Source organism: Blennius ocellaris (assembly GCF_963422515.1).
Source record: "Blennius ocellaris genome assembly, chromosome: 17".
NCBI classification, from domain to species: Eukaryota; Metazoa; Chordata; class Actinopteri; order Blenniiformes; family Blenniidae; genus Blennius; species Blennius ocellaris.
Genome location: NC_137666.1, coordinates 16,877,590 through 16,949,678, shown reverse-complemented (window position 1 = coordinate 16,949,678; position 72,089 = coordinate 16,877,590). Strand labels below are relative to the sequence as shown.

The 72,089-nt window shown below is 41.4% G+C and overlaps 4 protein-coding genes across 4 annotated transcripts; 2 read left to right on the top strand and 2 right to left on the bottom strand.

The window, feature by feature from the left end:
• Nucleotides 1–36,726: 36,726 nt before the first annotated feature.
• Nucleotides 36,727–52,206, bottom strand: acp7 (acid phosphatase 7, tartrate resistant (putative)). Its single transcript, XM_080512786.1, has 15 exons — nucleotides 52,167–52,206; nucleotides 51,258–51,401; nucleotides 51,031–51,169; nucleotides 48,783–48,983; nucleotides 48,498–48,680; nucleotides 47,208–47,233; nucleotides 46,315–46,412; nucleotides 40,311–40,373; nucleotides 39,536–39,650; nucleotides 39,283–39,396; nucleotides 38,104–38,170; nucleotides 37,700–37,767; nucleotides 37,550–37,621; nucleotides 37,049–37,186; nucleotides 36,727–36,971 (listed from the first exon to the last, which is right to left on the bottom strand). Exons 3-15 carry the CDS (start codon nucleotides 51,137–51,139, stop codon nucleotides 36,906–36,908), a joined length of 1,320 nt encoding a protein of 439 aa, XP_080368912.1. The 5' UTR covers nucleotides 51,140–51,169; nucleotides 51,258–51,401; nucleotides 52,167–52,206; the 3' UTR covers nucleotides 36,727–36,905.
• A 1,174-nt stretch (nucleotides 52,207–53,380) lies between these two features.
• LOC308142314 (KATNB1-like protein 1) lies at nucleotides 53,381–55,688 on the top strand (the record flags this gene model as incomplete). The annotated part of the gene is made up of 9 exons (XM_080512662.1): nucleotides 53,381–53,479; nucleotides 53,563–53,600; nucleotides 53,681–53,933; nucleotides 54,022–54,137; nucleotides 54,940–54,990; nucleotides 55,072–55,161; nucleotides 55,256–55,360; nucleotides 55,478–55,571; nucleotides 55,656–55,688. The coding sequence occupies 9 exons, from the start codon at nucleotides 53,381–53,383 to the stop codon at nucleotides 55,686–55,688; spliced, it is 879 nt and encodes a 292-aa protein (XP_080368788.1).
• Nucleotides 55,689–57,272: 1,584 nt separating this feature from the next.
• Nucleotides 57,273–59,297, top strand: LOC308142312 (fibrinogen-like protein 1-like protein; the record flags this gene model as incomplete). The annotated part of the gene is made up of 2 exons (XM_080512660.1): nucleotides 57,273–57,396; nucleotides 58,603–59,297. The coding sequence occupies 2 exons, from the start codon at nucleotides 57,273–57,275 to the stop codon at nucleotides 59,295–59,297; spliced, it is 819 nt and encodes a 272-aa protein (XP_080368786.1).
• Nucleotides 59,298–61,993: 2,696 nt separating this feature from the next.
• Nucleotides 61,994–63,574, bottom strand: chrm5a (cholinergic receptor, muscarinic 5a; the record flags this gene model as incomplete). Its single annotated transcript, XM_080513139.1, has 1 exon — nucleotides 61,994–63,574. The coding sequence occupies one exon, from the start codon at nucleotides 63,572–63,574 to the stop codon at nucleotides 61,994–61,996; it is 1,581 nt and encodes a 526-aa protein (XP_080369265.1).
• Nucleotides 63,575–72,089: the final 8,515 nt, after the last annotated feature.

Sequence of the window (72,089 nt, the reverse complement as noted above, 5' to 3'; positions counted from 1 at the left end):
TCCACAGAGGGCCGTTTTTCACCTCCTGAGTCGATAAGCACATGTCAGTCCGGACACTTCAATAATAATAACAGGGTGATGAGTGAGATGACAACTGTAAATGGTGGATGAATCCTGTATGTTTGCTGTTGATACTTATATTGTACCAGGGTACAATCGTTGCACAAACCATCATGAAGAAGGATCCCCCCGATTCCTCAAGACCAAGACATTGAAAATGTCAGCATCCATCCAAAGTACATTCTTCATTTCTACCTCATTTTGGCACATGAATGAGTGCATAAACTTAGTTAAGGTTACCCAACAATATTGTGTCAATGTATTGTCTTTTTAAGACTGGTAATCTCACCAATTGTGTGTTGTTTTAATAAAACAGTAGAAAAAAACCTTGTTCTTCATTGCACACATCTTCCATCCTTGTTTACATCCATTGGGCCAATAAAATGGCTGCTTTAAAAGCCCAGCCCTAATGATAAATATATATATATGCTCTATATATATATCTAGGGAAATCAGTTAGATTTTTCCAGATCTGAAAACCAAACAAACATGTTTACTTTGTTACCTGTTCAATAGGAAAAAGAGGGAAGAAAATAGACAAAACTACACATGTAATTACTGTATCTTTGTTTTCAAGCTGACTAAGATGCAAAATAAAGTGGTGGTAAACCAAAAAGGGAGTAACAGACGGTTTGTTTTCCACCACTGGAGTTCAATTGTTGAGTTTGGCATTGTGGCATGTTAGGTTTCTTTCAGCAAATACAGAATATGTAGGACATTGTTGATTTTGGAGATGATCAAAATGGCTTGAGGAAAATCATTTAGGAAAAAATTTGAAGTTTAATAGACCATGATGTTGTGTTTATATGCTCTTTTGCTTAAGATGAAGAAAGAAACCTTTAGCAATAAATAGCACCAAAATGCCGGATACAGGAAATCTCGCACAAAGTGAAGCATATGGAAATGTATTATTTAATAAATGAGGCTTTACAGGGTTAAACAGTTACATGTTGATATGAACAAATAACCACAAACATTTGAACTTTTTGACTTCCATCGGCTTCCATCGGCTACTACCTCTGATAGCATTATAACAATATACTACTCATAATACTGTGTGCCTGCACCCATTTGGCCAGATAATATACTCTGCATGCTCACGTTCCATCGTTAAAACCAGTTTTCACAGCGCACTTTCCACTCACGTAATAACAATACATCATTGTATGCATTTGAGAGAAACTCCTCACGTTTCTGGTTTGAGCACGCTGACTGGGGAAGCCTGGTAGCCTATAGGTCTGAAACAGCTGGACATGTGTCTGTATTGAAAGCAGATGTGGCCTGGAATGCCCAGCACATGGAAAACCTGATTGTGCCTATACCTCGACAGTAATAGTGGGGAGCCCCAACAGCCAAAAGTCCCCCCCCCCAAAAAAACAAAAAAAACAGGCTTAGTGGAAAGTAAGGGATTAGTACACCGAAAGCTACAGCTCCTTTCTTGACGTCTTGTTGACCTGGCGGCTTCTCCTGTGCGTAATTTTCAAATTGAGACAAAGTGCCATTTTTTTTTTTTATTTTGTCCACCTCATGTCCGTGTTACACACAAGAATGACAACAAGCGAGTATTTCCCGTCACGTTTTTGCACTGTGGTTTAGATCGTAGTCTCGCAAACACAATTCCATATGGTGTCTGTCTGCGCGGCGAATTATGCACAAGAATTCAAGGACCGCTATGAGCCGTTTTCGTACCTCGTTTCCTTTTTCTTTTTTTCTCTTTTCTTATTCCGATGATATCATTTACCGTCAGGCCTCGGGTTTATGACAGTTCTTGCACGTTGAGGAAAGTTCTTCTGTTAATAAAGAGAAGTGTGAGCTCTCGGTATTCACCTACTCCCTTAAAGTTATAGGAAACATGGCTGCACTGTTTGTGAACTTTCCTGCAGACTGGATGTAACGTAAACAGCCGTGTGCGGGGCTTCAAGGTAGTTCGGTCAAGGCTAAACTCTGGATTCATTGTGACACCCCACCCCCGCATGGAGTGCATTGCTGCAGGTATTTCACACTGCGAGCACTTCGCCAGGCTCTCTAAATGACAACTGCATCTGGCAGGGCAACACAACATTCTAACTCGGGCTCCGCTGCTCAGCAGAGAGGCATATTTATTGTGATTTGAACATGCAATCATGGAAAACTTGCAAGCATGCCTCTGCACAAACCTCTCTGTAGACACGAGACAACCGATTTCCTTCTGCTAGATCACTCAGTGCTCCGATAGCTCGGCTGGCTTCATGTTGATCTCGCTCCTGAGACGCAGAGAAAGAGATATCCATACCGCAAATGCTGGGTATTGGACGGTTAATGATTTTGACTTGCACTTGGCCTCAGCCGTCATGTTAATATTCCCAACACGAGATCCTCGGCAGGCCAGAAGAACGAGCGAATGCAAACCGCTACCTCACTATGAAATACTGCCGATTTATTACCGCGATTAACATCTGTGACAATACCATCTTAGATGACAGCGCAAAGTGATCCGCAGGCTGCGCCGGAAAGACTAAAGCTGCAATCTGACGGACTCAAGAAGGTTGCAGAGTTAGATCATGTCTTTTTGAGAATCCAGCAGCATTACTGCGGCGAGTCTAAAGCTCATTAATAAACATTTGAATGGATAAGTTGCCTCTAACACGTCATGTCTGAGGTTCACAGATTACTTCACAGTGGCTGTTTGTGAGTTTGCTTGAAATCAGCAGTCAGCCACACTCCGGCTGGCAGCGCTTCCCTCCGTGGTTTTATTTAGCGGAGCCCCGATAAAAGACACCGCATGGACTAAACCCGGGGAGGCTATTGTTCTCCATCTGCTGTCTCCATAATACGAGTGAAAAGGAAAACACATGTCAATACACTGAAGGCTACCTATCAGCTCTTCTAATTCCTTCCTGTAAAAGAAACAACATGTGCTTAGTGGATTAGTCCATTCACAGAGGACATGTTACCTTCACTTCTGAGCTTAACAGAGGCAATTTCAGCAACTCTATACCAAATGCTAACAGTATTTACCTTAGGTTATACTTACCTTGATGGATGCTGTCTCCATATTCCTCATTGGTCTTCAGAGGATCTTTAGCCTGGTGCAACCTGTTGTCATCAAAATACCTCAAAACTCCACAAATCTTTGGTTTACAATACATTTAAGTTAGTGTGGTGCTTACTCTGCACCAAACACATTAGGTGGCGGAGCATAATTTTTCTATGTTTACTGAGCACAACAACAGTAGGTATTGGATATGATGGGAGTGGTAATATGAACTGAAAGTCATGACACTACGGAGGCCGCCCTCATTATTATTGTCAATCTACTCGCACATATGGAAAAGAGAATGAAGGATGTGATGAGTTGCATTTCTCCTCAAATACAGAACATTTAGAACATTTTCAAAAAGGTGCGTTTTCAGTGCCTCCAAGCACTGTTTGTAAGCAGGCCCTCATAAATGAAACAAAAGTTTTCCACTTACACTTGAAAACGCTGTTGTGTAAAACGAACGTCAGACATTTTCCTACCCATTTTAGACAGGAGAAAACACATATATGTGTGATTTTAATTATGTTTTCTACCTGTAATTGTGTAAAAATTTCAGTAATTCACTGCAGAATGAGCTAAAGTGCCACACGTTGCTCCAGAGCAGCAGGTTGAAAACACCTATTGTACACCTATAACACCTACAACAGTCTAAGAGAACGTCTCCCACAAGTACATTTGAATCTAATGACAGACTTTGTAATGAAATTCCACATAAACACATTTTGTTGAGGATTAAAAAGCATGATTGGAGGTGTGCTACTAAATGTCAGGTGGGCAGACCTGCAGCATTCAAACTCATTATGACAAATGGCAGGCAAATAAAGATGACTTTGAAGGTGTTCTCATTCCATTTTAAAATCATGCTTTAATTAGAATTTATTTAACATCCCATGCGGTTAAGATGTACTTTACTCCTTTTCGTGTATTCAAAGTCTGCTCAAAGTCTGCAATTGCAGTTTTGGTATCATGCAAACACATTTAATGTGATTCAGGTTATAAGTGTCATGGTTCACATTTAGTTTAGTTGGGGTTTTTTGGTGTTATTTTGAGATTCTGACTCTGTCTCTCATTTCAGGCTCTTTGGCGTATCCCCTCCCCCTGTCTGACTGCTGCTTCTTGTCATGAAGTGTTTCACCTGTGTGATTGTCTGCACCTGGTTGCTGGGCGTCTTCTGTGTTCTGGTTGTTGGTTTGTCTGTGGTTCTGTGTGTTTGACTTTCCCAGTGTTTCATTTTTATCTCCTATTATCTCAAAGAGTTTGTGATTTTAGTTGTTTGTATTTTTGGTTTGCTTCAATAAAATGAGGATCTGCATCACCAATGCCGATGTCCTCTGAACAAACCCTGACAAGTGCGTTAAAAAGGATGGCAAAATTCTGCAAAGAGACTCCCATTGTATTCCCATGAAAAGGAAAAAAATATATAAACTCACTCATTAATGAAGCCCTTTAAAAAGATTGATCCCAGTAAAATATGTTTAAAATGCTTTTTATAGGAGGTAATTACTTGACTACAGAAAAAGTCGTCCTCAGCCTGTAAGCCTGTTTGTCCATTGTAGAGTGATTCAATTAGAATATTTTAGCTGTGAGTGTTTCATAGTTAGCTATGAGCATGTGAATGAAGAGGCCTGTGGTTTGGCCTTTTTACCCAGAGGATGACTGCATGCACTATATTTACAAGCGGAAGGGGGTTATAACCATAAACAGATCAGAATTTGATAAAATGTTCCCCCCATCAACATCCAAATTATTCGCTTTTCCATTAAGGCCTCATGGTAAACACACTCAACAGGAGAGGTAAATACAAGACGACCACAGGAGCTCAATTATCCTCCTTAACAAGGAGATTTTCCATGGCTTTTCACTATGAATCTGTACCCTGTTTTAACATGTAAATACCATTGGAACACATCCATCCATCGAGAGAGAAAGAGAAGGCGTAATGATCAGATCCTGAAATGGATGTAATTAAAAGTCTGAGGCAACATGTTACATAAGAAAGAGCTACAGTTGGGTTTGCGTGTGCTTGGGTGTTCTGGGTGTCAAGAACCGGCAGAAACTGGTGAATGTTGGTCGTTGTGGTTGCATGTCAGGAACCAATGAGTATTTATTGGTGAGGCCCTTTAGGTTCAACCTAACGAGACAAGTATGCTTCAATGATTCACGACTAATTCAAACTCTAAATAGACTCGCTTGTTAAAGCTATTTTGGGATCTTTGTTCCCAAAACATGAACATCCATCCATCCCGCATAATTGCAGTGGTGGAGCTGGCATTGGGTGAAATGCCGGGTGCACCCTGCATAGATTTCCAGAAACACAAGACACACACCTACGAACAGTTTAAAGTCGGCAACAATAACAAGCATGTCTTTACGAGTGAGGCAAACTTCCAAACCCTCCCCTATGGTTACAAATAAGAGTTATTATTATCATTATTATTTTTATCAGGGGTGATAATGGCCTTGTCAACAAATAGATGGATTTTGATTAATCCACTTTATTGACTCGGTCAGACCCGATTTAAACAATGTTTTCAATCAAAATGCATTGGTTTTGTGTTTTCATTTCAGAAATGTTTTTTGTTTACGTGTATTCCACCATGGTAAATATTAAATGGATTTCCCTGATGTAATGCTTTTCAACTTCTTGAGCTCTCCCAATGTGCTGAACATTGTTAGTCACATTCAGCCTTTATTGGGGCAGTTGCCATGCAAGATGAATAATTAATCCATTGGGAGCAATTTGGGGTTCAGTGTCTTGCTCAAGGACACTGTGACATGTGGACAGGCAGTGAGATAGGAATCGAATCTACAACATTCTGTCATGTCAAGGGTCATGCTCAATGACCTACAGTGATCCACTGTGGGATTCAGACTTGCAACCTCTAAGCAACCACTGCCCCCATTCAGTGGATTTGTGCAGACACATGTGTTTTACAAATGACCGCTCACCACTTGAGCAAGTTTGTCAAGTGAAAATGGAAAAATGGTGGATGGAACCACTGAAAAAAACGTTTTGAAAACGGTTCACAAGGTGGAATTTCTTGAAAATGTCTCCGTCTCAGGGGAAATGCTGCTACTGGGCCATGCCACCATGGTCGTCGTAAATAGTTCTTCTGCACATGTGCTCGTCTATGGATAATAACAACAATGGCGGCCTCCAGAGTGTCGTGACTCCCCGTCCATATTCTCCTGGGACTGGGTAGTTTCATGGTTGAGAGTCAAACATAACAGCAATACAACTTGGTCGTCACATAACTTGCTTCTGTTTTGGGAGAAAGTTGGAGTACTTGGGGAAAGTCCATCCATACACCAGGAAAACGCGCAAACTCTAAACTTTTCAGCTCAGTTCAACCATCCATGGAAAAGATGGATCCAAATCCAGTTTCAAACGGTTTCAAAATGTTTCTGTGTGAACACAAAACTGATTTTCATTTGAAATATTGACGTGTAAACAGGGCCTAAAAGTTGGTAATACTTAAGCCTCTTTTCAGATGAAATATAAAATAAATTGTTTTAAACAATCAAAAATAATACAGACAAACTTTAGGACCTTGGTTTAAGATGATAAAACACAACTCTGTAATAAACCCTTAAAGTACAAGTTCACTGCCCGCAGTCTGTCTGTGAAAAGATAAATATTTCATTCAAAAGCTCACATTAATCACACAGCGGGAGAGGAAAATAAGACCTTTCGGTGACTTGACCAATCATAAAGATGCAGTAATGAACTCTGTCCCTCTTTCATTTTTCTACAGAAAATAAGCGTGTTGTATTACTGAAATAAAAATGTCTGGGCACACATGTTACTTAATACTCCTCATGAAATACTGGCTTCATAAAACCAAAACAAAGCTGGTAATATATTTGGAGTAACAGTCCATTCAGTAGCAGAAGCAATCCTCAAAGGAGCTGAGACTGAATTTTGATGCTAATCACTGACTTTGATTCACTCGTCTGAAGAACTTTTCCAGATTGTTTAAATCTGTAGGAACTAAGAGGTCATTACCTCATTTGCGTGATATTCAGAAAATCTGTTTTTTAAGCAAAAAGGAAGCTGTGGAGAGGATTACTGACATCTGAAAGGACAAATATAACTTTGCCTCCAAGGACACACTTTACCAGTGATACCACAGATAACACAGTTATGCGCAAAAAAAAAAAAAAGCGACTGAAGGGACAGCGGCTGGTTCAGATGGCGATATCCTGCGACTGGAAGGATGTTGTGCAAGTCAAAACTAATCTAATCCACTGGAAGCAGATGGGAAGATATATCACTTGTGATTGATCTCCTTTTGATGGTGATTAAAGTTACTTCAAAAGCAGACCGGACAAAAATAAAAACTCCAAGTAAAGTTCCCGCATCAGGGGTTCCAGTTAGTCACATTCACACAAACAAACCAATTATGAGGCAGTATTTACACAACAATCCATTGGAAAAAAAAAGTTTCCTGTTTCTATTTCACAAAAGTTTGAGATGGCATCATTTTGCAACTGTTTCCACTTCTAGGTGGAACAAATGCCCAACAAAGGTAAGTCCCCCCGACACAGAAAATCCAGAAACACTGAAAACACTGTAGTTTTTGTTTTTTGTTTTTATTTACCCCTGAATCACAGAGAACAAAACGATCGAAACGTTTAAGCTCCATTTAGCAGTCGTTGTTTCTCGTACAGCCCCACTCACTCTGCTGTATATATAGAAAATGTATCTCCATATGTGCAGATGGTGCTGTAATAAAAGTTAGCAAATGTCACAAGACGTGAACCCAAAAGCAGACTAAACACAGAAGTTCAAGCTCAAACAGAGTTTGTTAATTGTGACATGAGTGCCCAGAGGCCTGTACACCAAGCAAAGGAAAGGTCAGACAATTGTTCGTACTTTCATGTCAATTTGGGGAGCAGACACGCCGCAACGGTGGTTTCAGCACCACAGACAGCTCTGCTGTCAGAGTTGTTTTCATTTTCTTCGTGTTTCTAACATAAACAATGGATGCGCTGCCAGGTCAGGAGATATATCTTGTTGGGAGAGTCTACAGACTGTTACTGAACAAGTGTTTAAGTTTCTTTTTAATGGTGTTTTACATCTTGATTTTGTTAGATCAACACTTGCCAGCCGAAACACATTGTGGCATCACGGAACTGATCGCTGCAATGCATTATGGGAGATGGGTTGATGGTCTTTCAAATGTCTTTATTTGGGGTTTCGTTAGGCTTGTTTGTGTTGGTAATGATTGCGTTGTGTTGCGACTTTGTTGCTTAGTTCGTGTGGTTAGTTAGTGAAGGAGTGAAGACGATTTTGTGTGTCAGGACGTCCTGCCATGCTGTTCCATTGGGTGTGTTGAAATAAAAGCCTCTATTTGTTGCAGTTGTTATAAAGAGTTAAGCATAAATTAAAGTGTTAATCCGACATGTATCTTGAATGTATCCGACATGTTGATATTAGAATCTGCCTACACAACCCTGATACTCTCAGCACAAGGAAATTAATATTTCAATATATTAATTAACACCTGGAATATATCAATGAAAGAAAATGAAGGGAATCCCACATAACTCAAGGGGGTCATATGTCACCAATCTATTTTCTCTATTTTCAATGTTTTCATTGGCTTGTGTAACAGGTTGTGAAATCTGTGATTTTTGACATCCTTTCATATGATGTTCACTCTTTTTTTTTTATCACTAGAGCTTTCAAATCCTTGAGGTCCTCTGTTTGTTAAAATTCATAGAAGGAAAGAGACTGCTTAGCAACATATAAATAGTACAAAATCATTTTGAAATCTGTTTTATTCGACCATAGCATATTGGATTTCTGATTGCATATCCCCTTTGACGTTTACTTGGTCACCACACTGCAGGAATTAAAAACCGCACCATCTTTAAAGTCAAGGCGTATCACACCATCGGGATTTATTTTTCCCCATCCGCTGCCTTTATGGAGCTATAATTACAGAAATCTCATTTCCACATATTCATTGAAAATTACAGTCGAGCTTCCAAACGTGACAGAACCTTTGCAGTCTGGTCTGAAAGGTGATGAATCCATCTGGAATCGTTATCGAGAGTTCATCAGCTGCTGCGTTGCTCATTGAGATTTATCTTCTGATTTCCCTGCAGAGTTTCAACTTTGCACCATTTCTTGGGTGGCTGAATGGTATAGTCATCTGGACCAATGGAATTATTATCTGGGTGCCTGTCTGCTCCAGAAGCTTGTGCATATAAGCAGGTATGACTAAAATGGTATGTTTGGCAGGAGGGCTGTGGCTAACCACAACTATGAATGGAGAGAAGTTTCACATAAACACAGTTGCCTTGTTTTAATCCAAGCTTTTTGTAATTCAAACAAGACGGCTTTAGCACTGTATATATATCACACAAGGGCAAAGTCTTACAGAGCTTACAGATTCCAACATCTTCCTACCTGTTTGAAAGAGATCTCCTGCATCTCCTTTCTGAATTGTCCAAACTGACTATTTTATTCCGTTACTCAGATTCGATGAGAATCGCACCACTAGTGTTTTAAGGAACCACCAGAGAGTGAAAAATCACAGCACTTCTTGTTCATTTATCATGGGCCAGAGTTCAAACTGAAGCTGCACAGACTGCTCACATCACAGCCAGGATACTTCTCAACAAGAAATGTGCTGCCAACAAGAGCAGCCATGGCTGGAGGGGAAAATAAAGCCTCTGTCTTCACTCGATGGGATTTTTCTGCATTAATTTCTCAAATTGACTCCAAGGTCAGCAGGTACTTTCTCTGTGCTGAATGTCAGAGGCTGTTGAAATGCCCCCCCCCCCCAAAAAAAGCTGCTAAACAAAAAAATTAAAAATTCAATCTTAAAAGCCTGCAAATTGAAAACTTTCTGATATGGACTTTTAAATAGTACAGATTAAATGTTAAATATCCTGCATTTAGCATATTGCAAATGTAGAGTGTGTAGTAGAGAATGTAGAGAATATATGTAGAGCTTTTCTGTTCCACCGCTCATACCATTGTTGATCACAATCACACATCAATCACACACTCTGACGTCAATGGCAACATATGCCATGTATGTCCTTCACCTCCATTGGTTTTTGGAGATTAAAACCCAGTTTACATAATGTTGCAAGAGAAAATGCATTGTTTTTTTGTTTTCGGTTCAGGTCGTGTTTACATACAGTTTGGAAACAATGTCTGTTTACACAGAAATGGCAGAAACTCATTAAAAACCACACACCAATGGGAGACATTTGTATGGACAGACGACCAAATTGTATTGCTACAGTTTTTTTCAAGTGCTTAAGCACAAACCGTTTCCTCAAAACACTACACACAATTAGCACAACCAAACACCCAAATAGCAGAACACCTCAGACCCTTTGTGGAATGAAGTCCTCTTGACAAAACTATACACCAATTTATAAAAACGGATTTTGTCACTATATGAAACACACACACACGCTTCATATTACTTAATTTTTTTGTGAACTAGTTAAACACAGCTGTTCACCTTAAACTCTTTTAACAATTCTACTGGTCAGTGATTCAAGTACTGTCATACACAGAGACAGTGCAAATATACAATAAGTTCACCAAAACACAAGAGCAATGCTGCAGACTGAGGAAAATATAATTTATTTCTCTCTCATACACCTACATCAGTCAACATGGAGAACCATAACAAAACAGGTCTGCAGTAATGTGTGTAACAATGTCACTGTAACACAGCAAACAACATAAAATACTGTATCCAGTACAGGTTAAAAATTGCAGACCTAAATTGAAATTCAAAATGGAAGTGAACACAGGTTCTCTGCACAAGTGTCTCCGACACTGGAGATAATGTGAAGCCTTTTGCCACAGTTGCTCCAAACGTTGGGTGAATCTTATACCAAGTCTTTCCCACAGTTTGGACAAAACATTGCACTTTCTTTCCTTTCCCAGTCTTCTCTCCTCTCGAAACTATGAACGGTTCAAAAGCCGCACTACGCCATCATCCAATCAGCGATGTCTCTCGCTCCTCGCAGGTACCTACCTCTTCGTGATTTTTAATTTGTTGCTGTGTTCATTTGTGTTGTTTTTTTTTTTTTTTTGGTCATGCCACCATCGTTTACATAGTGTATAAACATGAAAAATGGCTTGAAACGACTACCGTTTTCACTTGAAATGTGAAATATAATACAACTCAACAGTTGTTGAGTTGCATTATGAAGTTGTAATGATTCTCTGGACTGTGGTTTTTCATGAGTGGCTGGACTAAAGGACGGCCAGTTCTAGTAATCAATAAAACACCGGCCTCACTCCTCTTTTCATCAAACGTTTGCACTTCCTTGGGCAAATTCCAGTGAGGTGACCTCTCCAAAAAAATAAAATAAAAACAGCGGAAACATGCTGTTGGGAAACACACCCTCCTGACCAGGATTAAAAATCCAACACCGACTTTCCATATCAACTCGGATGAATATGCTTCATGATGTCTGGCCTGAACTGAGCATTAAAGATCCAAACAATGGGATCACTCAGGGCTGTGTGAAACAAATAATTGACCATTTATTTCTGAGTGCTTTGGTCTTTCTGTTGCATTGTGGGTTTTGGCAGGAGCAAAGTGTGATCTTTCCAATAAAAAAGGTCCACAAAGGGCCTTTCTTTTTGTCATTTACTGACATTTAAGAAAAAATATTTTAAACCCAGATGCTTAGTTACCTGACAAATAGGATAGTTAGTGTGTTCAGCCAGCTGCGGGCTTCATACGATCCCGCCACTATTTTTATAGTGTTAATTGGTATTCAGAGAGTATAATTCAGGGTGTGATCCAAACACGCAGATTCTGATGTAAGTGTCAGTAAATATAGAGTACATAGATACCTGGGGATCTGGAATAGCAACTCGCATGTTTGGAGGATTTTTCTCAGTTTTCTTCATTGCGTAGCAACCATGTTTACTCAATCCTATCAACAGAGACTCCCAGAGGCTCCTCGCCGCTACAAGGAATCTGTGCTACTCTGTTTTTGGCCGTGTGCATTTGCGGAAAACTTGTTGCAGATGTGTGATAAGAAATGTGATTGTGTTGGGAGCGAGATCCCCACGTTCTTCTCCCTCATACAAAATACTGTAACTGGCGACAAATAAACTAACTTACATAAATTATTTTGGGGTGGAAATGCTGGTTGTCAACACAAACATGTGGTTCCACTTGAGTCTGTATCAGTCAGGTGCAAAAATGTGAGACAGACAGACACACACACACACACACACACACACACACACACACACACACACACACACACACACACACACACACACACACACACACACACACACACACACACACGCACGCGTGCACACACAAACACACATTTTGTTTTATATGGTTTATGGGGACAGCTTTTCTAATTCCTCACTATAGAGACAACGCTTTATTACAGGTCTACAGGCCGAGAAATACATAAATAGTGAGCGTAAACACACTTTTAAACTTTAGAAATCATGATGCTGGTGAGGACTGTTGGCTAATTGACTTCCTGAAAATGGATAAATGTGTTTCAGGTTTTGAATCACTAACCCCTACTCAAACCAGGGTTAGATAGATCGATAGATAGATAGATAATAACTTTATTCATCCCCGAAGGGAAATTGTTTTGTTGCAGCAATCTGGTACCTAGGAATGTTATAAAATACAATAGAATAGAATATAAAAGTAAAAAATAAAAATATAAAAATATAAAAATATCTGGGTAGGACATAGAATATCTGGGTAGGACATACATTTAGTAAAACACAGAACGGAACATGGGCACTTAGAAATAACCATGAGTAATTATATTGAGGCTCTGATGGAGGGAGACGAGTTAAAAAGTCTTATTGCCGTGGGGAGGAACGACTTCCTGTAACGTTCCTTCGAGCAGCGGGGTTGGATCAGTCTATTGCTGAAGCTGCTCTTCAGCTTGTCCAGTGTCTTGTGGAGGGGGTGGGAGGGATTGTCCATGATTGCTAGCAGTTTTGCCAGCATCCTGTCCTCCAGCACCTCCTCCAGGGTGACAAGCTTGGAGCCAACAACAGACTCTGCCTTCCTGATCAGTTTGTTCAGTCTGTTGGCGTCCTTTGCCTTGATGCCCGCACCCCAGGACACCCCAGGACACCCCAGGACACCCCAGGACACCGCAGCAAAAAAGATGGTGCTTGCGACAACAGACTGATAGAACATCTGCAGCATCTTGTTGCAGACATTAAAGGACCTGAGCATCCTCAGGAAGTAAAGTCGGCTCAGGCCCTTCTTGTAGATGGCCTGTGTGTTGGTGGACCAGTCCAGTTTATTGTCCAGTGTGACACCCAGGTACTTATAAGAGTCCACTAAGTCCACGTCTTTCCCACTGATGCTGACTGGAGAGGGCAGGGGCTTGTTCCTCCTGAAGTCCACCACCATCTCCCTCGTCTTCTCCACGTTCAGCAGCAGGTGGTTCTCCCCACACCACTTCACAAATCGGTCAACCAGGACCCTGTACTCCGCCTCCCCCCCAGCCCCCAACACACCCCCACAATGGCCGTGTCATCAGAGAATTTCTGCAGATGACACGACTCAGTGCAGTACTTAAAGTCAGATGTGTATGTGGTGAAGAGGAAGGGGGACAGTACAGTTCCCTGGGGGGCCCCGATGTTACTGATCAGACGACCAGACACACAGTTCCGTAATCTCACAAACTGCGGTCTGCCCATCAGATAGTCATCGACCCAAGTGATGAGGGGAGCACCAACCTGCATGTTCTCCAGTTTGGCCTTCAGCAGTCTGGGCTGGATCGTGTTGAAGGCGCTGGAGAAGTCGAAGAACATGATTCTGACTGAGGAGTTGGGTCTGTCCAGGGAGGAATACGCCTTCTGCAGCAGGTAGATGATTGCATCATCAACCCCAACATGGGGCTGATATGCAAACTGCAGGGGGTCTTGCGATGGGCACACCAGCGGTCTGAGGTGTGCCAGGACCAGTCTCTCCATGACCTTCATAATGTGAGAGGTCAGTGCCACCGGCCTGTAATCCTTCAGTGCAGCAGGGCGTCCTGTTTTGGGCACGGGGACCAGGCAGGATGTTTTCCAGAGCACTGGCACTCTCTGAAGGCGTAGGCTCAGGTTGAAGAGGTGCTGCAGAACTCCACAGAGCGGGCTGGAACACGCCTTCAACACACGATGGCTGATGCGGTCCGGTCCGGCAGCTTTCCTCTGTTTGAGCCTCTCCAGCTCTCTCCTCACCTGGCTGGATGTGATGTGGAGTCCAGACGGGGGGATGGGGGATATGGCAGGGTTAGATTCCCTCCCAGTATTCTGTATTTCATTTACTTTTTCCTTTATTTCCCGAACCAGAAAAGCAGAAAATCGCCACCTCTGAGTCTGGTTCTGCAGGTTTCTCCCTGTTAAAAAGGAGTTTTTGCTTTCCACCATTGTTTATGCTTGGTCATGTGGAATTGTTGTATTTTTCTTTGACTGTGTGCTATTTGACACTATATAAATAAAACAGAATTTAGTCCAATATTTAAGGAAGTAATTTCCACAAACATGCACCAAATGGGTTTTTCACAGATTACAATGTTACTGATGAAGTTTTAATATATCATGCAAATAGAACAAACTCTTGTATTTCTCTTCATTCATACTCAAAGCAAACATTTCAACTGACGCCATCACTTTCTTTGTATCTTCTTCCATCAGACACCCGACTATGACATCCACATTAGTGTGTAGTGAGTTACACACACGCATGCATGTATTAATACAAACGCACACGTAATCCAAAGCTGGCGTCTCGTTTTCAAAAAACTCTGACTCATTTTGATTTCGGGAAAAGCAACATTAGATAACCAAGATCCGAGGGGCTTCTTCCGAAATCACAGGCCGAGTGGAAAATTTCACTATTTATTAATTCAAGAACAAAGGGATTCTCCACCTCAAACGTCACAGACTGGTTCTTGGTATTGCTGCCAGCTGTCATTTCCATTCATGTTTGTTTGATTTGGTTACACAATTTCAATAGTTCACCCTTGGACAACAATAACAGCTTGTTTGTTCTCTGCTGGAGCAGGTTTCTACGTGGCTGCTGGTACCACCGGCCAAGACAGACATTCCAGCCACCGCCATTGACAAATCCTACACGGCTCAACATTTAAGCCTTCAGCATACATAAGTATGTTATGTAATTAAAGTCCGCTGTTCCTGAGAGTTTCACAGCGATCACTCCTCTCAGCAAGACGCAGTACCAGGACAGCGGACGCCATATAAGGACGAAGGCTATTATACCATTGCAAAACTCGTGTCTAAAACCCAACTGGTATGTACTTGTAAAAAAAAAACTTTTTTTAAGTGTTGCTGTACTGTTTGTGCCCATTGATTTTTGTTGGGGCTTTTTTTGCATTCTCCTGATGTCTTTGGGGACATTGAGCCCGTGAGACTGAGAGTGGTGAGCCTGCAATTTGTTTATCCAAATAGCTTCTTTCCATTGCAGTCATAGCTGATGTCATGAGATTCTTCTTTTGCTTGGTGATTGATTGTTGCTCAAGTGGAATTATACTCAGTGGAGTAGCGGGACATGTGCTACCGAACCACAGACGCTTTATTGTAGCGTCTGATGATGATTAAGACGTTTAAGCTTTTAATCAAAAGCGTTTGTCATGGCAGTGTCACTTTATTTACGGCGGGTAAACAGCCAGAGTGGAGGCTCTTATCATGCAGATTCATCTTTCCAGGACACCCCCGCAAACACTCACACACCTCCCAGGCGCTCTGTGGGGAGGATGTGCCACTTTTAGGCCGGGAAATAAGACATCTGGGGGCAAAGACTGCAAGTGGAACCTTTAATCAAATGCAAAAGCTGTTTGTTAGTTTTATATTATCAGTGCGTGCAGGATATTTCCAGGAATTAAAAGCGTGAGAGCTCTGTATCAAATTTGTGGTGTGCCAGTGAGGTGTGCCAGAGTTCAAGCATTTGATTAGGCTCAGCTGTAGTGAACCGTGCTTAACCACCAGTGGATTTCAGACTCTCTTGTTAACCATCTCAACCAAGTTGCCTTATAGAAGCCAACAGCACAATTTGAGCTCAGTCATTATGGTATTGTTGTGAATGAGGAGGGTTTTTTATTTAATGTGGTTGTTCTTTTTAGTCTGTTGGCAGCACATGTGGTTGGAATAGACATTTTGAAAAGGGTCTGAGAGGGTTGAGGTGAATACACACTGTGATTCTTTAGCTGTGCTGTGACATGTCCATAGTTAATGTCACAATTGGCAGGAAGAACAAAAAGGTCGAATTATTAACGCTGATGATTCCTGCATACCATTAAAGTGAGACATTCTCAGGTTTCTGGTGGACGGCTACGACACTGGCATGGTTTTACTATCATTCACGATCATTATTATTGGCAGCAACTTCAGCTGAACACGAGGCTGGGAGGATCGGATCATTTTTGTTTTGTTTTGGATTTTTTCCGAGCATGTCTTCTTTATTATCTTTCCATTTTTGAAAAGACATTACGAAAAAAGCAGAATGAGTGGCGCATGAAACAAGTTTAGATTTCAAAGGAGTAATGAGGATAAGGACAAGTCAAACTATTAAATATGCTGTAGTGCTAAACCGTAGGTTGACACCCGAAGATTTTAAAACCCTCCGAACAAATAAAGAAGTAAATCATAAGAATTATTCTTATTTATGTAACTAAAGAACAAGAGATTTTGCAAAAGCTTCATTTCAGAAAACACAAAATTGTCACAGTAAAATGAAGAGAAAAGCACATTCATATGTGCTTACTGTCTGAAGGTACAAATCTGAAAACCTTTTACTAATATTTGCTTCTAATATTTACTTCTGCTCATGTCGGTACCTTCCCCTGACTATTTGTAAAGTGAAACAAGGACAGAGAAAAAGGGAAGATTTAGAGATGCACGAGAATCGCTTACCCTCGACTGTCAACGCCAAACAACCCCAAACCAACTGTTGAAATAACCAAGAGACGAATGATTTTTCAATGACTTTTTCGACGTATTTTGTTTATAAGCCAAATGGTTGCTTTGCAACATGATCCCAGCGCAGTGCCACAGAAGGGGGGAAAAAAAAAACCCAAAACAGTATAAACTGATATAGCAGACTTTAAATTGTTTAGTGAAGTGTTATGTTGGCTGCTCTCCCCGCCGGAGCCGGCTATGTCTGTTCTTTGTCTGGGCGGGAGCAGCCGCTCTCCCATTTCCTTCTCTCCTTCTCCCCACTGAGGTAAAAATGAGTCACTGAGTCAGCAGCTGGTCTCCGTCATCCCCAGTATCGCCCAGGATTCCACCGGAGACCAGCTGCCGGATCGCTGCACTCTGACGCCATCACTTCCCCTTCAGCCTTTTATGGACACATTTAGCAAAAAGGCAACTATTTTAAAAAAAAGAAATAAAAAAAGGACTACCACAATTAGGATTTTGTTCATTCAAGTCAATCTCTACATATAGCTTTTTATTCAAGAAAACTTGAACTTAGGATGAACATACTTTGATTTTGATATTTTAAATGTTATCTTGTCTGCTTGATGTGAGTAGTGGGCAGGGATAAGTCAGGGTAATTGAAATTTTGTAGTGTTGTTTCATGTCTTGGTATGTGTCTCTGTGCGTTAAACATTGTCCTGTGAATATCTTGTTTGTAAATTGTCTTGTACTTGCCACAGGACTGCAGATGCGAATTAGCCTCTGGCTAAATCTGGTACAATGCATCAAATGGCAACATGTATGTCATGTACGTTAAATTGTATATGGTTCCTTTTAAATAAATGAAATGACATTTCTAAACAAGTGGTCATTTATAATGGCCTTCAGATACTTAAATGATATTGGAATTTTACTCAAATATACCCAATAGGCTAAGATATATTTGTGAATCACCTAATTAAATGCCCATTCTCATAAAGATACTAGTTTTAACAAACATTTTGATTGATCCAGTGGAGCTCCAGCTGATTGTGTGCATCATAGGCAACATGGAAGATTTTCATTCAGAGGCCACCTACATTGTGTAATTAGCAGGAGACAGTCCCTGACAACAGGGCAGGAGGTTAAAACAACACACACGCTGAAGAAGCTAAAGCCTCCTTGACTCTTTGAATGCCTTTCTGTGTAATAGGATCTTTGCATTAACTTCACTTGCATCAAAAGAGATGTGTAAAAACTAAATACAGGTAAATGCAATAAGCCATTCAACATTTGGAGTGCAAGCATCATGTGCTTTAATTTTTTTCTATACAACTTTATCTCATTCGTGGAAGCTGGGTGCAGGAGATGATCTGGCCGGTTACACACACAGAATCATATCTACAGTGAATTTAGGGTCAATAAATTGGCCATAGGGAGAACCTGCAAACTCCCCACAGAAAAGCCTATCCTGAAGCATCTGATGTAGTCCACAGGCTGTGCAATATCCATGTTTGGTCTATTTCACCTGAGATCACAGAGAAACAAGGCCAAGCAGTCATGCACACAATAGCATCTGGAAATTTAATATGGATTCCAGTGTCGAACTGAGCAATTGACCAAAAACGTTGTTCCATGTCTTCGACTGCAACCTGTGAACTTGCTACTGGTCTACTCCACTCTTCTTCAGTTTTACTGGAATGGACAATAAAAGCAGAAAGGAGGGGTAAGTTCTGGTCAAAGCTGTTGATTACGGATGAGTGGGTTCCATTATTGAATGTTCAAACCAAAGTGTTTAGTTTTCCCATTCCTTTGGCGGGATGAACAGTCAGGACTGTGTCTCGCTTCATCTCACCTTACTTCCCGCTTCTCCGTGCGCTGCTTATTTGAGGAGTCGCCGTGGAATCTCCTGTCCCTTCTGTTTTGACCGGGCATACGCACGAGTGCTGGATCTGTCCGCTGACAGCTCACTCTCATTCTGCTCCATGTTTATACACCGGGGTCGTGTGGAAAACTCAAAGTGAATTCTCGGAGACGTGGCGGGCACCGCTCCATCCTTTCACCTGTTTTGTTTTCCAGGTGGAGCGCTGTGAGACCTACCCCGGTTAATCGCTACACCTCATCTGTCCACAGTGCTTGAGAAAAAGCAAAGGAATGGAAACAACGGTGGTTTTTCCTTCTGGAGGAGGAGAGATTAAAATCTCAACATTGCTGTTAATTATTGCTCGGAGGCTCTTGTTGAGGTTCAAAGAGACCCAGCTTTATTGATTTTGGCATGGTGTCGCAGGGCACAGGGCACCATTGTTCCTCAGCTTGATTCCAGGTCACGCTGCCTAAAGCAAGGAAACTCATTGATCTCAGATATTCCAGTAACAGAGGAGAAGAGTGTGCGCAGTCGTGTAATCGCCACATAATCTCCAATGACTAAAAGTTCATAAGCTTCTCCTTGAGTGAGAATATACAACAAAGTGAATATTTACTGTCACAAATTAAGTAATTTTTCAGTAATAGTAGATTCTCGATACAACCCGGCGAGTATTGCATGATGTCATCCATCCTTAACATCAGCAGCAGCAAGACAAGAGAGGATGAACAATGTTGTGACTCAGAGTTTCATTAATATTATTGAGAATGACAAAATTAAGACAGGCTGCAAGTTATGTTCTTTAAAAATATCAAGAGGAGGTGAAAGCTTAATGGTATTTATTAAGTATTGGTACTCTGTATTGGAAAGCAGCTCGAGGTTAGTACTTGTACTCATCCTTTATAGCAGTGGTATCGGTGCATCCCTCGTTAATAGCATTCATTTTTATTTCAATTTGTTCAGTATTTGTTTTGTCTGTTTTTAATTATAAGTCTGTTATTTCTTCTATGAATGCGGGGGGAAAAGAAAATCTTGTTGACGCGCGTACATTTCAATTTTTACAATCGGCAAAACACCTGGTCGACTTTCGTGACTCAGCCTTCGTCAGCAGCGATTGTCTGTGAAAACAAAACTATAAACATTCTCGGCCTCGCTTTGTCACAACGCCATGTCGCTGTGTAATTTTGTATCACAAAATGGACAGAGTGACCCTTTGAAAACAAAGGCTGCATAAAGAGATGTATTGTGTTGCATGGACAGACAATGAAGCAAATCTTATCCGACTAAATGGAAGCAATTTGTTTGTTTTGCTGTCAACACATGTTTTGTTGATTGCTCTTCTGCCACTATGATCAAATGGCTGCATTCCTCTATCCTAACACAAAGAAAAAAAACAGTGACAAGGAATTTCCATTGTCTCAAAGCAATAAAACTAAACATTGCCTTCAAATTTTGTTAATCAACATATAAATCATGCCTGTCAGTCCACCACAGAATGTAAACACTTAATGACTGTATTAAACCTATTTCTTGATGATCTAATCCGAGACATTTCTGAAGTACAAACAGGCAGCTTTCCCAAAACAGTGAGCTGTTCCTTTAATTAAATGCACCGAGAAATGTTGTTCAGACTCCAGAGAAGTAGAATCATATGGATCGTCGCAGAAAAACACATCATGTCCTAATTATAGAGTTTACTGACTAATGCCAGAAGCTCTTACGCCGCTATAAACAGTTTTCTGGTTTGGATCCGAAAGCAACCAAACCTGAAGAGTCTGTGTTGAGAGTTTGACCAAAAGTAATAATCCACCATTTACCTCAGCATGCTTTAAATAATGATGTCTGGGTTGATTTGAGATGAAACTCCAATGTCTCGCTCCGAAAAGACCCTCAAAGGTAATTCTCATCCATTAACAAAAAGTGGTCACTTAAGTGTAATTTTTGACTGTGGATGGTTGATTATGACGGGAACGGTTACTGATGATGATGTTATTGTTGGATGTTGATTTCCGTTCCCCAGCACAGACTGATACGGGCTATTACAAATGTTAAATGGGACTTTTCTGATTGTTGTGGGACACAGAGACTGGCTGAGACACTCACTGACTGTGACCAGTTCTGTGGTGTTTGGCCCTCAGGCCTTCGTGACACTGTACTTCTTTTTAATGGCCAGGCAAACTTTTCCTCCAGTTTGACCAGAGAGGCTGCTTTTATTATACTTTCACATCCTGAGAAAGTGGAAAAATGAGTTTACTGCTAATAAAGCGAGAACCTTGAAAGCATTTTTTTTTTTTTGGCCCCTTGAGAGAAAACGTGTCTGTCTGGAGAGTCTCATGGATAATTCTTCACGCTCTGGATTCGAAAGTCATTCGCTCAGACTTGGTTTTGTTCTGTCCAAGGGATCGCTTCACATCATATTACAAATATCATGCAACGGCAAGTCGGAGGAATGATGAAATAAAGCAAGGCTTCAAGCTGTGTACAATCACAGCCATTTAGCATTTATTACTCCCCGTTGACACAAACATCAATACAACTTCATGGCAGCAGAGGAAGCCTGCACATCTGTAACGCTGCTCCCCATTTCTGATCTCAGAAAATACGGTATTAGGAAACCCCATGACTGAAATCACTGTCGTCCCATCATCTGGTCCTCTTTAACACCCACTGGAGCAAGTGTGTTACTTCAGCGAGAGTTGGCAGCTCACAGATTTTTATTCATTGTTGGACCAACTGGAAGTATTTGTGTGAAAGACCGAATGAAGTGTAATTGCCTGCTCATGCAAATAGGTTTTGGTTTGTTTTGTGCCAGTAGTGACTGTATTTAAATGAGAGTTTTGCGTGCACTAGACCGTGTTTACACATAACCAAATCAAAATTGTTTCAATGTACATCAGCCTAGCTTTCGCTATGCAGTGCTAATTTCCCCAAACCACAAATTTGATATAATAGGTATAGGGAGGGAAGCTATCAAAGTGTGAAAATGTGAATTTTGCTGAGAAAATAGGAAAACAAATGCAATATGGGACAAGACAATTACAAAGCCGAAGCCATGGAAAAAGAAAAAGAAAGTCCTAAGAAGAGATATTACATGAAAATTGTCTTTAAATAATAAAGGTGCCCTCTACGCAACATTTTAAGTGAAACCGTTTCGTTTCAGAAAAGTTTTGCTTTTACACTGAAACTGTAAAAATGATGTTGTGCTCATGTTGGACCACTAGTGGGTGCAGATTAGTTATGTGTGGCAGAGGTGGAGGCAGCACTCCTGACTTGAATCAGTTTCCTCTTTGCTCATGAAGGAGGAGACACAGACACTGGAACAGAGCCTGACAGAGGAGCAGTGCGTGTGTGTGTGTATGTGCGTGTGTGTCTGTGTGTGTGTGTGTGTGTGTGTGTGTGTGTGTGTGTGTGTGTGTGTGTGTGTGTGTGTGTGTGTGTGTGTGTGTGTGTGTGTGTGTGTATGTGTGTGTGTGTTCTGAGTTCAATTAGATCAAGAATAGTGACTGAACAGTCAGCATACGTCTCGTCTCCTCTGTGTTCAGACCTGAGGTAAGCAAACATGTCGTTGTCCCCCATTTCCCCGGAGATGGAGTCAGACCATTTTTGAAAAGTTCCAACTTGGGAGTTGTTTTTAAAAAGTGTTTGGGGTTTTTTTTTTCCCATGGCTCCGAGCACAGTTGTCGTATAGACAGACTCCTAAACGCACAAAGTTTAAATGGGGCAAAAGTCTGTAAAAACAAAATTGAGGAAAATAGTATTGAAGAGGAAATTCCTCTTACCAGGAAAACATCATCTTCCCTGCTAAAAGCTGAGCTGGTCTGCGCCTCCTTTTTAAATGGGGTGATAATGGATGTAGTCATAAACAACGCAAATCTTTCCAGACATTGCAAATCATATTGTACTGGCTAAATTAAACTAGTCCAAGTATTTTCCATCCTTAATGTCGTTAACAGATCAGTTGCTTCAATATCAACCGCATATTATCAATTCTTTATTTTCCAAACTGTCTACATGTCTTGATTCTACCATGCCTAACTCTGAGGGATCACTAACTTTTCTTGGTCTTTCATCAATAAAGACTAGACAGAATCGATATGGAGAGAAACACAGACAGTCCCCAAACTTGGTCAAGTCGCCGAGTTTCCGTTGCCACCTGTTTGTCATTTCCTGGAGTGGACGTCACAAACTGTTGCTATGTTGTATACAAGCCCACAGCTGACCTTTTGGGGAGCAGGTCCAAGTTGGCGGCGGGTCAAATGGCAAGCTGGAGTCCTTGGAGGACAGTGGGCGGAAGAAGAGGACGTGAGGGGGCAGAGGGGAGGGGCTTTGAGTCACAAAAAGGAGTGAATCACACAAGTGTTTGGATCCATCACAGTAGTAGAAATGGCTGGAATCCCTGCTGGAGAGACGCCCCACATGTGTATACTTGATAGGAGTGTGTGCTGATGAGCCCACACACTTGCAAAGTCGAGAATCACTCAAGCACGCACGGTTGGCGATCTTCTTCAACGCAAATCGAAGTGTTCTTATTCAGGGAGTCTTGATTGCAGTGTTTTTCTGTGTCAAAGTTATTAATGATGGAGGTGTGTGGCTTTGGCAGGTGGGGGCAATTTGCAAACATTTGGTTAGAAAGAACGTGTGTGCATGTGGGAAAAAGTGCAAAAAAACAAGTTCGGCCTGTGATAGTTTATATACCACCGAGGAGACAGATTATGTGGACACAGAGCAATGACAGGCAGCGCGAAACCAAACACAAGCGGAATATCTCACCTTGACGCTGAAGCCGAAGCCGAACTCATGCCAGTTCAAGGCCTGGACAAAGCTAAAATTAGCCACATAGGAGACATGAGACGACTGTGTTTGATGAAGAAGTTGAGCTTCCTGCGTGGTGGGTTGTGCTACCTGATGTTGTTGCCGCCCCTCCTCATGTCTGATCCGTCATGTGCATCACACATGATGTACCTGTGCTGTTCGAGAGCAGCTGCATCAACCTTTTTCAGTCTGCACCACAACCAGATGCTCAAACACGAAGACAGGCATCGTTTTATTAAACATCTCATATGGACGCATTCTTCCTGAAGTGGAGGTCGTCCCGCTGCAGACTGCTGAGTCTGGAACAAACGCTCGCCGACCCTCAATAAAATGAAACAGATTTTCACCAGCGTCGGGAAGCGGCTATATCACAGTAACCCTTGCAACTTTCTTTTGAAAGCATTTGCTCAAACCACAGCAGGAAGGACAGCCAAGCGCTCCCCTCCAAGAGTATTTCATCTCCTTCTTATAGGAATGTGGAGGACAGCCATGGTTAGTCAGACGGGGAAGTCTTAAATCAGCATCAGAGGCAAGCGTCCTTTCTGCAGCCTCATGCGTTCTCCTGTTCCTCCGGTTTGTTCTGACTCCTCTGGTTATCATGTCTTGGCTTTTCAGATGTCTGATATGCAGACATGAGCAGACAAAAGCCAAATCATCACTTGTTTTAAACTGAAATCGATGAATCCAACATCCAAAATTGTGTGTTTGAGTAATCCTAGAAAATGGCATTATATAATGTAATAATTTCCCCCACTGGTGGTACATCCATAACCAAATGATTGATTTCAATGATTCTGTCTTGATGCTCGTTGACTATTTTTTTAATGGCAGAGTAGGTAGGGTGAGTTGTTTTCCACCAAGACCAGATCAGATTCAAAATGTCCATGTGCAAGACAATGAGTGTAAAAACATGAATTTATTAATCAAATGAATGAAGCCCATATACCATTTGTGTCTCTCTAAATTGTTTATTGACAGACACATTCGATAATGTTTTGATACTTGATTTGAAAGCATATTTCTTGCATCTCACCAAAGTCAAAACCTTTTTGGGGGGATTAATACCACCTCTTGAAAATGCTGTTATAATAGTACTTCAGACTAATGTATTTCCCCTTGTATGGCAGTTACAGGTTTGTTTGTTTTATGGAGTTGACGAAAGTAGCCATATTTGTTTAATTTAAAATGTTTTCTAAAGTTTTCAGTCATGAAACAATGTGCTATCTTTTGAAGTCCCACCTCTGCAATTTCATTTTTTTTTTTTTATATATAAAACCTTCTGCATGAAGCAGGTTGGATTCATTTGGCAAATATCTTCAATCGTGAAAGCATTTTGTTTCATAACCAACCAATGTGAGCTTCTGAAAGCAAAGAACAAATATAATCTTTTTATTTTCTTTTTCTTTTTAACTGAATCCCCTTTTGGTTGGCCTGGTCTGACTTAGGGGAGATCAAAAGTTGCAGTAGACAAAGTCTCTATCAGATAAAGACGCCCGAAGACGTGCAGACATTTCACTCTCAGGCAGTTTCCTCTGCTAAATTCTGAGGAATGCAAAAGATAAGAATTAAGCTGAACAGACCAAAACCTATAAAATACAGTAAGAATATCAAGTTATTTCAAGAATAGTGCAAATGATTCAGCAGAAAACCACAACCGCAGTCTAAAAACATCAACTCAGCTAGAAAGTATCACTTATTTCTGTTGGTAAAAATATTCAGTTCTTTCAGTAATCCAGATTATAAGAACAAAATGTTCAGGAGTTGCTTCTTTCTATCTGCACAGCCTTTTTCCTCACTGCTCAGCTCTGGACAGCACGTGGTGAGCATGTGTAAATAGAGCACCGGTTTCAGGGAATCGATCAAAATCAGCAAAATTCCCTTTAAAATGCGGGATTTCATATGTACAGAATGCACTGCTGCGTTACTAAAAGTGAAACCTACGTTTAAATCTGAGCTGTGCTCCGTCTGAATGCTGAAGGCTAATTGAGATGACATAAGAACAAACAGCAGAACCCATTTGAGGTGGTAAGAAAAACACAGCCGGCTGCCAGGGGACAGTATATCCTATATTCTGTTGGTTTAAGTTTGGCGGGAGAACAAATATTTAACTCACATTTAAAATAAATCCTGTGCATCGTTGTTATTTTTTTTTCTTTTTTCTCTGGGGGCCACAACATCCCTTCTTTTTTTCTGTGCAGCGGCAGGACTCTGCCGCCGAACACCAGCCTCACAAGACATCTTGTATGACTGCTGTCAGCATGGTCATTAAGTCTTTCAGTCTGGGTCTGTTTGAACAAGCTGCTTCAGTGGACAGTGACCACACACAACCAGCTTCTCTCTGCCCAAAGTCATGCCTTGGTCCATTTAATGGCTGGTCAAACAGACCTATTGTAAAGCAGAACAAATACTCCGAGTCATGTTTTTCTTTGCTTCCTTGGCTGCTTGCAATGAAAGGGTAGAAAAATTGGATCCAGGAATGTAACGTGCTGTCAACGCCTGGTTTAAATGTACTTTTGAGCATTCGATCAGAATTCAATTCCCCATATCGTACAATTCAACAACGTGCTTAGTGGTTTTGACAGAGTGTACTTAGCGAGAGCTTTCAGCTGATTGCAAGAGTATGAAAACAAGCTGTCATGATGCTCACACAATGACTGCAACAGTCATTTTGATCTGATTGAAACTTAATCCATAAGAAAAGACAAAGATCTGTCCTGGATGTCAGTTCGTCTTAAACTGAACCACACATGCATGCATTTGATTCATATCCACCCAGAAGCTGATGTGACCTTTTATTCAAATAAGCAAGAGATGGGCAGTTTATATGCTTCTGCCTCAAGGAAGCATGACTTTGTCGGCGTACCATCCACAGTTCAGTCATACAGACGTTTCCAAGCTATCTATATCGTGACAGTCTGAACAGATCACCAGCAGACCTGTTTCCACTCCATGACGATGTCTGCCCACTCCTTCCTAGGCCGACCCCTTCTTTGTCTCTCTTGTCGGATGGTACCAGGGCAGTGGTGACGTACAGGCTGGAGAAGCAGACTTAGGAGGTCTCATAGTATTGACTTCCACAGGTCACTGCTGTGGCGCCCCTGAGCAAGACCCTTGACCCCCATCAGGTCCCTTGACTGCCGTAATGTGGCTGCCCACCACATCTTTAAAATGGGATGAGTAAATGTTGAAGCAATTAAGAAAGTGTGAATGATTAGTCATTGGTTAGTTAGAATTGTTCTGCATTGTCTGTATCCGATGTGCTGAAGTTGCTGACCTGTTCTTCATTAAGAATAATGTTTGCAGTGGCATTTTCAGTCCTACTCGTGATTAATATCATTTTATTTTCTGTGCTGAATCCCATTCTAATGTTTTTTTCATCCCCAATCCAATCTTGCAATTCACTTATACTCGGAATATATTACAACGTCATCAGTAAATCTTGTTACATAAGCTCCAGGTTTCATTGGTCATATGTTCTTTAAGGTTAGTGAAGAGTACTGGAGAAAAAAGGCCGCCTTGTTGCATTCCTGCTGTAGTTCATAAGAACTCTTTAACCTTGCACTTTGGGAGTTCTGAGAGAGGAAATTGATGATTTCGATTGGATAGCTGTCAGTGATGAAATCCTTTTATAGCGGTCCACAAGCCTTTATGCCACATTTGCTCAAAACGTTCCCTAAAGTCTGCAGGATTTTGAATACAAAACTTCACAGTTGTCCATCCAAAGCAAAGAAAATCAGTCATAAAACACTTAAACCGAAAGCTTTAATGCAGTTAAGACTGCCCTTTAAAAAAAATGTTTCCTAATGCTACTTGTCTGTGAACACCAGAAGTTTTAAAGTGCAATTTCTTGTTCTTTCCTTTCACTATGACTCATTCTTCTCAAAAGTTGCCAAGTTTGAACACTGGACTCTACCCCAGCTTTCTCCAGGTGGCCTACATATAGAGGTGTAATGTATACCTGCAGGTCTAGACATGGAACATACCTGTCTGTCTGAGTCCAGTGGCATTTGACATGTCATACGAGGACATCAATGTCCCCTCATCATAAAACCACATGCTTCTGTGGCTCAGATTCTCTGAATACTTTGTGTTCAATGATTTGAGACATCTGTGTTTGAGCAGCCCATTGGTAATTCAGTTCACATTCAGCAGGCTGGCAGGATTTTTCTTCTTAAGTGCAGCTCTACATTGTCCATTCGCTCGGATTCCATAAACAGAAAACCACCATACCATCAGTGTGGCAGTCTAGTGTGACCGTAAACTGAAGACGAGATGATTACCTTCGCAGTCTGAGATTTGGCTTCCAGGACAGCAGTCCCATCTCTTTCTGTTTTCATCCTGTTCCAGTGACACACTCCTGCCAAACACACACACGGACATAGATTTCTGACCTATTTTGGGGGCTTTTCAGTCGTAACCTGAGGCCACATAGGTTAAGTTTGAGTCTGGCTGATATTTCACACACTGTCCTCTGAATCAGAGGAGGTTGGGCCTTCTGACACATGAACTTGAAGTGAGAAAGTCAACTTCATCGTCAGATTAACCGAAGATACCTCTTACACATATCGAGTGAAAATGCATAGGTTTTTTTTGTTGTTTTGTTTTTTTGGTTTTTTTGCAATTCTGGAAGCCCATCAACTGTTAAACTTCCAAGTCCCAGGCGAACATGGCCTGGGAGTCATGACACTCTGGAGTTCACCATTGTTGTTATTGTCCATGAGTAGAACTGTTTACTATGGCTGTGGTGCAGCGTTTCTGCGTCGACACGGAGATGGAGCCCAAGCATTTCCAGAAAGTTGTGTTTTCAGTGGCTCTGTACACCTTCTCACTTAAAATGTTGATGTGTAAAATAGGGTCTAACCTAAAATTGCATTTTGCATAGAGACAAAGCTCCTTAAGGCCCCATTTACACGGCTCTTACGGCCGCAATTCCCTCCTGCACATACTGATGGAGGCTACAGAGCCTGTTACTGCGCGTGCGCAGCTCTCCCCCTCCCCTCCATCCCTAGTAAACAAACATGGAGACCCGCAGTGGTATGACTCGCGGTCAGTATTCTAGTTTTATCGTCCATATCAGTAGTTTTATAGTTGAGACTCACCCTTGATAACATCCGATGCGTCATCAGTCCATGTGGATGTCGGGTTCTCTCCATTTTCTTCACGTTTATAGCGTATTATTCAGTGCACACATGTCTGTGTGGTTTCATTACAAAATCAAGCAACAGCGCCCTTGCATAGCCCAGCATACTAACTACATCGTTGTCTCTGTGTCCACTGCTGCAGTCTAAACATACTCCTTTTTTTTCTTTTTTTTTAATGGATTAGGTGTTGTCACGTGAAACGTTGTCATGAAGACAGGGCCTAAGAAAGAACCTGCACAAGTTCCTCCTGGGACCTCTGGACTCAGGTTATGCCCTCGTCATAACACTCCTGCAGAGTTAAATGGTTTCCTTTGGGTACTTCACAGTTGGCTTGCTGCTGGGTGATCGTCGTGTTAAAAATTTAGAAGCAGGCATGTGTTTAAAATGCCCTAAAGGGCTTGTGGTTTCCACCCCTCTATTTGTTTCCAACTGTGAGGAGTGTAAAGTATGGCCTCGACACGTGCCTGGAGGCTCGGGAGCGCTCTCACCGCCCTCAAGCTCTGTTTGTGACTTTTCTAAGAGGCTGAGAATTTGGAGGTCTGAATGCAAAATCCATTAGTGCCATTAATCACCTCATTCCTATCTAAATGGTTTAAAACCAAAGCTTTGAATGAGTTCTTGAATTACCTTTCATGTAAAACATTGGGCATGTAAAACTGCCCATTGACATTTTCTTTGCTGGAACACAGCTGCAGTGTGAGCAGAGTGATGACTTTGTATTTAAAAAGAGAGGAAGGAGGATCCACTTCTACATGTTGAAGATCAACATTTACTCTGATTACTAACTTCACATTAATTTTTTTTAAACTCACATACAAACAATTTTTTACCCTGAAAGGAGCAGAGATATTTTTTAATGTTAATAGTTTTAGTCTGAGATGAGCTACAATGAAAACATATTCACATGCAGGCACCCAGTGATGCCTCATGACGTTTGACGGTTTAATTGTGAAAGGTCCCATATTATGCAAAATACATTCTATAATGGGTTTTTAACAGTACTATGTGCTCCCGTGTCCTGTGTACAAGGCTTCAGAAGTAAAGAAAGTCTGTTATCTCCCTCACTTGCTTGCTCCTCCTTTTAGTGAATGTGGACTGGAAAAGCTTCAACAATAAATGCCGTCAATGACAGTTGTGTGACATAGTTTTCACCAAGAGCTTATAAAATACGATTAAGAAATAGATGCAACCTAACCGTATTCAAATTAACTAAATTAGAGTTGTGCTTTTTATTGCTTATGGATCACAACAGGTTTTATTAATGTCCATCCATCTTCTTTCACCTTATCAAATTCAATGTGTAAAGGCAGGGTGCAGCCCATGACTTTCTTACTGTGAGGCAAGAGAACTAACCGCTGCATTTCCATGTGTCCTTTATTATGTTGTATAATGTGAAAAACATTTGGAAGCCCGGCATTTAACCACAAATTACTACTCATCCTCACACACGTTGAAACTCTCAGCATTCGAACAAAAGAGTGACCACAGTTACTGGAGAAATACAAACTGCCTTGAGGAGACACAACGGTCCTAATGAGCCTTGCACTGTTCTCAGCAGCAGGCTACATTCTGTCAGAGCGCCTGGTCCGCAGTGCCAACTTGTGCAGCCATGTGCAGGTTAAAAAAAGAAAAGAAAAAAGAAAACCTTGTGCCTGGACTTAAAGGGGAAGGCTGAATGTCTTCAGCTGTGGCTGCTATGATGACATAAGATTCAACAAAAGGTAGGTGTGATTACAAAACAGCTCCATATTGTGACAGATGACAATGAAAACCCCAAACAAGATCGAGTTCATGACGGAATCCCACAGAGCATAGCTGTGTTCGCCGGAGCACAGCGAGGCTTTCTTTGCAGCCAGTGACTGACAAGAGGTCCCACGTCACACCATCGACAGAAAAGCCTCAGTGATTCAGAAGACCCAGACTCTGCAGACTGATGAATGAACATTTTTGGGACTCGACAGTCCCGAACACAGACTTCTTCAACCGAGTGACCTGTCACGGCGCTGTGTGGCAGCAGCGGCCAGTTCTGGTGGCGTATCCCTTGTCATTAAGGATGGAGAGCCCCTCAAGTGTTGAGGCTTCATGTTAATGAGTTGAAAGTCTGGCCTCTGACACAAAGCTAGCACTTCCTGCAGACTGAGAGGAGTCCGGTCGGCCTGCCATACCTCTGAGAACAACCCCGTCTGGGCTACGAACAACGTGACCTGTGTGTTTCTGGATGTTTCCATGCCGGCAGGAAGACTGATGGCTCGAAAACAAGATAGGAGCAGACAAAAGATAAGAGGCCACGTTTTTCCTCCTGAAAAAACTGGAGGTGGTTCATAATGGTGTCTGAGCTGAGTGAAGTTATTCTTGGTCAATTTCCTGCAGAATGGTTGGTTGCTGCGTTACTACTCAGGACGGATGGCTGCAAAAGTAATGACACCGATGATTGCAACCCTCAGCTCCAAGTTGTCTGTTTATATGCTTGTGGCGAGAACTGCATGGAAAGTTGTTGTTTTTTTTCCATCCTTAATTAATTATGAACAGTACATAAGGTTTAGGAGGTGAGTTAGACTATTGTACAGACCTATTTTGTTACATCACCAACTCCCTGCATGCTCTGCCTGACGTAACCCTCACAGCTCCATCAGATTAGCACCTCGTTTCTATTATTATCCGACTGTATCCAGTGCTATTTAGCATTAACACTCATTCTATTAAAGTGGAAATTGTAAATTATTACATTTTACACTTTTTAAAAACTGGCAGATTACAGACAGGGAGGGTTGGAAAGCGAGTGCTTGGAGAGATTTTTTTTTTTTTTTTTCAAACCATTTGTCCACTCTTAGAAATTCAAATTTGAAACAGCAGGAAGCACTTAGATTCTCCCTGAATCTGCATTTATTGTTTTCGTGTTTTATTGGACAGAGTAATATCGATATTGCGTAATATCGTGTTCGAACTCCACTTTGCACTGTTGTGGTCTTGGGAAAGAAATTGAACGCCAAGTTGTTCCCAGTTGTGTACAATCTCCTACCATAGAGGTGATCTAACGTGTATGAAGAAATAAGTGATTGTACATGAACGATCAAGTACAGTATTTTAAGACTGCTCAAATGGAAAATGAGGTTTGATTTCTTCCCTTCCTCACCAGGAGAACAGAAGACAGTCTTTTATAATCTAAGTAGAACTCCCCCGAATTCATAGTGGAACCCAAGTTATTTGTTCCAATCTCACTGCATATACTTGGCATCATGTTAAGGGGTGATTTTTCACAGTATACTGGATTTGCTGGTAATAGCTGAAAAAGGAAAACTCAAATAAATTTTTATATAAAGGGCCACAACTGTTGGTTGTCTTACACTGCTTGAGCATCCGTCCATCCGTCTGTCTTCTTTTGCATTCAGTCCGTATGGGGTTGCAGTTACATTATGGGGAGCAAAGAGACCCAGCTGTCCCCTGCAATTTTCTGCAGCTCTTCTGATTGGACCCCAGGCTGTCCCCGGACCAAATAGGTCCTGGGCAGATCTTGGAACCTCCTTCCAGTCCAATATCCCTGGAAAACCTCAGATGGGATCAAACCAAGAGGCATCCTAATGGAAAGACTGAACCACCTCACCTGGCTCCTCTAAGTGTGGAGGCTCGTTTACGTTTCAATCTACTACAAAAATATAAGGCCCCGCTACCTGATGGAAAAAACAGACTTCTATTGCAGACACATTCTTTCGATCATAACTCAATGTTAGTGATCAAAGGCATGCCATCCTGTTCCGTGAGAGAACCTGGGACTCAGATCTTCAGGTTCTGATCCACATCCTGACTGTTTTGCATTCGGCTCTAAATGGTACCTGTGTATGCTGGAGGCCCTCATGTCACAACATCATCATCCTTAAAAAGCAGCAATACCATGTCCCAGAGTGTTGGCACCCTCTTGACCGGATCTCGGTGGAGTCCAAAGCCCACTTTATACAGATTCGTTTGTAATTACATTCAAATCCAAACATTTCCTGCTTATTTTCCATTCATTTATCACAATTCCTCTCAAAAAAATTATGAAGAATATGTCCAGCTAGGACATACTTCCCTCCGCCTCACATGTGCTCAGGGAAAGTTCAGCACGTGCCATTGAGCTTCTGATTTAGTTTATGCGAGAAGAACTTCAGACTTCACCGTAAATGTTATTTCAACCCCGGGTGTCCTGCCTCCCCATATCTGCAGTTATAGGGCTTTCATCAAACTGCTTCTGATCTATTCTAAAAACAGAGTGGCCATCATGTTTACCTCAGATTTACTGTGCTAATATACAGACTTCCCATGCTGAGTTTCTGTTAACGCTGTGTAGTGCAGCCTGTAAGTCACGGTGGTGTTGATGCTGAGAGGGGAATGACAGTGAGAACATGCACCGATGTGCAGACTGTACTCAGCTGTTTGTCTTGATGGTGGTCTGAGGTTACCTAATAGTGGCGGCTTTTGGGGCTTTTGGAGCTTCTGGAAGGAGGAAATATCTTTAAGATCCAAAGATCCAGGCTCTAAGGACTTTGGATTCATTACAATGTCCCCAGACTGCCTGGGGAGCCAGCCCTTGATCAACCTGGTTGAGAAATAACACACCAAAGCCCCCTGCTGTTCCCTGTTTGGAGCTCAGGGTGAGAGGATGTGGAGCTTCTTGAAAATGGATACACATCATGAAGAATTTAACGCTGCATTTACACGGCAAAGTTTGAAAACCTAAAACCTTGGTTACATTTTGAATGTTGATTTATACGACAACGATGCTCACAGCCACCGACAATGCAGCTTATTGAAAACGGCTCCCAAGGTGGAACTTTTCGAAAACGCTCCGAACACATCTCCCTGGAAATGAGGAAAACCGCAACTTTCCTGAAATGCTGCTCCTGTGCATGCGCACCACAGCTTTAGCAAACGGTTCTTCTGCACAATAACAACTCCAGAGTGTCATGACTCTCAGTCCACATTCTCCTGGGACTTGATAGCTTTATAGTTGAGAGTCACTGTAATAACAAAACAACTTGGTCGTCTCTTCGTACGAACGTCTAAGTTTTCGCCAATGTTATTATTTCTAACATTTTGTTCTCTGCTCACGTGTTTAGTTTCATCACAAAAACCACCAACAGGCCCCACTAGTGACCCAATTTGGAAATTACATATTTTTTTGCTTTTCTGCTGTTTCCGTGTTATGTAAACAGATACAGTTTCCAAAATGTTACTGTGTCAATGCAAAAAACCTTGCCGAAAACGCGAGAAAAAAAAAAGGGTTTTCACTTGAAACGTTGTCATGTAAACGAGGCCTAAAGACCTGAAAACTCTGAAAGACAGCATCTGCCTAACAAACGTTAATAGTGACAGAACATATATCGTACAAATTCCTTAGGAATTCAGGAAAAGATGAGCCTTGCTGTGATAAAGGTGACCTGAATGAGAAGCTTAGTGAAAACAGTAAGTCCTGCAAAAGTCCTCAACCAACAATGAATTCCAAAAAAGCTACGGGGCAAATTCCAGTCAAAAGTAACATGTAGATCCTTGACCTCTCATGTCTAGGTACAACTCAGCCTTCAGTACAGAGCTGAAGATATGAAATGGGTCTCATCAATCTCCTTCAACGTTCTTTCTGTTTTGATAAAACCAAAAACAAATTTCTGACAGACTGAAGCCTTTTTGTTGACAAGGAAGTGCAAGATGACGTTCGTTTTTCTCTCTCTTTTTGAAGGCAAGATTGATTTTGTGTCAACAAAAGCTCCCGACCACAACACCACAAACCTGCTGCGCCTCTATCGCAGGCGGTAATAAGCACATCATATTTCAGCAACAGCCATGCGATCTGAAGTGACATGTTATTTTTTTCCTCGCTCGTTTCTTTCCTGGACAGCAATCAATGTTTTTTTTTTCGTTTTGTTTTTTTCTTTTCTCATTTGAAGAAATCGCATGACCTAAACCATCTTCCATGAGACACGCTCATTATTTAAGTCTAAGCTTCCCATTCATTTTTTTTTTTTTTTTTTTGCATTATTTGCTGTAAAATGACTGGAAAGGCTCCAGCTTTAAGTGAGCTGTAAATATGTGTCGTAAACAAATACAAGTGTCTGGCAGGGCATACTCTGCAGCTCCCTGGCTGGTGTGAAGCCTCCTCCTCCTCCCCTAACTTGGTTGGATACGATAATATAGTGAGTACGGCATGTGCAGGTCGGAGGTTAGGAACTCTGGTACTTTTACAGTGGCGAGGCTGTGTGTGAGCGTTGGCTTGGCTCAGCAGATCCACGTGGAAGCGAGGTGCACTCACCGTTCGCGTGTCTCACTCGTCTTTCTGCCAGACACCGCCGCCCCGTGTGGCGTTGACATCAGAGAGAAGCTCAACAAATCCCCGGTTAGAGTTACAGACATGAAAGCAGACGCCTGACGACCTCTGTGTTTTCGACAGAGACGCTCGGGTTTCAGCGTCGTCGTGACAGATCTTGACCAAGATGAGCAGCTGCACGGTTTTTCCAAATCCTGTTTTTGAGTCGTTGATTTTGGTGAGAAATGGCGCAATGTGCAGAGATTTCATTTGAGAACTTGAACCACATGGTGTGTCCCTCCAAAACTGTCATGCAATCGTTTTGCCCCATGCCAAGCACAACTCTTGGGTCACGCTTAATGTCGGCAGTTTGTGATTTGCAGATGGGGTGTTGATCTCATGAATTATTTGCCTGTTATTCTGCTTCCTTACCGGCAGAATAGAACAAACATTAAATAACCATCTCCTGAAATTCAGGGGAACCAGGCCTGAAAGGTGAGCCAAAGTCACAGTATCAACTTCAAACTGTCTCGCACACAGCATGTAGCTACAAGTCGCAAATGTTTCAAGTGAAAACTCATAGTTTTGGCACTTTTGTTTCAGACAAGTTTCACGTTCACAAAAACCTCGTAAACTATTTATTACGATTGCTCTGCCCATGCACAGCGTTTTGGAAAAGTTGTGTTTTCCCCGTTTCCATGGAGACAGAATGAGAAGATGTTCAAAAAGTTGCATTTTCTGTGGCTCCGAACACAGACACCCAAAATACAAGTTTTCAGTTTTCATTGGAAAACATGCAAATGGGAGCTTAATTTTAAATACCTGGTAAGTTGCAATATGCAGTTATTATGATTTTGGACATTTAATCATTTTACTTTTGTCACGATTATACTTGCATTTAATTCTGAAAAGCCCTGAACCCCTACTGTTTGAGCTCTGAGCTGCTCCCCGGGGGAGTCCTGCCTCTCAAATTATTGCATGTGTTTTTACTGGGACTGTCAGACAGAAAAAAACACTCTATAATAACTGAAGTTGTGCAGAGTTCACAAATTAACTCTGACTTTCTGTGCGCAGCCTATGTTGTGTCAACAAAATTATGCAGGGAGATGATTGCTCGCTGGCGCTACAAACTGTTTGACAACCCTAAACACAGACGCAGGCAGATCTGCCAGGATCCTTCACGGGCAGCATGCTGCAATTAGTGATTAATACCACCGGAGTGGGAAGAGATGTGGTGTGAGTAACACTCTGGAGAAAGCGCCTCGTCTCACTCTGCGTGCGCCCCAAGCCACAAGCATCCCCGAGTTACATAACGCTGCTTTTGTGCAGACGTTGACTTCCATGTGTCTTTTAGTGTCGGGTCCCAACGTCCACACAGATGGGACAATGAAATTAGTTTTCAATATCCTGATAAGGTTGGCCAAGGGAGAATCTGTCATCTGGATGGAGCGGTAGAGGAGGGGGGGGGAGGAGGTGATCAGTCTTAAGTGAATTCGCAGGTTTGAAATGAGAAATGTTCTCAATGAGGGACTGTGCGTCTGCCAGGTTCATGCCGTTTGTCTGCCGTCAATTGATTCTTTAGGCAGCAGAGAGAAGATGTTTATCTGCCTCATGACTAGAAGAAGAAAGACCTTGGTGAAAAAGCAAACCCCAAACTGTATTTATTCTTTTGCAAAACAATCTTCAGTTACAATATACTCTATACAGTTCGAGGAGCTCCTCGTCATTTGGTCGTCTTGAATCAATATTAGCGTTCATTATTGCAGCATGATTTCAGTGCAGGGGGAAAAAAAACCCCACTGAGCTTGTTTAAAGTGCATTTTCAAATATGACAGTGTTCATCGCCAGGCGGAGAAGCCGTGTTGTTCTTTCACCACCCAGATGTTGTCGATCACTTCGCCATCCTGGAAAACGGAGAGCAAGTCTTTGTCAGTGTGTCCTCCTGTGCCCGAAGAGTTTGTGCACGTGTGTTTCCACTCACCTGGTCATCGGAGACCTGCTCCAGGTAGAGGTGGGTGGCGTTGACCACGTGCATGCGGCTGTAGCCGTAGTCGGTGCTGCGGCGAGCGCTCCACGCTTTGGGGTTGGGATTGAACCGGTCGGTCCGCTCCCTGCAGCCCTGCGGAAGATTAGCCGCGAGTCTTTTAGCAATGCGCTACATGCCTTTTTTCTCCAACTCTGTCCACAAAGCCCTGTTTGACATTTACAACTGCGGTTGTGCCTTGGTGCGAGTCTGGCAGCGCTCTGATACGCTGATGAGTAATTCCCTTGTGGCTGGATGACAAAGCGTCCCCTGCCCCCGCTCGCCGCCACATCACAAAACACTTAACCAGACCGACAGCTGGCGCTAAACTCGTGCTGTGGGCCAGCTGCCGCACAGGCTGCACCGTGTGCAATACCTAACAGTGCTTTTTGTTGTTGATTTCACTGTCAACTCATGCTTCAAAACTTCGCCGTGACAAAGTGATGGTGAAGTACTTACAGCAGAGCCGGTGATGATGTGCACCGGGGCCTTGGGGTTCACGTAAGGCTTCTCCACGCTCCCGTTGTACACCTATAAAGAGAGAAGCATAACAAGTACGGCCCTCCGATTGGGAGGAAAATGTAGTGAATTGAAATCGCAGGCGCTGACCTTGTCGCCGTAGACGGGCCAGAGTCTCTCGTACGTGTGTTCATGGGCCCACAACTCCACGTCCACGCCTGGGAACGACATGTGATGACAGCGTGCGACCTTTCACAGACTGCTGCAGCATCGTCTGACGTTTTATCTAATCTGATGAACAACCACAACTCCAACTTCCAGTTTAAGTGATTATGTGCAACCAACTGAAGTGTGACAAATGTAATACAGACAAAAAACTTGAATATGAGCAGCTGGATTGTGAGCCAGACCGGAGGCCTGCATTTTTAATAAAAGATGTTTGGATTGCTCTGTTCGCTGCGATTGTAAGGACATTAGCCGGGCCTGAGTGTGCAAATTTGTGATCTTAAACACCCATTAGCAGCACACAGCTGGTTGTCGAATATGGAGCATACCATAGCGGTAAAATAGATCCTCGAGACCCGGAGCTGGTGGTTTGGTGTCGTTCCGCCCCCGCCGGACCTGGGATACAGCACAGATGAATAATGACAGCGCAAAGCGGTATTACGGTCCAAAACACTACCTGCTATGTGAAACACTACCTGGGGTAAAAATCCATCATGGCCATGCCAGCCTCACACTACATGGTGCCAAGTGCTGAGACGAGCAAGTCCCAGTGGAAAGTATTCGGTCCAAATTACAGCGATTACGGCAGCATGCCCCGCTCAGCCTGCCTATGGTTTGTGATGTGGACTGGACGTTCTGCAACGTGCGCGACGTGTCTACTCCCGGTGGCAAATTACGTGTCAGGCAACACAGCGAAAATAAATCCTACAAATGACTGCGTGTGATAAAATGAAACCATTAACAATACAGATGAGCTGTTATTTACATAACCGAGGCACTTAATACCGGCTGCTTGAATTCTCAGAATCTAATAAAATCACGTCACATTAGCTTTAGAGCTAATGAAACGTCTGGACCACAGAGAGACCATTACAACAGGAATGTCCACTGTTAAAGACTATTCCCCGTCACTGAGACTGTAAAGGTTAGTATTTGCATTTAGGCCCTGTTTACACGTTTCAAGAGGAAATATAGCGTTTTTGTTGCAGAAAAGTTTCATGTTTACACAGGAACATTTTGAAAAGGATGACTGTTATACTGAAACAACAGAAACATTGGATATTTTGTAGCTGGCATGCCAGGCCACTGGGAGGTGCTGTTGTTTGTTGTTGTAATGAAACCACACATACATGTGACCAGAGAACAATGTGCTATAAACATTAACAATTGGAACACGGACATTTGTATGGACAGACGACCAAGTTGGATTGTTATTATAGTGACTGTCAACTATAAAACTACTAAGTCCAAGGAGACTATGGACTATTTACTCTGGCCATGGCCATGTGCAGTAGAAGTGTTTTGCCATTTCCAAGGACGAGATGGAGGATTTTTTTAAACAGTTGCATTTTCCCTCATTTCCATGGAGACAAGTCGAAACGTTTACAAAAGGTTGCGTTTACACAAAGTTGTATTTTCAGAGGTTGCGAGCCATAACATAACTTAAGATTTGTGTTTTCACTTGAAATGGCTGTATTGTAAAGAAGACCTTAGGTTTACAGACGTACGTAGGAGTCGAAGTTGGTGCAGTCGTCCTGGTCGTCGTCGGAGCAGTACATCGGTCTGTGTCCCATGGTGATGATCCAGGGACGCTCCGCCCTGTTCTCGGGCTTGTTGGCCTCCTATAAAAGACATCACAAGTAATTCCTGAAAAAGCGAGGTCAGTAGAAATCCGATGAAATGACTTAATTGATAAGTAACATGGAGAGTGAAAGAGGGGGAGGATAAGAGGAGTGAAGGAGAGCAGATGTGGTCGTTCACCTCCAGATCTCTCTTCAGCCACTCGTACTGCTTGAAGAGGAGCTCCAGTCCAAATTCTAGATAGAAATAAACCTCGGTGGAGAGGGAGATGATGTGCGCTGACCCCAGGTTCCAGCTGCAGACACACATCGTTAAAATGACACCCGGCCTTGACCCAGTGGAGGACGCATGCTGAAAGTCCTCCGATGAGCAAGAATGGGCCTCACCGTGAAGAAAATACTCCAGACTATGGCTTTGTCATAGTGAGAGGTAGTAAATGTTGCCTGAACCGGACTGTGAGTGCTTACATGTTCATCGGGCAGGCTCGGTGGAAAAGTGTGTGTGTGCTGTACATTAGTGGCGTATGTTGTGCAGTTATGAGGTGAACACTTTCCAGTGGCAGTCAATTACTTGTGATCTCTGCTTCCTCCAACTATGTACATGAGGGGCTCCGAGCCAGCGCGGGGGTGGGGGGGCTGCGACTGGCGGAACGATGTATTATCTTACTGTCTGTGAGAGGGACTGCTGTATTGGGCAATGAGTCACACAGTCAAATGTGTGGCGCCTTTGTACGGCCTCCGTCACTGAGATAGGCGGAGGAGAGCCCAAACTAGAGAGAGGAAGCTCCGCTGACTCTTACTGCTTATTAATGCTCACTGAAATACAGCGGTCGGCTGCGAACACGTTCATACGATACTTCACATGGGGCCTGGGTTGGAGAGGAAATCATTTGGCCTCGCCAGTGCTGTGCACACAGTCTTCTTCTATCTGCTGCACCAAGTGGAGAATGACTTACCTGTACCAAAGGCTCTCTGTCTGGCCGGGCATGCTGAAGCGATTCCTGTAGTTGGAGAAGTTGCTGTGAAAAGATGAGTTGGACGGATTATACTCTTTTTGTTTGGGCACAGAACAGTGACAAATGTGTGAAAATATGTCCAAGAACAAAACCAAAACAGCATGTTATGTACTGCGTATCCGAGAAAAGACAGATAACCATAACAAAACGCTAAGAGGGAGGAAGTGGAGCTCTGCAGTGCCTGACAGTATTTATAACCAAAAACAAGGGAAGATGAGGAGGAAATGGTAGAACAGGCAGTTCAGTGTATTAGAAGCTGTTGAATCGAACACCGAATTAGAAAAATCAGCAAAAAACACAACTTCTGATGGGAACTATCAGTTTTGTTGTTGTTGTTGTTGTTGGTTTAGCACAATGTGCATGTGGACATTCCTCCATGTCAGATATTGTCACTTGGTCCAGAGTCGGTATCAAGCCCAGCAGGGTCAGGCAGACCAAGCACCCACCCAAGTCGCCATCCTTTACACACCAACCCCCCTAGAACAGGGTTGTAAAACACATTTTACTTCAGGGGACACATACAGTCTAATTTCATCTTGAGTGGGCCGAAACTGTAGAAAAGTGCCAGAATAACCTTTAAATTAAAAGCTTTTCTTTTATTTGTGGTGGTGCAGAGTATATGGGATGAAAATGTCCATATTTTCACAAACAATTGCAGAAAAAGAAAGTTTTCATTGAAACTTGTACTATTTGCTTGGTGGTTTGGCCGGATTGGGGACACCTACCATAGAAGCGCCACTAGTCCATTTTCTTTCGTTTGGAACACACAGCAGCTTTCTATGTTTGTGGTACTTACACTAGAGATTGAAATACTGTGCTCAAATTAAAATATACAGTAGAAAATCCCACTTTCTCTAAAATATGATGGAGCAGCAGTTCCTTAAAATAAATGCATTTGCAGTAGATCATCGAACAAAAACAAGCGTGGTGGGGACATCTGCTTCTAGCCGGCCCTGGATATTTAAAGAAACCATACACCCTGTTACATTAAGTCCGGTGGCCGTCCTGCTAAATTAAAGGCCGTGCAGAAACATGGATGTGGCCTCGGCGACAACATCACCCAGTAAAGTCTGTGATGTGATATTCTGAAGCGTGGAATCATGGTCAGTCGCTGGAGCCAGATCGTCAGCATCTGGGCGACGTGGGGGAGCTGACATGGAAGAACAACCTCGGCTGAGTGCGTCAATCAAGAAAACACGCCTCTAAATACACCCTTCTTAAAACCGAGACGTTCGGTTTCAAAAGCTCTTTAATTGCAGACGTAGCGGCCATTGGAGGAATCGCTGTTTGAGGTGGTTTTTATTGATCCAGATACAACAGAATGGTTGAAGTGACCCGTCCACAACAGATTGTTTCACCAAATGACAAATCTTACTACAATCCTAATGGAAAACTAAGAGCGCGCCATTATTTACGTTAAACCAAGACTCCCTCTACACACAAAAGGGAAAATCCTTCCATGGAAAGCTACTCCAGACTCCAATTCGCCAGTCTGTTTATGGTTTTAAGTTTCAGTATGAAAGCAGGAGCTGATCTTCCCTACGGGCCGCTACCTGAGAGAGTATTGGTTTCTTATGATGTCGAAGAGAGGGAGAAGAAAAGGCAATAATCCTCGACAGCAGTGAGACAGTTCAGGCCTCTGTACTGACTGTTAAACGTGGTGTCGGGGGAGAAACTGGAGAACAGCAAGGTCAGAGGAGAAAGGTCAGCAATAAAGAGGAAGAGCACGTTTGCTTATAAAGAGTAGGACTGAAACTAACTCAAGTGTTGACAGTTAGAGTGTTCATTTCAAGGTGCAAATTCTTAAATGAATATTTATAGATATATTTTTCAAATTTCAGTCATGCTTGGGGAAATTTTTGAAGTTCTTGGGAGTGATTTATACCTTCAACCTGCCTCACAGGTCATTCATAGTAAAAGAGAGCCAGAAGAGGGGAGATGTGTCCCTGAACGAATCAGTTATGATCAGAATTTGACAGCTGGGCTTTGATCAGGCGCTCGCTCAGAAAGTGTCAAACCACAGGATCATAGCACCATCTGGTGGATGGAGAGAGTAACAGCAGGGTAGAGATACATTAGGGTGAAGCCGTGTGGTCAAGATGGGGGTAATTCTATCATCACCACACTTTGTGTTTAAGTGTGAGCCAATCAGACTTTTTTCTGTTCTCAACCACAATGTGTACAAACAAAGTTCCCGTATGATGAGCTTATATTTCTTCCATTTATTTGCTCTGTGGGAGTCTAAAGAAACACAAGCTTTCCCCTGCCTATCTCCATGTGTCCAGATAGAAATCTGGAGGTTGTCAAGCTCAATGTGACATTCCCGACTCCTTAAACTATCCTAACAGGTCCGTCCTGTCCTCGGCAGATCTTCTCTTTAATCATCTGATGAGCTGAAACCGAGCAGAAGGACAAATTAAAGCAACACGTCGTCCTCGGGGAGCGTGACACAGGCTCCGAGATGGCAAATGTTCCCCTCAAAGACACTTCTGATTGGGGCCTTAGCATCTTCTGTGGCCCCACTGTTCTCATCCTGTTGGAATGCTGACTGACTACTTTTGTGGTCAGCTTCGTTTCAATTGCCTCGTACCCATTAGGTTTGAGGTTGGAAAAGAGAAAAGGAACAGAGAGGCACAGAGAGCAGGGAGAAAAGCAAGCAGCTGGGAATATTTGGATTGTGAGTAACACCACAGAACAAAACACTTCAGTTCGGTAGAGGAGCGGGCGAGAGGAGCTGGGTTTCTGGTTATGTAATGCAGCAGGCTGGTTCCTGATATCGGGCTCTGGTGTCAGGACGCAGCGCCAAGAAAAAGAGACTACTGTTAGTGGCTCCTTAATGGAGACCAGGCAGCAGGCATTTTACACATGTCCCGATACGGCAGCGGCAAGTAAATATTATGCTGCAGGATCGGGCACCTCTAAATGTTTCAGCGTGCAAAACACAGATGTGCTGGGAAGTAAGGGAGACGTTTGCAGTAAATCCCCGAGAGAAAAATGGCCAAATTAATGGCCAAAATGCAAAATGTACTTTTGCCTTCATACACAGGGCCTTTCTGTGTGGAGTTTGCATCTTCTCCCTGTGTGTGGGTTGTCTGTTTGTCTGTATGTGTTTGCCCTGTGACATTAACTTGAATTGATCTGTAGTGGTCAGCAGTTTCTTGTTCGAGCAGTGGTGTCAAACAGGAAGTCCATGTAAACACAACCGGCGTGCAAGGGGCTACAAACCACCAAGCGAATTTTCACCACATACACTCTGCATCCGAACAAAGAAAAACTTCAAAGTGAAAATTGAAAGATAATTATAGCGCTATTTTACTGGTCCGGCCCACTCAAGATAGAACTGTATGTGGGCCCTGGACTGAAATGTATTTGACAACCCTGCACTAGAGAAAGAAGACCAAGTTTGGTTACATCCTCCTAATCTTTGAGTCCATAAGCATGCTAAAAGATTAACTGGTGACCCCTGTGACATTAACCTGTCCACTGTTAACTCCGCCTTCAACCGGTTAAAATGCAATGCATCATTTCACTTGTGACTGAGCAAAGCCAAAGCAACTGTTGCTCTACTTCAGTATATATTTTCAGTCGTCTTTCCACCACTGTGATATACTGGGGGTTTCCCCAGCCGTACACCTTGTGCCGGCTGGAATACACTCCAGCCTCCCGACGACCCGATCCCGGATGAAGCGGGGATCAGAGACGGATGAATGGACGACTCAGGGATCTGTCTTCATCTTGTCTCTTCATGCTGGACTGAAATGTGAACAACACTCAGCGGTGATGAATTCAAAATGCACACGGCGTCCCAGCCACGGCGGGCCGCCGCTGGGAACTGAAAAACAGATATTGAGCTGATGAGTCCCAGTCAGATAAATGTTTGTTTTGGAGAGGGCCGGCTTGTTTAGATGTCGGTGGTTCCTGATGCCGCTCCAGCCTTTCGGAGACTGAAATAGCTCCCATCTGTTCGAATGGCGCAGCGGAGTGAGTCCTCCACGGCGGAAAAAAGTGCGTCTGACGAGGCGAGCCCGTCTCACCAGAATGAAATACGGCATGCACTGCTGTTTTGGACCAAAACCTATTAATTACACTCCTGCGTCTGTGACCTCGGTGGAATGCGATGCAAATGTAAAGAAAAAGAAAAACACTGGCTTTTGCAGAGCAGAATACAGACAGACGGCAGTCAGACGGACTCCGCGTTGACTCACTGACTATGAATGCGAACTTTGAAGAAACGATTGCTTCACTTCACTTCTTCACTCATCTGAGATCACTTAGGGACGAAACTCCTGGACCAGAAGTGGCCTGCCGGAGCGTCCCATCCGGCCAGAAAGTGTGACATTTGCAAAAGAATATGAACTTCATTCTTAACAAAAATCTACTTTTCCCAACTTAATCATTCCCTGGAGATTACCAGAGGTGGAAAAAGCCCGGGAAACTTGTAGTCAAGTACAACTACCGCTACACCACTTATGCCAGGGGTATCAAATACATTTTAGTTAGTGTGGAGTGGTACAATACTGTCATGGTGACCTTTATATTTAACTTTAAAGTGTTTCTTTGTTGCGCTGCAGAGAATACATGATGAAAATGTCTATATTTTCACAAAAAAACAATTACTGCAGAAATTTACTACAATCTCAACATAAAGACAATTTAGGTGACGCAAAATACAGTCAAATGCCCCCAAAACGTATCTAGCTGCTGCATTTATGGGTGTTTTTACAAACTCACTCTCACAGCATGGCTTTGTGGCTGGTTCGATAACAACGAGGTCGCTATCATGGCAGCATCACCGATATTTGAGCTCGGGTCTCAGTGTTGTGTTGTGTCTGCTTCTCTTAAGAAATTTGTTTTAAAAATAAAATCAATGTTTTCTTTAAATTTCAATTAAAATGCTGCAGGTTCGACTCCCCATCTCCCCCTGTCCACATGCTGAAGTGTCTTTGAGCAAGACACTGAATTGGAAGCAATTTATTCCAATGGATGGACTGAGCGCCTTGCATGGCGGCAGCCTCTGTTGATGTGTGAATGTGTGAATGTGTGAATGTGATTAACAGCCCATCCAGTCCGGAAAGTGCTTTACGGACCGCTCAAGCTGTGGAAAAGTGCAATATTAGTGAAATATATGTAAGCATGTATGTATATATGTATATGTACATCTATTTATCTAATTATCTATTTATATATACATAGCCTGTTCCTCTGTGTGTAACTGTACTGTCTTTAACTAGTTTGTGCAACGTGAAGCTGCTGCTGCGATGACCGAATTTCCTCATGTGGGATTAATTAAGTAATTAATTTGCCATTTGCAAGTTTTGTTTGGATTTGCTTTGGTGGTTTGGTTAAATTGGAGCTTCTCACGGACCAGTTTTGGCTCCCGGCCTTTATGTTTGACACCCCTGAAATAGACTGCCATTTTGACGTAAGTTACAAAACACAATCATTTAACAACAACACATCATTTAACCCCCCCAACACATCATGGAACACCCCCCCCCCCATACTGGGGGAGGTGTTCCACGTTTTTATTCCTTCTTTTTTTTTTGGTCCATTGAGTCTGAGATTTGACCTTGAATGCAGTCCATTTCTGCCATTTTCATTCAAAATCTCCTTTTCCGACTCTCAAGCAAAAAAAATAAATCTTTTTTTCCATGGTTTCTTTTTCCTCAACAATGTCCAGCCATTGTCTTGGTGTTGGGAATGATTGTACTCATCTTCAAGTGCTGTGGCACTGAAATGACTCAAAGTCTTACCAACTTTTATAATTTAGTTTATGTACATAGAATATCTTCAAACAATAAAGTCAAACACAACACTTGTAAACACTACTTCAGTATGAATACCCAAATACGAGCTGCAAATTTTTTTGGGACATTTCACTGCATGTATTACCAGTGTAATCTGTAACCTATATGACAGAGACATTTACTTGAGTTCCACTTACTATGTAGCTTCATGGTTGCCCGGACAGGTCATGTAGGGTACGTAGGCCGCGATGGACTGGATCTGCCTCATGAACTCGTCCCCGATCCTGGCGTTATCCTGGCAGAGCGTCATTCGGCCGTTAAAAACATGGCGCAGAAAGGGTTTTCCCCTCGGAGCGTCCACGTTACGCATTTCTCTCCACTTGCTGACATCAAGCCAAATTAGTTTGAGAACTCAACCGGTCCGTTTTCCAGGGTTTATTGAAACCAGAAGATGTTGCCTCGGACGTCCAAACACACAGTTATTACAGCACTCTGTGGTTTGCTGCGGCTGCGATGGCTTTTACCTGATATAGCCATTAATGACCTTTCATACTGAAATCCTGAAATCTGTTTTTATATTTCTAACACAAGCGAAGCCACAGGATTTGACAGGAAGCTGAAATAGCAGATTGGATGAATTTGGGTTATTTATTTCTGCTCAAGCCTGCTGATTACGTTAATAAAACTGCTCTTTTTTTTCTTTTTTTTTTAATGCATGAAACTACAAGGACCCATTCAAGGAAAATGGTATTAGACAAGGTTGTATCCGCTAAATATCAAAGATGACAGCCGAGGAGGTTTAATATGCGCTAAATATGTTATTGGTACTTAAGAGTTGTGGCTTTGAAAAACACCACTTCTATTCATGGTCGACGTGACCCGGGTGCTCGTCTTTCACCACAGGCTCAGGGTATTTCAGAGTGAGACTAATTCTGAGCTGCATGTCTGAACCACAGCGGAGAGTCTGATAATAAACAGTGCGGCGCTGTAAGGAGAGGGGCAGACCGAGGCTCATCTTGTCTGTCAGTGTGGAGTTAGTGGAATATCAAGAAGAGGTTCAAATTATAAGGTATTGATGAAGGTGAAATACCTCGTGCATGTCGTAGGCAAAGTCTCCTGTAAAACAAACAAGAAAATCCCCAGATCAGAACAAATCCATTTAATGTCGAGGGAGAAATGTGGATGTCCTTGGTGAACAGTGTCAATTTCAAGTGTTTTTCTCATTTAAATCTTCAGATGTTATGTAAGAACGAGGTGCTTTTTGTGAGACGGGGGATTGTCTTCATAGTATACTCAACTATTCTTATTCCTCACGGGAGGTGACAAATAAAGTATTTGTATTGCAAGTACTCATATAAACATAATTATCTGCATTTCCTCATGCTGACATCCTTTAGACAAGCATTTTCTAATCTTTATGAGGAACATTATCTTCCCTGAAGATGCAGAAAGTAATGAATTAATCCTGTTTCTGTTTGTAATCATAAACATCCTTCATAAATTAAAGGTTTTCAAAGGAATTGATATTGTTTCAATAAAGTTAAGCCATGTTTCTACCCTTTTTTTTTCTTTGGAAAATAATTTAGTTTTTGACTCAAAACTGTGATACAATTCAAAACAGGGATTTGAACGATTACTCATGATTAATTGAGAGAATCTGTCTTAAGAATAGAATAGTTTTATTGCCATTATATGCCACATATAATACAGTTACAGGTGCTTTTCGCTTTGTGCGTGGATAGAAAGTGTAAAAAACGTTGATACATTTGTAATAAAGTAGACAAATTAATATACAGTAAATACATAAATATAAAATGTAAAAACCTCTTAATAATAACAAATTATTTATATGAACCCTGGATAAATGGAATCTGAGTAAAGCAAAGCCAGTTTACTAATCTTCAAAACACCAAATGTTTTGCATTTTGTTGAGAAGTTAGCTGTTTTTTGTGACTCCTTTTGAAAGTCAAAGCCATTTTTAATATTTTATACAAACTGAAACTGCTGCACCTGTTACACTTACGTAATAAAGTGGTATTTTAGGGCATTTAATATTTTTCTTTAATTTCCTGATACTTAAGTGAAATCTACACCATGACACCTACATGAATGACATTCCCACCATTCGTATATTAAAGCCAGTGAGTTTATTCTTTTATATTATATTATTTTTATATAGGAGTATTTTGTATTATATTATTCCTGTTTTATATACAAAACAGTTTAGTTAATCTTTATATGCTTTTAAACAATCAATTTATTCAAATACCAACAACACTTTTAATGATTAAGAAGTAATATTTGAGTAGATTCTGTACAAAAAAAAAAAAATCATAGTTTGATTTGTTCTGTTTGAAGCAGAGGAAGATGTGGAAGTTACCTATGTGAAGGATGGCGTCGTACAGGCCCTGCTGAGTCTCCTTCTGCAGTCGAGCCAGAGACTGAGGGTTTTCATTGCCCAGATCGCCGTAGAGAGCGAAGCGTGGACTGAAACTGGAGCTGTCGTTCAGAGCAGTGAAGGAGAAGACATCGCTCCAGCCGTCATCGCTCCCGCAATGATAGACTAATTAAAAAAAAAAAAAAGTTTAAAAATATGAAAACAGAGAAGAATTAAAGCTTTGATGAGCTGTTCAGTCAAAAGGAGTCATGTCAAAGCTCCACCCACAATAAGCAGCAGTAGGTTTGAGGTCTGTGAGTGTGACTCTGTGGATGAACATCTTCCTCTTTTCTTCTCCCGAGTCCACAAAAACAGTAGCGTCACCTCTGGCGCTCATCTCAAAGAGCCGCGCTCCGGCGAGGCCGTACTCCACCTCGCTCTCTGTCTTATTGAAGGTGGTCCAGGTCACTACCATGGCGCCTGGCACACCTGTGAAGAAAAAAGCCCAATTACTGAACATCTGATGTGGATGGACCTGACAGAACTACTGGATTCACTTACGGATGCCTTTCCAAGAGTCAGAGACGGTTATATAAAGAAGCCGAAGTTGAGCTGTGTTTTTGATCTCGCTGCTGGCGAGATAGAGCCACACGAGCGCCGAGCGAGGCTCACGACTGGCCAGGAACTTATTTCATCAAGCGATGGACTCATTAAATGACTACCACATGTTTCACCCTCATAAGGAATCCACTAAAGAGCATTTATGCTTCATGCTTGGCAGGTGAGGCGAATGTCTGGTGCCTTTGAGCCGCATGACTTCCAGCCAGAGTGCAGGAACCGTTTCAGTGTTCAAGGACATGTTGTTCATCTCAGACAAACATCCAAAAACATCTCATTTTTGTCTTCGGCTAATTTAAGGTTCAAATCCCGACGCGCTCAAATGTGCGTGCTGCAGAGGAAGGGGCATCTGCTGTAAAACGTGTATCAAATCAACCACATGGCTCCCGATCAGGCCACCTGAGAGTGGAGCAGCTGAAACACGATCGTCATCCTCAATGTATTTCTAACGTTATGGCCTCGCTTTGGTTCAAAAAAAATTAAGAGTCGCCCTGAAACTGTCACTCCTTGCTCCTTCCACACTCACAGCTGCACCAACTCCTGATTATGAAGAGGAGGAAGAGGAAAGATCCACACAGTAATTCCTATCAAATAATCAAGAACGTCAAGAATTTGTCAAATCATATTTCTTTTCATTATGTACTGTAAGTTTACACTCATCCACAAAGAAAATGCATATTCTCAATTGGCTCCAACATATGTTATGTAACTCCTTTCACTTGACCCCCCAATACATTTTGATGTTGCATCGTCTCTTACTACTGACAGTATGAACACACACTTGCCTCCACACTCTGGCTCCCTGCCTAATTTAGCTTTTAAAGCTTCGTTATTCACTTGTGAAATGTGAACTGGCCTGGCTGGCCCAGTGTGATATTCCCGACCTAATGGAATTCTCCCTACAGATCACTCTAATCGATGGATCACTCTGCTGATCACTGCCAGGTCACATTTAGTGACCCATTGTCATTAACTGCTTCATTCATGTTAAGAACTTGGTAATATTGTTTGGAGAACGGATATTTATTGTCCTCTATTTTGAGCAGTTTTTTAAAAGACATTTTACAAACAAACTCGTGACAAACTCGTCTTTAAGGTAGATGCAGAATTAAACAGCTTTAAATTTGTAAATATGAACAAGCAATTGTGCTTAGCATTGCAACTGTGCAATTTTCATACCATAACACATTTTTACTATGTCAAATGTCCTCAACTTGCTTCTCACACAAACCTCCTGTCTCACTTTATTTGCTCAAACAATTGTTCTTGCATAACACATCTTTCTCGCTGCCTTGTTTCATGTATGACAATATAGATTGCATGGCATTGTGATATTGCTTGTAATGTGAAGAGTAAAGCATGTTAATGTAAAGTGTCAGTTAATGCTGTTATCCAGGACTCTTTCTTCTTTCCAACAAAGGAAGCCATAGGACAGCAGATGGCGCTGTTTGCTCTTTCAGGCTTACAGACTCATGAGATGATCCCAATATAACCAAGAGTGGATTCTGACTTAGTTTTGTTTTCGGAGAGCAAATGTTGACATTTTTCAGACTTTCCTTCCAGACGCCCTGTTATTTCCCGACCTAGTTCTGTAATGCTGCAACATTTTAAAACCTCTGAGTGGCTTTAACAACATTGCTCAGCACCTGCAGCTGACTTCACAACCCCCCCTGGTATGATCACCATGTCACCATTCTTTCTGCACATCTGGGTCAGTCTGGAGTCTGCAGATCACATTCGGCATCTTATTTCAGTGGCCTTCATACTGTTGTTATGCAAAACTCAGCTGAATTCTAGATCACAAATAAAGTATGTTATTTGTCAAACCAATTACACGCGCAATAAAGATCTGCAAGTCATATGATCTGATCACGCGTTTACAAATAGTGATATAGCTAACAGGTAAAAACATATTTACCTGCATAGGAGAGATGAACCTGCTCCGGCTGCGTCCAAATAGGAGGAACGCCGAGCACCAACACTGGTGCGAGACTGAACAAGGCACAAGCAGCATGAACAGGCACCATTTTAACAGTGGACTGCAAGAAGAAAAATCTCTGTTGAAGGAGACACAGGAAATACAATACTTAAATCACATGATTCTGCTGTCATACAAAAATGTCACATGATACAAAATAAATATACCTTTCCTTATCCAAGCCTTTTTGCCTCAGTGGCAGTTTACACAGTGCTGAGTTGCAAAAACACACACCGCGATGGACTGCGTGTTTGTCTGCAGTGAGGAAGTCCACATCAGTTAACTTGCAGTCAAGCAGCCAAGTGATGAAACTGCAGAAGGAGAAGCAGTGGAGTCAGCGAGAGGTGCTGAAACAGATGAACTGTCAGTAAAATGTTGTTTTCCTTGTGCATTCAGGGGTGCATAGAAAACTCGATCCACAAGCCACAACTTGCCCCTGATCAATAATAAGGTCGACATGCTTCAGAGCACATGAAAACAAGATAATGTTCTTTTTAATTTGACATCAGCTGCATGAGCCGTGCTGCCTTTGGCTCATCTGACTGGGAGCATGACTGAGGAGTCTCACCAGTTTGAAGTGTGCATCATTAGGATGTGGACAGTCGCTAGAGGGTGCACAGTTCCAAATGGATCGTGAATAGGATGAATGGGAGCTTTATTCTCTGACAAAGGGCGGTGGGTTAGATCTAACGTGAGCTCGCTTTCAGGCTCCTGGATGGACTAAAAAGAGACATTTTCACTCCTATTTCTGTTAGAGAACAAGACAAAGGTGAGTACCACAGGTGCACCATTGAGTAGAGCTGGTATATCGTCCAATGGGTGTTTTAACGCTTGAATATTCTGGTAAACTCATAGAAATATATAATTTGTAGCGTTAGCTTGGAATGCTCATATTAGCTGTTAGCTGGTTGTCTTTATTATTCGTTAACAATTGGCTAAGTGATCCCGAACAATATCACGTTACATATTTCGTCCTTGTAAAATACAGATAAAACATGCAGGTTCGCCACAGTCATACGCGCCTGCAGACCTACAAGACTAAACTATAATAGAAAAGAGATGTTTTAAAGACTCACAGTAAAGTGAAAGTTCAGCTGATCCGGGAGCGCTTCCGTGTGACGTCACGGTCCAAAACAACAACACTGCCCTGGAGGATCATGGGAAAGGAAGTTTTTGTTAAATGTGTTAAATATGTTAAAAATTTTGTTAAAAATTAAAATAAAAAAACAAATAAAACATAAACGTTCCCTTTTCCATAACAGAAATTTATATATTGAGGATTGTACTGTTAAATATTTTTTAAATATTATAAAACTGCATTGAAATTAACTCAAACTAATTCAACTAAACTTTATTAACCCCCCTTTTTCTGCCTTGACCCATCCTATTTCTGGCTGTGGTGGAAAGCGAGGTGACATACATGAGGACACTCCAGAGAGCAGATGGAGGTCAAAAGTCATGCTCAAGGACCCACAGTGGAGGCCTGCTGTGGGATTCAAACTTGTCAGCTTCTGATCCAAAATTTGCTTTTTTAGCCTTGAGGCCACCACTGCCTCACTTCTGAATGCCATAAATATGATCAAATATAGTCATACTTATTGAAACCAGAAAGCCTTTATTATTATCATACAATGAACAACACAGGGGTTCATAATCGCTCCTCTGACAGTGCAAATATAAAAATGTGTAACTGAAAAACAGTGTGATATGACTAAGAATAGTGCGATATGACAATAGGTTCACAGATGTTTCACATTTAATGTTTGAGTTGTTTGTGATGTGCAAAATGTGTGTGAATCAGTCAGTGTGTAAACTTTTTTTTTTTTTTTGCTTTGGTACACATGTAGCACCTGCCATACCTGTTGTTGAAACCAGGACATGAACTGTCCTTGATGATATTTTGTACTCACTGAGGCTTCAGGAGTGTAAATGTCAAAAAGTTATAAATGATATAAACCCTTCATGCAAGAGTGTGTGTGGGGGTTTCTCAGATGTGTCTGACATTGAAGGGCTTAAGACAATCCTTAATTTATCCTTTGAACCAAACAATTAGAAAATGTTCTCATATCACACCCATTGCAGAAGGTGCTACATCCCATTCAGCATCGTTGTATGCAGATGACACATCAGTTTACATTGCAGAAATATGAAAAACGGAGTTGTGAAGATTTCTGTTTAAGTGACTTTCAGTCTTTTGGTCTATTTTAAAAAATGCATTACATGTAGATTAGATGTACCCTTTTTTTTTTTTTTTTTTACTTATCAGTAATTCTCTATTTCCACAGATGCGATGGATTCTAACAGAGAAAGCTCAAATCTTGAAAATGACACACATGATGATGCAACACAGTTTAGAGTGACCTACGCTCAAGGCAGACACGGGAAAGGGGTGAGCATTTTAAAACATTGTAACATATGTGGTATTATTACAAGCAAATCTCTTCACATTCTTTATGTTTTTTCCAATTGCAGGGGGGTCATGATAGAAATGAGGAGTTCAACAAAAAGAGGTAGGTTAGTAGTGTGTTTGGGTTAGGTTTAAATAGTTAGTTTAATTCAGCTGCTGTTTGAACGTTTCACTCTATTGCAGGCATCCTAAGAACCCAGGAAGAGTGAAACGAGTCGTGTCCTGTAAGAGGAAAAGCCATCATCTGACCGCGGCCCGAAGGAAGCAGCTCAGCTCCGGGAGAAGCTGCGATGCAGCAAACAAGGAAAATGAGATGCAGGACACACAGCCAGACACAATGAATATGGATCTCTGGGACTTCTCTCTAAGTTTTAATCATAATGAAAAGTCCTGCAGAGGTGGCCCTGAACAGTTCGACGACACAACGCTCACTGAGGTCAGGCAGATTATCTCTGATCAACGCTGGTGTGTTGCTTCATGAACTGATGTTTCTCTAATATGTGAATAAATGTAAACATTTTCAGCTCTCAGCGGATCATGAAATTATGACTCGTGTGCTCTTTGGAAGAAACCTGAGACTGCGAGTGGCTTTAACACTGTGGCAGAGAAATGTCGGGGAACTCTTAACGTACTTTCTCAGGTAAATATATGGAGAACATGCTTTCAAATGCAATTCAGCTGAAGGTAAGACATGGGCTTGGAGCTACTTCCAGAGGAAATAAATTATAACAGAAAAAGCAGAGAATAAAGTTGACGCCACAATCTACATTAATTACACATTACAGCCCATGAATAACCTTGACAGTAATAATAAGTAGTTTTTCCAGTGACTTAAAAACCTGAACCACATTAACACACCAACTCTCATGCTCTGCATGTTTAGTGTGGTACTACACAGCAATTTTAAGTTGGATGCTGGACATGAGAAAACCTTTAATCAGTATTATCATCATTGTTGTTATGATTTATTACAGGGGGATCAAATTCATTTTAGTTCAGGGACTGATAAAATAGTACCGTAACAACCTTAAAATTTTAAATTTTGAGTTTTCTTTGCATGAACATCTATATTTTCATAAAACACAAACAATTACTACAGAAAAATAATATACAAAAAACAGTGACATTAATATTTGGGGGGGGGGGTCTCAGTGTTGTGTTGCGTCTGCGACGCTAAAGAAATTTGTTTAAAAAAACCAATAGGTGAATTATTTTCTAAGTGCATTTTAAGACAATGTAAAACAATATTATTAAATTGTACTTATTTTGTTTTTATCATAGCTTTTCTCAGAAATTTAAAGCAGAAAAATGACACTGGGAAAAGGCATCGCCCCCAAGCTATACACAGGACAGGCTCAGTTTGTACAATGAGAAGCACGCACACACACACATGCATCAATTTTTGCATTTTAAATTGAGCTCTTTCTGGTGTCTTTGTGCAGAATCCAAGACACTGGAGTGCTTGTTGATTTTCTCCCTCTGATAATTAAAAGGTGAGCTTTCTGTCTGCATTACTAAGTATCTTAGCAACACCTATAACAAGTTAAAACAGTTCAATGTGACTTCCTCTACAGCATCGAGGAGCAGTCTCCCTCCATGACCATCGGCTGTTGCGTGGATTTTTTCCCTCTGGTTACAAAAGTCCTCAAGTATCCATATGAAGGGTGAGATTTGACACATATTGCACATGGAAAATATTAAACACTCAATGCAGGAGCAGAGGATGTGCTGATTCAACGTTGCCTTTCGTCCTTGCAGGTATCTCATGGTTGGTTTAAAGTGGATTACTTCAGTTTTGATGAGCTGGTCGAGGGAACTGAGAGCGAGTGGCTTCAGTGGATCAGCTGACTTCCTGTTAGACCAGTGAGTGTTGAAATGGACTCAGAAAAAGTAAATGGAAAAAAACAATCATCATAAAATATATATACATACATATATATACATATTTTTGTTGTTTTTTTTTTTATCTCTGCTATCCAGAAATTACCGGGTTTTCAATCAGCGGTTATTGAAGCTATGGCACCAGGAGCCTTTGCTGAAACCTCTTCCAGGAGCTGCAGGAGACCTGGCAACGGTGTGCAGAGTTTACAAATGATTTATGAACCATTTCTCTTACCACAAACAAAATAATATTTTCTAAAACATTTCTTACCCTTAGGTTGTAGATTCTTTTCTGTCTCAACTGACCTGACAGCAGATGAAGATCCAGAGAACATCGTCCTCCTCAATATTCAACTCAGCTGCTATTGCTTCCAATAAGTGATTTATACTGCATAATTATGCATTGATGCTTTTATCCTCTTGCTCAGAAACCCAATCAATTAAAACGATTGCTCTTTCTCAGAGTCTCTCTAAGGCCCCATTCACGCAACAACCTTTAAAGTGAAAATACATTGTTTTTGTTTTCTGTTTTGTAAATGTATTACAGGCAACATTTTGAAAATGATGAAAATTCCACCTTGAAAAAATGTGCATTTTTAGTGGCTCTGAGCACTGTTGGCATGTAATCGGACACCCAGAATGCAACAATATTTTTGCATTTTCACATGTAAATGTTGTCATCTGAATGAGACCGAAAACACCCTGACATGTCAAATCTATAGCCAATTTGCACAAGAAGGCAACTTTAAAATGAAAGCATTGGGAAGCTTTACAGATTCTAGGAAGTGTGTTTTATGGTTTTCTCTGACATGTGCAAATATGTCCCCTGTGGTCTCTCTCTAATCTCAGTTTAAGAACCACAACTTGAAGAATTTGCAATTGCTTTCCACTTTTAAACTGTCAGTCAGGACTGTTAAAATAGTGCAGTAATAACCTATAAATTGAAACTCAAAAGTTTTTTGTAGGTGTGGTGTAGGGTATAAGAGAACATGATAATGTTTTTGCAAAAACTAAATTAATAATAGAAATGAAAAAATCTCAACATAAATCAAATTTTAATGAAGCCTTCTGATGCAAAAAAAACCTAAATTGTCGTCAGCATCACCGTTATCTGAGCTCGGGTCTTTGTAGTGTTATGCCACTCTTAATAAATTTGTTTAAAAAAATAATAAATTATGTTTTCTTTGATATATTTAAAAGTGGCTTGGTGTTTTGACAGGCCAGATTTCAGACCAGCTCTGACCCACGGGTCTTATGTTTGACACCTCCGGTGTAGCTGGTTTGATTTGAAAAGTTCAATGTAAATATCAAGAAAAAAAACCCCTATTGATTTGTTGTATCTGTTCCATCAGTGGTTAATAAAGGTGATATTAAATTGATTTTATATCAAACTTCCTCCTGCTTGTTTCTTGTCAACATCTGCACACACCTTGATGAAATACTGTCCTCTAAATCTTTGCAGTGCAGTTTACGCTGCTTCCCTTCACTCCAGCCTCTGTCGGACTTCAGCCTCATTCAAGTGATCCAAGCGAGGCACAGATATGGTTTTACGTGTGGGTTTATGTCACCTGACACAGATAAGTGCAGGCCCGTTGTGTGTCATTGTGTTGTGAGCGCGAGGCTGAAGTCCAGCAGTAAGTGGGCAGGGGAAGCTGTTTGAAAAGTCCTGCCAATGTGAACTCAGCTCTTCTCAGTCGTGTTTGCTTTCTGCCGATTTTCTATTAGTCAGAGAAGAAAAACACAGCGTTTGGGATTTTTCAGCTACATCCCTTTCAAACAACCGGCTCCTTCACACAAATGACTTGGATTTCATCTGGACAGTTTAGTTTAACTAATTCAGTATTGTTGACATTAGAGGAGAAAAAGGCTTATAATGAAGCGTTGGACATGTTGGATGCCTGCTGCAGCATTTCTGCTGCTCGGCGTGATGGGATTTGACTCAGAACACCTCCAAGCGGAGAACCTCAGTCTCCTTCCTCCTGATGAACATCACTTAGTCCTGAACCGAGGAATGAAAGGTATTTCCAAACTCTTACTTTCAGTTTGACTCTTCATGTAAGCTGGTGTTTATTTTTGATGAAATACATACATTTTGCTTATAGTTTTATTAAGAATCAGAGCATAAACACAGCCATGTGTTTATGCTCCAATGCTTTTAAATCCTCAGTTGACATCTTCTCAGATGGTTGGTTTCGATCAATATTGCAAATGTGGTTCAAATTCCAGCTGTTGAGTGATTCACTGATGATAAGTGTTGTCATGTGAGATCATGTGTCTATTGATAAGACAAACGGTTGTAATAGTGGATCAATTATAATGTTTAAAACAAAAACATTGAGAAACTGAACCGTTGCAGTGCTGCCAGTGTGATATCTGGTGAACACTGTATCTATGCACCTTTTCAATGATGCAATTATCTTTATAATTGTATAACAACTATACATTTTGTGTGCTTAAACTGCTGATATGTTATATTCAGCTAACAAGTACAAAATGACAAGTACAAAAACTCGAGTGTTGGTTACTTTAACAACATTAAATGTTTTATTGAATTAATAATAGCAAATATTAGATATACCAAGATAAATAATATATAGGCTTAAAGTTCCAAAATGAAAAATAGGGAACATGATAATCCAGGCTAAAGAGAAAAATGCATCTCAAAGAAAAGAAAAGAAAAGAAAAGAAAAGAAAAGAAAAGAAAAGAAAAGAAAAGAAAAGAAAAGAAAAGAAAAGAAAAGAAAAGAAAAGAAAAGAAAAGAAAAGAAAAGAAAAGAAAAGAAAACGTGTACCTTGGCAGTTGCATCAAATATGGCTTTATTGAAGCAATAGACACAGTGAGTGCTGAATTAATCTTTTGTGGTAAAAAAACACCAAATGAAGGTTTGCAAATTTAAAGTGATTTGGCACCAGACCACCAAACACCCCGATATGGAGAGTCAACCTAGTGAGTTTATCCTCAGAGAAAAGGAACCCATTGTTACAGAATATATAGTGTTTTTATGAGGTTCCTTCAACTATTTTTTGTAATTATGCGGGCTGTGTTGGGGGCGTCGCCTGAGTTTACGAACAAAAAACTTTGCGTCCCTCAAGAAATAGTTTGGGAATCACTGATTTAGATGGTGCAAATTATACTGAAGCAGATGAGAGATTACATAGTTGATCAAAATCTATAATCTATAAACTGTTAATTAATCACTTTAATTTGTTTCTGTGCCCCACAGTGCCGCCCAGAGACTGCTATGAAATGTTGATGGCTTCTTCAGGTCAAGCAAGAGACGGGGTCTACCTGATCCAACCTGCGGACTCTCCCATCGTGGCCTTCTGCGCCATGCAGGAGGGCGGCTGGACGGTGGTGCAGCACATCACCGTCAACAGCAGCGTGAACTTCGACTGCACCTGGGACGAGTACAAGAGCGGCTTTGGACGTGTCACCGGGGACCATTGGCTGGGGAATGAATACCTCCATCAGCTCACCCGCGGCCCCGCCCGCTATAAACTGGGAATAAAGCTGGTGGACCCGGACGCCATCACAAAGACGGGGGAGTACGACCCCTTCCTGGTTGAGGGTGAAGCATCGGCGTATAGACTGAGGCTGGGCTTGTTTCAGGGCACGGCTGTGGACGCGTTTACCCTGGACACAGAGAATTACCTGCATGACAACCAGAGATTCACCACGAAAGACAGAGATAATGACAACTACTTCAAAAACTGTGCCAGACTGGAGTTTCAAGGGGTTCCAGGAGGGGGGTGGTGGTACGACGCTTGCGCCGGCGCCAATCTGAACCGCAGGAATGTGATCTACTGGCAGAAGGACTGCAATAAGGAGCGGCTGTGCAAGTATGCATGGATGATGGTGAGACCGTCAGACACAGTGAAGCTGATCCACAGTGGGGACTGCGTTAAGGACGAGCTATGAGGACATCAACATGCCGGACATCCAGTTCACCACAGTTTATTCAAAAATGCATGTACATGATCACAACATACTGAAATGAACCAAAAAGACTTCTTCATAAAGTTTGAATCACAGTATAAAATTGTATTTTTAGCTCATGTTTTTGTGTCCATCGTACATCATGTCTATATAATTCAAGCAAAGCATTTTTTTTTTCTTCTTTTTTTTCAATTACAAGTGCAGACATCTGGTCCATCACAGTTGGGGGAAAAAAGTTTCATGACAATATAGCTTTTGACACATAACAATAAAAGTAGTTTTGCCTGTCAAACTCCATCCAATGCTTACAGAGGGAAAACATTACACAAACAACAATTTTCAACAGTACTTTACAACGTCGCAAGAAGTATAGTGATGACATGCTGACTCAGCTAAAGTAATTGATAAAGGCAAATGACAAAGAAAAGAATCCTGAGGATAAAAACCAATTTACAAACAAAGTGCACTGTAAACCATCCACTCCACATCCGATGTAAACACTTACATTGCGAGCAAATTAGTTATTAGAAATGAAGGGATTGAAAGTTTCCTGTTTGCAATGATTCAGGGTGATTTGTTCGATTATGGTGACTGTATTTTTCACTTTGAAGCACAGAGGTTGTGTAACACGCGGAAACACTAAAGCTGAGTATGACGATGGCACACATGACAAGGCTTTTGATTATTTTCAAGTTACAATCTTGACTTAGCGAGCAAACTCTGGCATTGGTACAACACGGATTAGCCCTTTAAAATACATACGCAGTTCCACATTGTGCCTCATCAATATAAACACGATACCTAACGAATCCAACAGATCTGGTTGTGATCGGGTGTAACAGCATCAACCTCAAGGGGAACACTGACAATATTCAACTCTCATACAGAGTGAAGTATTCAATCTGCATCTTGAACACAAAACATTTCAATGCAAAACAATGTTGGTTAAAGGTACTGTATGTGAAGTTGATTAATGCCACTTTCGTGCATTAGGTGGTAGTAGTGAGCCAATGTTGTTCCAATTTTGTTTTCAGCCTGTCTCGGAATTTCTGTTTGTTATTTATTTAGAACTTACAAATAGGCCCAGTCACTGATTTGCTTCTGAAAACAGAGTCGATGCTGAATTTAATTCCATGACAGTGTGTCCAAGTGAAAAGGGAAACCTTTCATCGTGATTTGGTTGTCCCTTCACATGACAAATGTGCTCTCAGTCACTAAAAATTGACATTTTTGACAACGCTCCCACTCTCTCTCAGTGAAAATAGGGAAAAACTTTTCTAAAGCCCTGCTACTGTGCATGTCCTCCACGGTAATAGTATATAGTTTTTGCTCACGCGCGCAAGTAGATAGATGGACAATGACAACAATGACTCCCAGTCCATTTTCTCCTGGGACTTGGTATTTTGATAGTTGAGAGTTACCGTAATAACAATACAACTTGGTCATCTGCCCATACGAATGTCCGTGTACTTCAATTGTTAATTATTTTAGCGTATCGTTCAGTGTTGCCTGTTTGTGTGTGTGTGTGTGTGTGTGTGTGTGTGTGTGTGTGTGTGTGTGTGAGTGTGTGTGTGTGTGTGTGTGTTTGTGTCGGCGTGTTTTCATTACAAAAGAAAATTACAGCACCCACCCGTGGCCCAACATGAAAACTAAATTGTTTTGAGCATTTCTGGCGTGTTCGTGTAAATGGACATCATTTTTAAAACACCGCTGTATAAACACGAAATATTTCAGAAACGAAAACACAAAAACAATGTGTTTTCACGTGTAACGTTGTTGTGTTAACGGGGCCTAAAGGCTGTTTTATGCTTGATGCTTCCTCGAGCTCCGCACGGCTTCGTGCAGCCAAATTGCGTCATTTCAGCCACAACACCCCTCCGTCCGGCCCGGTTCCTGCGGACGTCACCGCTCAGTGCGCCTCTAAATTTTTCTGACTACAAGGACGGAGACGTGCAGGAAAATGGAGGACTGAAGACTTGGTTTTAAAGGCACAAAAAGCATAAAGCTGCACATCCAAACTGGAAACACAAGATTTGCCTCATAGATGTCAATTTGCTTCAGTATCAGACTTCAACAGGGGGAACATTTAATTTGAAACAATAGCTGAATGCTCTGCTCTGCTCTTCACTGCAGGATCACCTGCTGGTGTCGCAGATAAGAAGTCTACTTCTTCTGCTCGAATTTAATACTGCGATGAAAATGTGTTTGCAATGTACTGACCCCTGCAGTTTGAGAGCGGGAGCCGTGTGTAGTATAAATGGCACACATGTTCTCTCATGCTGATTCCGCATGTCTAAAGTCAAGCATAAAAAAGCCTTAAGAGACGATGCAGGCTAGTTAGCTCACCGACTCATTCTGAAGAAATTAGATTTAAGAAAAAAAACAACAACATACTATATCTTTAAATTGCTGAATAAATTTGCAACTTGTGTCTCATCTCTTATCCCAGGATATTTTAGAACCAATGCACAGTGCCACATAATGCTTTTTTCCACATCCAGAGTTTCAGCAGCAATTAACAAACACTACATCAGGCCTACTGATTATTGAGCAACACTACAAGATGCACCAGCTTCGTCAAATAACACTATTTTGCTAAAATTCAACTTCATTGGTGGGAACGTGCTGGATGTTTCCTCTTTAAAGCCATTTGTCAAACACCGTCTTATAAAAGTAGTTCATGTCAGTTTGGAGCTGACCACCGGGTTTTGACCGTACCAGTAAAGCTTCTCCTCAATCCTTTTCTTCTTCCACTGACAAAGTAAAAGCATGCGAAAAGTCTTCTGAAAGGTCTTGTTGCACAGGGCGTAGCACATGGGATTGACGGTGCTGTTGACGTAGCACAGCCAGTAGCCCAGATGCCAGAGCGAGAGGGGAATGCAGTCTGAGCAGAAGGTGGAGATCAGCACCATGATGTTATAGGGCGTCCATGTCAGGATGAAGGCCAGCAGGATGGCACTGAGAGTCTGAGCCGCCTTCCTCTCTTTGATCAGCACCATCCTTTTCCTCTTCGTGATCTGATTCTTCAGGGTGGCATCTATGGGCTTGGACGTGGAGGCCGCCGACGGGACGCTCATGGACTCAGCCGAGGAGAACGTTGACGAAGCCATCTTGGTGTCGCCGTTCTTACTCTGGTGCTCGGCCGGAGCGTCTTTGACCACAGGTTTGAACTTGTAGGAGACACCCTTGCTGTTCCTCTGGGAGCTGCTTTTGGGCGGTGTCTGGAAGAAGCTGTCCTCGTCAAAGCTGCTGAGCTGCTCGCTCTCACTGCCTACGCCACTCTTCCCAGGTTCACAAGCCGGGTTCCTGAACGAGGGCTGGAAGCCCCCTGGAGACACAGGCCTGTCCTCATCCTCTGATGAGGCGTAGCTGTTGAAGGTGGTCAGCTGACCAGCTTTAGACCACTCGTCGTTGGTGGAAGCTGCCGATTTGGCGGCATTGCTCCTGCTGGAGGACGACCAGGAGGCCTGGTTCCTGTCCTGTGAAGCTGATCTCAGTTTACAGCTGAAACAAGACCTGATAATGGTTTTCTGAGGCTGATTCGCCCCAGAGTCTGTAGAATAGTTAATCCCCTGGAGCTCCGCAAGATCTTTTGTCCTCTTCTCAGTTTCTTTGTAGATCCGACAGTAGAGAATGGTCATGACTGAGACAGGAATGTAGAAGGCTGCAATCGCTGTCCCAAAGGTTATTACCGGCTCAGAGAAAAACTGGATCTGGCATTGCCTCTCGGGGACAGTCCTCTTTCCAACAAAGTACTGCCAGCAGAGAATAGGAGGGGCCCACAGGATGAGGGACACCAACCAGGCTAAACCTATCATGATCCCGGCTCGTTTGGGCGTCCGTTTGGCCCTGTAGGTCAGGGGCCGGGTGATGGAGAAGTATCTGTCAAAGCTGATCACCAGCAGGTTCATGACCGAGGCGTTACTGGCCACATAATCCACAGCCAGCCATAGGTCACAGGCCAGATTACCCAGGGCCCAGTAGCCCATCAGTATATAGGAGGTATAGAGATTCATGGAGAAGACCCCGATAATGAGGTCCGCGGCGGCCAGGCTCAGAAGGTAGTAATTATTCACAGTCTTCAGTTGACTGTTGACTTTAAAGGAGACCATGACGAGAACATTGCCCACAATGGTGATGAGGCTGACGATCGCCGACACAGTCGCGATGGTGATCACCTCCCAGAGGCTGTGAGTGACCAGCTGGACATCCATTGCACTGTTATTCCCCGTGGAGTTCATTGTGTTTCCTCCCTCCATGGCTTGGGAGTCTTTATTAGAGTTCAGCCATTGTGTTTTTATGTGGAGAACTCCTGGAAATAGAGAAAGAGAGATTGTTCTTTATATCTGCCACAAGATGGAGACAATTGTGCGTGTTTACTCACTAAAAGGCAGTCTAGCTTCTTTTAAATGTGACATCAATAACTCAATATGATACAACTGAGTCAGAATCTGCATACGAAAATGTACTTGAATTTATTGACACATCTCAAATGAATGTAATAATGTGGTTTCACAAATATATTGAGCTACTGTGAGTTACTTTTTTATCCATAGAGGGTTTTAAAGCATTAATCTGGGTCGCATATCTAAAATCCAGGCCATTGCATAAATAATATGCATTTATATAAATCAGTGCTGTCATATTAACAGATGGAGCTTATAACTGCATAAGAGCTATTTAACTGTTATAATATTATAATGAGGAATGATGCATACAATCTGTGCTTTTCAGGGAAATCGGGGAAATACATTAAAACAAAGAGAGGGCATAGAAATAAGAACAACTAAGGTAAAGGCTCTATTAAGGTAAAGGCAATACAATAAGTAGAATCTATTGTTCAATGGCAAGCCTGGTGTTTTAGGATCCTCATTTAAAGAAGTCAGTGTGTCAACATGGAGTTTGTTCCACAGGTGAGGAGTGAAGGAACTAAAAGCTGCTTCACTTTGTTTCTTCTGACTGATGGTTACAGTAAATCTCTTCCTGAGGACCACAGGTTTCCTCTGGGAGCGTGTGGTGGTGCAGCAGGAAGAGAAATCTGCAGGTGAGAGAGAGATGCTTTTTTTTTGCCCCAGCATGATACTTCATGATATAGAAAAAATAGAAAGAGAAGAGTAGATGGTAAAAGTATTTTATTACACCTGACTTCATTGTAGGACGTTTTGTCTCACTTTTTTCATGTTTTTTGTGCAGATTTTGATGTCGATGTTTTTGTGAATCCCAGTCACAACTGATGCTTTGTGATAATCCCTCTTTATGTGCATTAATTTGGCTATTTTGTCCTGAATACAGCCAAAGTGTAAATGTGACTAAGTGTGTATTCATCCAAACATTTTTCATGACGATGTTGTGACTTCGTATAGTTTCTGCATGCACTGGTCAATATGGTGGGAAAAGGCCTGAAAAGCTGACCAGTCTTTCTCACACAGAGATTAGAGCCACATCTAAGCTGCAACTATTTTTGGGAGGGAAATATATTGCAACGGGGATGAATTCATGATGGAGAGTCCTGGAGCTCACTGGACCATGAGGCCTCCAGTCTGGCCTTGAAATACACATACAGGAGCTAATCTTGAGGGGAAAGCTTCATATGATATCTCCTGGTCATATTGAAGGAAATTGAAGGAAATTCACATCTGTGCACCATGAAGCTGCCAACTTGTTCAGCTGTGAAATCTGTCTAAAGCATATAAAATATTACAAACAATTCAGGACCAGTTTCACGTTTGCTAAAACATCCAAATTTCTTCAAATTTGTCAAATGGAAATTTAAAAAGTTAAGCCTGCAGGAATGAACTGATCTAGTGGAATACGCAATTGCTTTATTTGTGTGTAGGATCAACAGAGCAATGCAATATGTGCATGTTTCTGTGCCAATATCGCTTTTACAGCAGTTAATTTCACATCCTTCCAGCTCAACAGTGCTAACATCAGATACGACTGCACATATGGAAGCCCACATCACGCATGGTCTCTTTATTTTCAGGTTAGAGCAATGGAGTGAATGCACATTTGATTCCTCTGTGCTGGACTCTACAATCAGTACTGATTTGAGCCAAGATGGATGTGTGTGTTTGAACCAAGTCCCTAAGAAATTTGCTCCAACTTGATGCTCTCTATAGCATGACAGTGTGTCTGTGAACATTTGTATTAACCATGTTTATGAATGGCTGTGTGTACATGACGAACACTAAATATTGCCTGTGCATGGAGACTATGCAGTGTTAGTGCATGAGTCCATATTCTGAGTATAAAAGATTACTTTATATCAAAGACACTAAACTAGACTGTTTGCAATTACAAACATAATGCATTACATTTTCCCCGTGGGCTGTAATCTGAGTACACACAATGAAACACCCATTTTGTCATTTTAACTGTGTCTTGATCCTACCTAATGCTGAAATGTTGCTTGACCACTAGACTAAAGTATCACATGAAATATTTAAGGCCAAATGCATGTAAAATCTAACAAAAAACAAAACTGTAAGCACAGATTATAATGGCAATATAAGAATATTATTGAAATTATAATTTGTATAAAGCTTTGTACAGTGAAAAGCAGCTTAATTTTTTTTATAAGAATCCTTATCAGAAAACTTGGTGGCACAACAAACGGGTAGGTAACAAATAAATATGACTCTAATGTGCACGTTCAAATAACAACACAATTAAATAAAAAGTGCAATAATGTGAATAAAAACTGCATTAAAATCAATTAAAACATGTAAGCAAAATGAAGCAGGTAAACTGCAATAATAATAAACATTTCTTTAAAAAGTGACAAGAGCAGGATTTAAAAATCAGAAAGTACAATAAGGCAAAAGTCAAACAAATATTCCGAATAGAAATTAAAATGAATACAGAAATAAATGGTAAAATCACAGTGAAAAATAAAGTTAAAATATTGTTCTTAAATCATTTTTAAAAAGCAGTCCCTTCATTACAGCCCAAATCTCTTTAATTCATTCATTTCTGGGTTGCAATGCAACACTGCAATATCATCTTGACCTTTTTGTTTGCTGCAGTGGAGTCTGATCAGTCCATCCTGCAGGTTTATTGCTAATCACTAACTAAAATTCAATAAGACTCAATATAGTAATTCATTAAACACACAAAAAGTACCCATGCAAGATGAATATTCTGAGTTGTTAATATAACTATATCTTGGTCTTTTATTGGGTTTCACTTTTGCTTGAAATGAAAAGCATTATTTTCTGTGAATCCAAATACAAAAGCATTTTTTTTCGTCTATTTTATCATCCAAGTGATTCGAAAAATATCTGCTGGAGAAAAAAAACAACCTTGTCTTATTTGAAGAATTTCTCTATATAAAGATTCTTCCACAGTCCACACAGCACTATGTCACGCAGTACTTTCGTGGAGGAAAAATAACTTCCAAATGCATTTTCATTCTTTCTGCAGCGCTGGGTTAGCGGGAGTGCCAGCAGCAGCCCGAGGCCCACACAAATAACATTCCTGGTACTGCGGGGGTCCTCCTGCGGAACTCAGATCGTCTCTCATTTTGTCATAAAGTGGCATTTCTTATCAGATCACTCAAATCCAGTCATTGTTACACTGTTCTGCACAGGTCTGCTGGATATTCCTCCCTGTTGGACCCTTCTGCTGCACAATAATGATTCTTTCACAGGTTTTCAGTTTGATATTTTGAAAAACTCTATTTTACACATAGAGAAGGTTTATATTCATGTTTGGAATTAACTTAACATCTTTATGTAGTGGAAATTTAAACGTGAATCTAATATTCCAAAGACCAACTGAAGACATGTAGTTCTTATCATCAACTATTACTTCTGATTGTAAAATGTTTGAAAGCTAATTTTCTGATCCCCAAATGAGGACAAGGCATCTGGTATTACACATTTCTGGGGGTATATTGTACTGGATGTTGCATATTTAAGCAGTATATTACATATTTCAGCGGTTAATTTGATTGTATTTGAACATTTCAGGAGTAGATTTGGGCATATTATTGCATATTTTAGGGACATATTGTACATTTCAGGGGTACGTTGTACTGGATATTGCACATTTCAGGGGTATATTGTAATTCTAGGTGTATATTGCACATTTCAGGGTTATATTTTACTGTATATTGCACATTTCAGGGTTATATTTTACTGTATATTGCACATTCCAGTGGTAAATTGTACAGTTCAGGGGTTTATTCTACTAGATATTACACACTTCATGGATATAGTGTACATTTCAGGGGTATATTGTATTTTCCTTTCCTTTCCTTTCCTTTCTTTATTCTGGGACATATGTTTACGCTGTAGGAGGGCAAGCGAGATGAAATTCCGAGTCCACTGTGTACCTTTTATGCCCAGCAGAACTGACAATAAAGCTCATTTTGACTTTGACTTTACAGTCACTGCTGATATTCTAGTATTATTGAGTACTATCATGTTATGATGCACATATTTCAGAATGTCAATTCGCTGATTTTAAATGTTTTTATTGAGTGAAATGTGGTGGCAGTGATCCAGCAGCAAGACTCAAACATGAACAACAATCCAATTTATTCAGGCAGCTATTGAATTTTGACAAGATATTGACCTGCTAATAACTTGTATTGAGAGGACACACACATGCACACAAAACAAACTAGCTCTACCTTATTGACCTGAAGACGTAGAACCAGTCAAGCAGGCTAATAGCTTCTAAATCGAAGCAGGAAGGGTTTTAATGGTACACTCAGAGCTCTGCGCGCCGGGTAAACATGGACCCAGCTTCACTATAAATAGTGGATACGGTTTGTTGTGCCCCGCTTTTGTAGTTTTTATGGCTTGATGTCAAATGTGTGACGCACGAGGAGGAAGAGCTTTGCAGCGCTGCCTGTATTTGGGGAAATGGGCGGCTTTAAAAATACAAGGACACTGGTCATGAACTTCCAGCTTGATGCTTGAAACAGTGCATCAGGTAACACTACTGTGCCAAGCCGTTATGTGGTCAATTTATTTTTCAAATAGTTGACCTCTGATAGGCTAAATAAATTATTTTTTCATAGAAATGGGGCATCAGATCATTAAATAATGGTTGACATTTGCATTTTATTATTTCCATCATGTGCAATCCTGTTTCATGTTGTATTATAATTTGTCTTATGTGAATGATTTTTCGACTTTTTTACCCTATATATTGAAAGAGAGCAGCACCAGTAATTTCATTATGTGGGACATACAATGATAATAAAGCTATTCAGCTCAATATAGTTGAAATCATTTTAACATGATCTCTTCTGTATAAATAAAGATACATTTACCTACAGACTGAACAGAAACAGTCAAATCAGACCCCCAAACACAAGACAATGTTATTAATTCAAAATGTAAAACTTTCACTGCAATTTGGAGGTTTGTTTACACAGCAACGGTGCTTGGAGCCACTGAAAAATGCAACTTTTTCAAAACTGTCCAACTTCCTCTCCATGGAAACAGGGGATAATGCAACTTTTTGAAGATGGTTGGAAAAATGGGGGGAACACTGCTAATGCACATGCATTCAATGGTCATAGATGAGCAGTCAGGGTTTTGACGCTGCACAAGAGGTTTAGTTTTAGGATTGCAAAGGATACAAAGCGGGCTTACTGAGAGAAAGGCCGCTTCTCCAAATAGAACCCCAACCTATCTCTGTCATTTTCTCAGTTAGCCCTTTCTTATGTAGCAGCAGGTCAGAGTTTGTCTTATATTATCCCATGTCAGAGCAGTCTGACCTGCCGACATTGTCTCAGGGAACTTGAAGTGTAAAATGTGATATTGAAGTCAAAATATTCATTCATTTCTTTTTTGTTCTCATTTCCAACATGATCAAATTGAAATCAACTATGCACACCAATCAACCCAAGATATTTGACCAATCAAACAGTGAATAAGAAACAGTAGTAAAATAGAATCATGCCTGAAAAGTATACTAAGGCTAATTCAGTAAATGTGAAACTTTTTCAGAAAGGAAAATTCGATTTTACCTGAAACGTGTCAACAGGGTCTCAATCCTAATTAAAAGTGACGCAGCGTTGACAACTTGACTGATTGTGAAACTCACCAAAATAACTCACATGCTATGTCATTTTGTTATTCTCCTTTCTACCTCAATGCTGACATTTAGATACATTTCTGTATTTTCATTAAGACATATTGTTAACTGTTTGAATCAATACAATTTATTCATGTAAAGCCCTGCAGTCATCAAACCTGTTACATTTCTTCCATTTTTTTTTAGATTTCCTCTGCAAAGTTAGGCGCCATAAAGAGTAATGCATGCTGGGAAAGCCCTTTGGGAAACTCTCGTCACTCTAGTTTCCTTACAAATCGCAACCTTATTACCTGCAGCTAATATCCTGAACGGATCTCCACCTGCTGAAATATGGCGCCTCCTCAGTATGCATAAGTAATGTCCATTGATCCAGTGATTAACTCTGAGTGTGAGGTCGGGCAGTGTGCTCCGAGCCTCCTCACCAGGGTGCAGAGGCGGACATGTTGGAAGTCAGGGTGTTGCGGGCACTCTGGCACTCGGCCACACGTGTTTCCCGTTTCTATGGCTTAATCAGCCGACCCCCCCACTCCACCGGGCCTTGCAGTCATATGCAACCTTTCCTTAAACCCTCCTCCGGTCGCAGCACAACTGCTCAGCGCAGCAGGAAAACAAGAAAGGGAATAACACGAGTGTATGTTTATGTGTGCGGCGTTGGAGAGAGAGAGAGAGAGAGAGAGAGAGAGTGGCCAACAAGAAGAAGTAGAAAGCAGCAGAGGAGGCCGAGGACACCATATGTGTCTGCGTTGAGAGTATGTATGAAGTGCAAATCAGCCCTGAGCTCCTTGGCAGAAGACTCGCTGCGCTGAAGTCGGCCCGCTGACCCGTGGTGGAGATGTGGAAGAGGACCTTCTATACAGCTCCAGTCCCTCAATGTGTTAGTTAATTTGAGGAGCCACAACAAGAGGATTACAAATGTCATAAACATGGAATCTGAAATATTCATCAATCCTTGAGTTGGACGATTGAAATACAACCAGAGGCAGAATCCATCGAGGAAGATGGGGCGGGGGGGGGGGGGGGGGACGTAAACACAGAAGCTGTGCAGCGGTGGTTCACTGCAACACATAACCTTTGCATATTGTTTGTATATGGACTTTGCGTATACTCGGTATCAGCAAGTACCTACAGGTTTGTACTTGTCTTTTTAAAAAGTGGTATAGGTGCATCCATACATAAAATGCGACACACAATGATTTGCCTCATACTTGGACGTGGGGTCGTTCGCATGTTGTTCCCGTGTGTGCAAAAGTAGATTTTTGTCTCGGTTTTCTTCCCACAGTTGGAAATCAAGTGTTTGAGGCCATTTGCTGGCTTTAAATTAACTCCACCTTGCCATTGCACATATTTAACTGGGATCAACTCCCACCTCCAAAGACCCTGTATAGTAGATGGATGAATGGGTGATAGTATAAACTAATATCCACTATGATTCAATATTAGGTGTCCTGCCTTTTATACGGTGATGAGAAACACTTCTGTTTAACCTCTTGAATCAATCATCAGCAATCACTGTAACATATAATGTACAGGGGGGAAAAAACAGTATTTTGCAATGGATAACTCTTCCCCTTTATTGATATTTTGCCAAAACCCTCCACTCATCAGGGATTCGAAAGCCCAATGAGAAATTAGGAATATGATTGTGAGATGACAGTTATGATCTGTTTGCGGGTGCGCAGTGGATTTGGCAGCTGCTGAAAGAAATAAAACGGTAACACCCTGTGCGTTCAGGAGCTCAGTTTTATGTGCAGCATTTTCTTCAGACCCCATCATGTATATAATGATCTGACCATCAACTCATTAGTTCTCATGGCATAAAGTTTTAGAAATGCAGGCATGCGTCTGCCTCTGGGCTGTAACTACTACTTTATATCAAAGTCGTAAAAATGTCAACAGCATGCTTTAATCTGTAAGAAATCCAGATTTCTTTATCACTTCATACGATTATAATATCAAAAGTTGTTGAGATCTATAGACAATTATGATCATAATTCCATACTAGTTAATGGCTTTTTTGCGTTTGTTTTTGGGGAGAATTTTATAATTTTAATTGATCTGGATTAAATGTACAATAAATTAATAACATTTCCGATATCCACACATTTGTACTGCAGCACCCCCCTGAAGCTCTCTGGTGCCCCCTGGAGGGAGAGTTTAACCACTTACTTATTCCCCACGCATGTATTTATTTATGGATGATAGTGTTATTTTATTCCATTCAACTTTAGCTGTGTATTTAATCTTTTCTCTGGTTATTCAACACTAAATACGTTTTTTTAAATGTATTTTGATTATTTTAAAAAGTACCTGAGAATTTGAATTCCCTTCCAGATGATGAAGTTCATTCAAGTTCAAGCGTGTATGCGATGAAATAGGAGAAAATATAACGGAAGACTGATATTCATTTTATCAAAGCACTTAATTTAGAAGTGAATGGCATCAATGTAAGGAAGGCAGAATACAGTTATAAAATAAAGCTCAATAGTGTAAAACATCAATAGCTGTTACAAGAATTGTGCCAGGTTTTTCTTCTGTTCATATCATTTATTGTGAGAATACAGAAATAGTGAAGTTAAGAGGTAATCCAGTGAAATTAACTACTAATGTTTGAGAGTTGACTGAATTACAGGATTTTGAGCTGATGTGTTTCATCTCATCTGCTGTTGAAGTCACTATGAAGACATGTTATATTTGATCTCAGTTAAACATGCAATGTAC

Bases quoted from the DNA above. Each gene is read 5' to 3' on its own strand.
- acp7 (XM_080512786.1), bottom strand. From the start codon at position 51,139: ATGGTGCCTGTTCATGCTGCTTGTGCCTTGTTCAGTCTCGCACCAGTG. The intron at 37,768-38,103 runs GTATGCTCCATA...TGTCGTTCCCAG, and splicing joins GGATCTATTTTACCGCTATG to GCGTGGACGTGGAGTTGTGG. The intron at 36,972-37,048 runs GTGAGTGGAAAC...TCCGTTTTCCAG, and splicing joins AGCAGGTCTCCGATGACCAG to GATGGCGAAGTGATCGACAA.